The 70,641-nt window shown below is 43.4% G+C and overlaps 5 protein-coding genes, 1 long non-coding RNA gene and 1 pseudogene across 12 annotated transcripts; 2 read left to right on the top strand and 5 right to left on the bottom strand.

The window, feature by feature from the left end:
• Positions 1 to 649: 649 nt before the first annotated feature.
• Positions 650 to 6,087, bottom strand: LOC127336117 (G-type lectin S-receptor-like serine/threonine-protein kinase B120). Of its 3 annotated transcripts, XM_051362884.2 has the most exons (7): positions 4,336 to 6,087; positions 2,912 to 3,010; positions 2,645 to 2,829; positions 1,966 to 2,176; positions 1,628 to 1,865; positions 1,373 to 1,523; positions 650 to 1,088 (listed from the first exon to the last, which is right to left on the bottom strand). In XM_051362884.2, exons 1-7 carry the CDS (start codon positions 5,654 to 5,656, stop codon positions 786 to 788), a joined length of 2,508 nt encoding a protein of 835 aa, XP_051218844.1. In that variant the 5' UTR covers positions 5,657 to 6,087; the 3' UTR covers positions 650 to 785. The 3 variants fall into 3 exon arrangements, with proteins under 3 accessions (XP_051218844.1, XP_071682849.1, XP_071682848.1); XM_071826748.1 differs by lacking the exon at positions 1,373 to 1,523 and having other exon boundaries at positions 913 to 1,088; XM_071826747.1 differs by lacking the exon at positions 650 to 1,088 and having other exon boundaries at positions 1,395 to 1,534.
• Positions 6,088 to 7,013: 926 nt separating this feature from the next.
• On the bottom strand, positions 7,014 to 11,081 carry LOC127336118 (G-type lectin S-receptor-like serine/threonine-protein kinase B120). Its single transcript, XM_071826750.1, is given in 8 exon segments — positions 7,014 to 7,453; positions 7,536 to 7,686; positions 7,778 to 8,015; positions 8,112 to 8,322; positions 8,468 to 8,649; positions 8,738 to 8,836; positions 9,803 to 11,000; positions 11,003 to 11,081. Coding segments are annotated over 8 exon segments (2,448 nt in total). The 5' UTR covers positions 11,069 to 11,081; the 3' UTR covers positions 7,014 to 7,150.
• A 1,998-nt stretch (positions 11,082 to 13,079) lies between these two features.
• Positions 13,080 to 18,419, top strand: LOC127336121 (uncharacterized). The gene is made up of 4 exons (XR_011752780.1): positions 13,080 to 15,100; positions 15,189 to 16,979; positions 17,661 to 17,722; positions 18,025 to 18,419. It is a non-coding gene; the product is annotated as an uncharacterized lncRNA (long non-coding RNA).
• A 7,044-nt stretch (positions 18,420 to 25,463) lies between these two features.
• Positions 25,464 to 26,129, top strand: LOC139835847 (alpha-amylase/subtilisin inhibitor-like). The gene has a single exon (XM_071825729.1). It carries the CDS (start codon positions 25,464 to 25,466, stop codon positions 26,127 to 26,129), a length of 666 nt encoding a protein of 221 aa, XP_071681830.1.
• Positions 26,130 to 26,230: 101 nt separating this feature from the next.
• Positions 26,231 to 57,874, bottom strand: LOC127336120 (S-locus-specific glycoprotein S13). Of its 2 annotated transcripts, none has more exons than XM_051362892.2 (3): positions 55,941 to 57,874; positions 50,675 to 50,790; positions 26,231 to 26,550 (listed from the first exon to the last, which is right to left on the bottom strand). In XM_051362892.2, exons 1-2 carry the CDS (start codon positions 57,025 to 57,027, stop codon positions 50,756 to 50,758), a joined length of 1,122 nt encoding a protein of 373 aa, XP_051218852.1. In that variant the 5' UTR covers positions 57,028 to 57,874; the 3' UTR covers positions 26,231 to 26,550; positions 50,675 to 50,755. The 2 variants fall into 2 exon arrangements, with proteins under 2 accessions (XP_051218852.1, XP_051218851.1); XM_051362891.2 differs by lacking the exon at positions 26,231 to 26,550 and adding an exon at positions 26,786 to 27,119.
• Positions 57,875 to 58,507: 633 nt separating this feature from the next.
• On the bottom strand, positions 58,508 to 62,952 carry LOC139829745 (G-type lectin S-receptor-like serine/threonine-protein kinase B120). 4 transcript variants are annotated; one of them, XM_051362885.1, is made up of 7 exons: positions 61,643 to 62,952; positions 60,609 to 60,710; positions 60,347 to 60,531; positions 59,587 to 59,797; positions 59,254 to 59,491; positions 59,000 to 59,150; positions 58,508 to 58,917 (listed from the first exon to the last, which is right to left on the bottom strand). In XM_051362885.1, exons 1-7 carry the CDS (start codon positions 62,907 to 62,909, stop codon positions 58,615 to 58,617), a joined length of 2,457 nt encoding a protein of 818 aa, XP_051218845.1. In that variant the 5' UTR covers positions 62,910 to 62,952; the 3' UTR covers positions 58,508 to 58,614. The 4 variants fall into 4 exon arrangements, with proteins under 4 accessions (XP_051218845.1, XP_051218846.1, XP_051218847.1 ...); XM_051362886.1 differs by having other exon boundaries at positions 60,347 to 60,528; XM_051362887.1 differs by having other exon boundaries at positions 60,609 to 60,707.
• Positions 62,953 to 64,636: 1,684 nt separating this feature from the next.
• Positions 64,637 to 69,092, bottom strand: LOC127336124 (G-type lectin S-receptor-like serine/threonine-protein kinase B120; annotated as a pseudogene).
• Positions 69,093 to 70,641: the final 1,549 nt, after the last annotated feature.

Here is a 70,641-nt window from a genome sequence, read left to right as displayed (position 1 = left end):
CGCGGCAGTCAAAATTTTCTTGTTTTAGGGTAATGGTGAATGGGCTTTCCCCTTAATTGCCAATTTGCTATTCTTTTCCCCTAAAAACACTTAATTGCCATTCTTTCGAGAGAAGAGGAAAGCGTCGACGGACGATCCGTGGTGAACTGGTGGAGGTGAACATGCTCAGGCCGTGGCGGCGTAGTAGCACTGAGGCTGTCAGCTCATGCTCTACGTTGACCGATCCACTTGAGGCATTGAATCCAAGTTAATCAAGGCGATTTGACACTACATGGTCTTCATAGTCTTGGCTCGAGCCAAGGTACTAGCACTGTGATTTTGGGTTTCTGCTCTAAACTTAGAGATGCGAAAGCTCATGGGGGCATTTCGAATTTCAGTGTATGTGCAATTCTTGTTTTATGAACTGAATACCGTGTGACATAGTTGCACGACTCAATGATTATTACGATTGTTAGCGATGTTTTGGAAACATCAGACATACAGGTTGAAGGTGATCAAACTGTAGAAGACTAGCTAGAAGGTTACTATCATATTCAGCGGGGCATTCCAACATGGATGGTTTCATGGAAAAATTCAGGTGGGCGTATCAACTGGGACAGGGTTTTAGCAGGGTGTGTGCTTCCTTACCTCGACGGTGGCCCCACCTCTATCATTAAAAGTTGCTCTCATATAATAAACTCAAAAATATTACAACCAGCTATGCATATGTTTTTTTTTTGTGTTCAGTAAATCATAATGCATACACCTAGCTAACTAAAATCCACAAACACTATGTTACACAATACCTAACGACCCTCAAGTGTTGTGATACTCATTGCATTCACGGAGTTCTGTATGATCTCTATTGCTTCTCCACCTTCAGAATTACTGAGAGCATAATATGCAGGTTGCTTTGGGGCTGGAAGCAGCGCATTTTCATTCTCTAACATAAGCATAACGGATGACATATCTGGCCTATCATTAGGATGGTCTTGAACACACAAGAGTCCCACATGAATGCAAAGCAGAACTTGATGAAGTGGGCAGCTTGAAACAATTGAAGAGTCCACCAGTTCAGTTGCTTCTCCACCTTCCCATAATCTCCACGCCTAGTCAATAGAATAATGAAGTCATGATCAAGTTGATAAATATTTTTGTGAGACTGCAGCTTTGGTGGTTGTTAAGGCTGTGCAAAAGCAGTTTGAACACAAAACATCCAGACCGTAGTTCAGATTTTTTTACTTGTTTTGCACCCCCCCATCTGCATCTCTGAAAGAAAATGAACAAGGGGGATGCTAAACGCTTTCCACGGTTTATGGTTAAACCATTTTTGCACACCCTTAGTGGTGGTTGGGTGTGTAGATGGTAATTACACGTGTTTCAGAATACTTACATAAGTTATAAGGCTACAAAAGTTTGTTTTGAGCTGAGGTGAAGTGATCTTCAAGCCACTAACAATCTCCAAGAGAAGAACGCCGAAACTATAAGTGTCTGTTTTCACAGAAAAGGTACCTCCCATCGCATATTCAGGCGACATGTAACCACTGTTAAAAACCTTCAGGCAGTCAGCAAGTTATGAATAAAATAAATTATATTAAACCAAAAATAATTGCTGTCATAAGGGTTTGTTAGGTCAGTAAGTACTTACTATGTCCCAACAATCCTCTTAGTGTTTGCATGATTCTGGTTTGCACCAAAGATTCTTGCCATACCAAAATCTGAAATTTTGGGAGTCATTTCTGCGTCCAGAAGGATGTTGCTTGCTTTGAGATCTCTGTGAATTATTGTTAATCTTGAATCCTGGTGGAGATAAAGAAGGCCTCTTGCTATTCCTTTAATTATTTTGAACCGTGTAGGCCAATTGAGCGTGTGTTTGCGTGCATCATCTTTCATTATATATCAAATATGAAACAAGGTTAGTCATCATGCATATCAATTTGTTCAACGTAGAATTTAACATTATATGATCAAAGAACAAGCACATACCAAACAGAAAGGCATCCAAACTTTTGTTAGGTAAGTATTCGTAGACAAGTAACTTCTCATCTTCCCGAATGCAACAACCAAGAAGTCTGACAAGGTTCTTGTGCTGCAACTTGGCAATTAGAACTACTTCATTTTTGAACTCCGTTGTACCTTGTCCAGAACCCTTACTGAGCCTTTTGACTGCAACATCATATCGACCTTCCAATGTGCCCTACATGAGCACATACTTTTTTGATTGAACCTTAAGACTTAGAAACAAACAACTCTTACAGACTATAGGTACCCTTTCACACGAATAAGTGAACTTTAACCCCTTCAACGTTAAGCCAGCATATATATTTTTAAATAGAAAATTGTTCCCCTTGTACCCTAAAATATTAAAACTAGTGAAAATCACCAACTCATCCTAAACCACGCTGATTTTGAACAATGTGCATCAACAAGGACATGTTTCACTAAATTTTCATCCACTTCGAGATATATTATTTATGGGTCAGCACAGTATACGGTTAGAAACAATAATAAAATAATTAGTGTAATAATAAGAATAACAGGAATAATAATAGGTTAGTTAACAAGAAGAAGGGAGGCCACAAAAAATAATCAAGAAGAAGGGTAAACAGGTTTGTTTCTTTTCGTATCAAAAGCATGTTCTACTGTAAGTACTACTCTCTTTTACCTTATAAACTTTGCCAAAACCTCCCCATCCAAGCAAGTTGGAATCAGCGAAATGTTTTGTTGCTGAAAGTATGTCTTCATAGCTAACAAATGAAAATTCTGCATTTTCAGCTTCAAATTCGTTGGATGTACTAAAGTATCGACGCATTAGTTTCTTCTGGCTTTCCTTCTTTTTCCATTTGCCGCCTGTTGTTGGGAGATCCATTTATTTTATTAACTCTTGAAATAATGGCATATGCCAAAAACAAGAGGATACATGTTACTCTACCTCTGTACTTGTAGGTCCAGACAAGGGCTATGCATGTCGGTAGCAGCAGGAATGCTATAATCGAGATCACAATCTTTAGTGAACTGCTCTTCTTGTTAACTGCAGAAATGCAACCAATCAGAAGTTTGAGATTTACTTGCATATGCATACTAGGACGGATATGTCAATCTAATTAATTTCCTATACTACCGTAGTTTGAGAACCCTAACTACCAGTGCTTGTGTTAAACCAACGATCTGACCATCTCAAATAAGTATGTGGTCATGCACTATGCTTGTACTCAAAATTTAACTGGCTATTGCCAACGCAAGAAAAAACAGTAACTGGCTGATACTTTATGGAAAAGGCTAAGACATCAACTCTGAAAATAATTGTCAATGCATTTGAAAATTCAAGACTAGAAGTGGAATTGTTTATCTTAGCAAAACATCATGTAAACTTCAACTACTAATATTGTTTGAAATATTTGGATTGGATACAAAAAAAGATAATGTTATCCTTAAGATCAAAATCAGAACACGAGAGGTTTTGTGCAGCGTTCTAATTCTACTACATCTTTTGTCTTTCCCTTTTATTCGGAGAGATTACGAAAGCGTGCTGTGGAGATCGCTACGCTACCGACTAGGTCGTGCCATCCCACAACCTGAAGCATGGTCCACGATGATCCTAGAACTATGCTTTTCTCACACAATACACGATCAGAACAGCAGAAAAACAAACGGGGTAATAGCCAACTAAAACGACTATCTATTCTAAGTGACGAAACTGAAAATTTCGGCACCTAACAGAAACACTAAGTTTATTCAACATATACTTCTAGATTATTCTTGAAAGTCGCTTTTAGCGAATTAATCTCAGTTATGCTGGGTTAACACGTATATTATAGTACAAAATAATAGTAAAAGTTATGTTTTGAGTGCAGTGTAAATATGTAATACATCATGTGAAGGTGACGTGCAAATTAATCAGATATACTAGTTACTGTGACTAATATAACTTCAGCTATCATGATGAGGTGATGCTCTATCAACATGTAAAATTTCAATATTAAACAAAATTTAGTTTGGAGGTATGAAAAACAAACCCAACAATGAATAGTAAGAAACATTACAACATCGCTGTTCATGCGCGACTTTTTTCCTTACCTCTTAGAATATTATTATAAGTTTGAACTTCAACTTTCACATGTTCATGGAACATCACCTTTCTAACATACCATACTTTTGGGAGCTTTTCAAAAATTTCAAACATAGTTTCTACGGAGTTTGCATTATGAGAAATTGCGATGTCATATGCCCAAAGTGGTGAAGGAAATATTGATTTTAATAAGTTGATGTGCATGCTACTTAAGCATAATTTTGTTTTCCACAAATGCAGCTTCATGTCACATTATGTACAAAAAGGTAGAATGGAATAGTGCATACCAGTAGACTCTGCAAGGCGAAGGTATAGGTTCTCGCCATAGTTAACGGACTTCCCCGTGTCGATCAGATTCCCTATCCAAATCAAGCATCTTGTTGGGTCAGCTTCTGCACCGGCACTGCTCAAGTTGGCGTAAGCATATGCCGTACATGAGCAGTTTCTGTTACATTCGGCCATGCACTCATCGAAACTTCTGTTCTTTATATGCAAGAACTTATCAGGGACCTTCATGCCAGGCAAGGTCACAAACTTACTTTGCTTACCGCATTTCAGTTCTTGTGTTCTCCGACAACTTGAAAAGTTAAGATTGTCAGGCTCAAATCCATCGAGGCACTTGCATGTTGGGACGGTATCAGTGAGGTCGCAGTAGCTGAACGAACCACACCAGCCATAGATGTCGCAAGAAGCTTTGGGACTCTCAGAAATGACTTTCCATGACGATAATTGGTAGTTCCAGCTTAGAGACCTCAGTGTGCCCGTGTAGTCAAGCATCAAACGCGTAGCCGGTAAGCCATCAGAGACAGTGAACATGTAGTAGAATTCATCCCCGACGTTGATGGCCATTTCATACACAATGGAGCTGACATTGCTTAGATATGTGCCACCGGACACCGACACCCCGTTCAAGACGTTGCTGCGGTAATATGGCACGGTGCCATGCAAAATCAAACTCTGAAGGGTCGGTGAGCTAGGGTCGCCGCTGCATGAGAAGTCTCCAGAGGACGGGTCATCCTGGCCCTTCCAAGCAACAAGGCGCCCAACGACTTTTGCCTTGTAGCTCACCAAAAATCTCATGGTTGGAAGTAGTGTGTCAGTTGGGTGATCAAAGCTCTGCCATATGTCCACGCCATTCGGCGACCGGAGAACAAAGTTCCCTGAGTTGAGTAGCACTGCGTAAGCTCCAGCTCCATCTCCACCTCCAACCGAACCAGCAGTGATATTCCTTGTTGTCATCCAAATATTGCGGCCTTCAGAGTCTGACAACACCAGGTCAAAACTATTTGTAATGGTGAGAATCGGAGATGAGGGTGTGGTGATTGGGTTGTCTCGGTTGGCGGTCCACACGACGGTGCGTGGTCCGGTGAGGTTGTGGTACCATATCCCAAGGTAAAAGCTGTTGTTGGAGCTGCTGGGGGAAAAGAAGCCGAGAGCAAAGTCCCCACCTTTGGAGATGAGTATGTCGCCTCGGGTGAGTGGCTTTGCATGTGTGAGCTGGTCATCAGGTTTGCAGAATGAACTCAGAAACAGGAAGATGGAAATGAAAACAGGAATTAAGGCCGTTTTCTTCGTTTTCCTGCTAGGATATAGCAAAGTGGGTGGCATGGTTGTTTGGAAGAATTGGTCTGCAGAGAACTGACTCGTAGTTCAGGGAGACAACGGAAAACTGATGATCCAGAGTTCTGAGACTAATATAATGGATGAAGTCATCATTATGGACTTGGTCACACGCAAAGAAAAACTGTTGCTACAAAAGATTTGCAGAATGAAATCAAGAAACAGGGAGAATGAAAAGGGTAATGCAAGACTTGACCCGTAAGGCCGTCTTCTTCATCTTTCGTCTGCAGGGAGTGAACGTGGAATCGAAATCGCAGATACTATCAATAATGGAAGAGTAATAATAGTGGATAGAGACAGCATTGACTTAATCACTTAGACCAAGCATGAGAGGACTGACTACAGAGTCTCCAACATCGCTGCAGCCGCAAGAAAAAAGAGAAGCATTACTAGGCATTCAGATTGGAGAGTGCGGCAGAGGAAACCTCGCGGTACCGACGCGGCGCTTGTCGTAGAATAGTGGCCGACTGATTGAGTTTCACGGCGTCCTCCATGCGTAACAAAGTAACAAATCCCCTGCCGACGATGCCGCGGCCGCTGCCGCCGCCGGACAGGGCAGTGTCCACCGCGAGAAACGCATGCCGCTGCAGACTACCACGGACGGCATGGTCGATTGGAACCCGGAGCGACGCCGTAGCTCCTCCATTCGCGCCCGGATTGCTCGACGAGACCGAGGCATCGGCGGATTTGGTTGAGGAATCCGTGCAGCCAAAGTTTTTTTTGAGGGCACGAACCGAAGTAATGAGAGCTCAATATGGGCTTCCTTTCCTGGGTTCCTTCGCAAACTTGGGCTTTACTATATCCGTGAGCACTTGTTTTAAGAACCGGAAATAATGGGCCAAGGCCTACTGAGTGGTACAGTTGCCATTCTTTTGAGAGAGAGAAGTGGAAAGCGCCGACGAGAGAAGAGGAGCGGACGGCGGCGCGGCGCATCGCCGCATGCTGCGTCGGCCACGGCTCGGAGGAAGCGGCCTCGGAGCCAGTTCCGGCTGTGCGGTGGCGTTGACCGGCTCACTGAGGCGTTGAAGCCACACCAGCTTGAGCCAAGGTACACCTAGCAATACGCATTTGGGTCTCTCCGCTGAACTTAATTTGGCTAGGTTATTTACTTGATCTGCAAAATCCCAGGGGCATATGGAATTTCAGTGTAGTTTTTTGATGAATCAGTTGGGTACAGGAATTTATTATGATTACAGTACAATATTTTGTAATGCTTCAGAAATATACAGTGTCGAGGCAACCAAACTTTAGAACACTTGCTTGAAACTTATAATCATATTCAGTGGGGCATTCCAACATGGTTGGTTTCTTGTACGAGATAACAAAAAGAAAATACAGTTGGTCGTATCGACCAGGCTCCGCGGCGGCTCGCCAGCTATTATTCACAGATTTCTCATACAACAAAATCACGAATATTACAACCACCTACGAAAAGTTAAGTTCAGCTATACTAAAATCCGCACACACTAAGTTATACAACATCTAACGGCCCTCAAGTGTGGTGATACTCATTTCATTCACGGAGTTCTCCATGCTCTCTCTTGCTTCTGCACCTTCATAGTTACTTTCAGCAAAATATATAGGTTGTTTTGGAGTCGGAAGAAGTGCGTTTTCATTCTCGATCATATTCATAACCGATGACATTAGTGGCCTATCATTGGGATGATCTTGAACACACAAGAGTCCCACATGAATGCACCGTAGAACTTCATGAAGTGGGCAGCTTGCAACAACTGAACAGTCCACCAGTTCAGTTGCCTTTTCATCTTCCCATAATCTCCACGCCTGATCAATAGAACGGTGTAACCATACAGTATGCCGGGGGAATGGAAGGGATTGATAGTTTCGTGTATCATGCAATACTTACATAGGTGATCAGGCTAGAAAAGTTGGCTAGGAGCTGAGGTGAGCTGATCTTCAAGCCACTGATGATCTCCAGGAGAAGGACACCGAAGCTATAAGTGTCTGATTTTACAGAAAAGGCACCTCGCATCGCATATTCAGGCGACATATAACCACTGTTTAAAACAATCAACAACAGGTAAGCAAATGAAATATACTACACCATGCCATATAAACAAAAGTGTTAAGGCTATAAGGATTGCTTACTATGTCCCAACGACCCGGTTAGTATTTGCTTGGTTCTGGTTAGCACCAAATATTCTTGCCATACCAAAATCTGAAATTTTGGGAGTCATTTCTTTGTCCAACAAGATGTTGCTTGCTTTGAGATCTCTGTGAATTATTGTTAATCTTGAATCTTGATGGAGATAAAGAATGCCTCTTGCTATTCCTTTAATTATTTTGAATCGTGTCAACCAATCAAGCACATGTTTCCGTACACCATCTTTCATGATCAATATGAAAATGAAACTAGTCATCACGAGTATCATTTTGGTTGATGTAAAGAAAATTTTGAGGTGTGATCAGCAAAAGTACATACCGAAAAGGTAGGAATCCAAGCTTTTGTTAGGTAGGTATTCGTAGATCAGTAACTTCTCATCCCCATGAATACAGCAACCAAGAAGTCTCACTAGGTTTCTGTGCTGCAGTTTGGCAATTAAAACTACTTCATTCCTGAACTCTACTGTACCTTGTCCAGAATTCTGGCTAAGCCTTTTGATAGCAACCTCATTTCCACCTTCGAATGTTCCCTACATTAGCGCATATTTTTCAACTGAACAAGAATTGGAAACAAACCTTTTCAGGTCCTATATGTAGTTACCAACAATTGAAGTTAAATTAGGCTTGTTTCCTTCTCTATCAACTTGTTCTACTGTAAGCACAACTTTATATTACCTTGTAAACTTTGCCAAATCCTCCCCGCCCAACCAAGTTGGAATCAGCAAAAATATTTGTTGCTGAAAGGATGTCCTGAAAGCTAACGGATGGAAATTCTGTATTTTCACCCTTGAGTTCTTTGGATGTGCTAAAGTATCCTAACATCAGTTTCTTCTGGTTTTCTTTCTTTCTCCATTTACCTGCTAGTTAGGACATCCATTTTTTTTAAATATTACCTTCTAGTAATGTAAAATTATGTCGAAAGAAAGAGGACATTTGTTACTCTACCTCTGTATTTGCACACCCCCACGAGGGCTATGCATGTCAGTAGCACCAACAATGCCACAATCGGGAGTATAATCTGTAGTGAACTGCTTTTCTTATTAACTGCAGAAATTGAACCAAACAAAAGTTCAGAATTCACTTGTATACATACCATGATGGATCTGTGAAGTTACGTAAGTACTTATATGGATATCTCATAATTTAAGAACCTAAATTACCAAGGCTTGTGGTAAATCAAAGATGCGATCATAAAAAAAGGTATTTTATATTCAGTGAACTTTCAGATTTACTGGTTCTACCCATTCAATTAAATAAATAATTGGCTATTGCCAATGCAGAAAAGAAGAACAGAATGGCTGGAAGTGAAGCTAAAGCCATGAAACCTTATAAAGAATTGTACACATTTGAAAGTCAAGCTAGGCTGGAAGTTCTATGGTTCTCAATGTTTTATTCATAAAAACTATGTTTTGCATTGTTAAAAGAATCTATTGTTTTATGTACACAAAAGGATCTTTCATGTAACTCCCAGAAACTATTTTTTTATTAGTCCCACCAGTCATTGAAAGCATGACATTTTGGACGAAAACTTGTAAGACTTTAACTAGAGATCTTGTTTGAAATATCGAGATCAAATACTCGAATAGATTTGTCTCGAAAATCCTTTTTGTGGTATATTACATTTTTTCTGGGTTCAATACACATATTACAAAGCAATGCAATGGTGAAAGATTCACCTCACAGGACCTTAAATATAAAAAATGCCATGATTTTGTGAATTGGGTGTAGAAACTTCTTGTGGGAGGCTAGAAATTCAAACTTTATTCAGTAATGCAACGTGTAAATTAATCAGATATATACACACTATGATGTATAATCAGTCACTACTATATAAGTATAAAATTCGTATGACTTCATTTTTTGATATCTATGTATTTGCACAACAAAAATGTCATCTCCTCTATAATTTTTGGTGTAAATTTTGTGAACACGTGCTCTTCACGTGGAAAACTCCAGTAAAACTGACGATACAACACTTAGAGAGAATAAATGGCATGGGATACGGAATACCCGAAGAATCGGCAAGGCGGAGGTACAGATTCTCTCCAGAGGTTGACTTCCCAGCATCAATAAGATCCCCTGACCAAACCAAGCACCTCGAAGGGTCAGCTATTGCACCGGCACTGCTCATGTCACTGTAAGCGTAAGCCTTGCACGAGCAGTTGCCACTGCACTCAGCCGCACATTCATCCAAGCTCCTGTTCCTTATATGCAAGAACTTGTCTGGAACCTTCATTCCAGACAAGGGAACGAAATGACTTTGCTTGCCGCATTTCAGTTCTTGCTTTCGCTGACATCCTTTAGAAAAATTAATCTTGTCGACAGGTTCAAATTCATCAAGGCATTGGCAGGCCGGGGTAATCTGAGTGAAGTCGCAATAACTGAATGGACCACACGAGGCATAGAGTTCGCATGGAGCAGAGGGGTGTTCTGCGAAGAGTGCCCATGATGATGTGTGACTACTCCAACTTAGATACTTCAACTTGCCTGTGTAGTCAAGCATCATACGCATGAGCGTTGAGTTGTCAGAGATTGTGTAAGTGAGGTAGTACTCGTCTCCAGAGGCAACGGCCGTTTCATACAAGATGGAGCTGGTGTTAGTTAGATATGTGCCACCGGCCACAGACTTACCATTCCACACACTAAGGCGGCAATATGGCTCTGTCTTGTTCCAAGTGAAGAATTGAAGGTCTGGAGAGCTAGGGTCAACGCTGCATGAGAAGTCCCCAGAAGATGGATCATCAGGGCCCTTCCAAGCAACAAGCCGCATGCCGACATGTGCCTTATAGCTCAACAAAAATCTCATGTTTGGAAGAACTGTGTCGGTTGGATGATCAAAACTCTGCCAAGTGATCGTACCATTTGGTGATTGGAGGACCAAGTTCCCCTCCTCGAGCAGCACTGCTGTAGCTCCAGCGCTGGTGATTGTGTTCTTCACCGCCCAGGGAGTGCCTCCTTGAGAGTCCGACAACACCAGGTCTGAACTGTTGGTGATAGCGAGCATCGGGGATGAAGTATTGGTGATTGGGTTGTCTCGGTTAGCAACCCACACTATGGTGCGTGGTCCGGGGATGTTGTTGTACCATATCCCAAGGTACAGGCTGGCGTTGGAGCTGGCCGGGGAGAAGAAGCCGAGAGCAAAGTCCCCGCCGTTGGAGATGAGCACGTCGCCGTGGGTGAGTGGCTTTGTGTGTGTGAGATTGTGAGCTGATCATCAGATTTGCAGGATGAACTCAAGAAAAGGAGGATGAAGATGGGAATGTAGCGCATAGCCATTAAGCCGCCTCCTTGGTGTCCTCTTGACCTCTTGTGTCAAGGGAATGTATGCAGGATGGTTATTTGGAATAGTTTTTCTGCAGCGGGTGAATATGTATAACGGAAGGAATGCATTATGGCAAAAATCTGGAGTCAATGGGACCAGTGAAGTAGTGATTGATCAAGACGGCAAGGTCGACCTTGACTACAGCGCATAAATGGCCAGACGACCGGACAGTAGGAGAGCAGCTGAGCAGGCGACAAGTCTTGAAGGACGGCGACGGACGCGCAAAGGAAAGTTCACAACACCAGTACGTGGTTTTCTCCATCCGGAGCCGAAAGATCTTTTTTCTTTAAGGGAAAGGCTCAGAAGGGCCTAAGATAAGCTGGTGGTCGCGTACTGATTACCATGGGCCGGTAGATGTTACATCAACCACGTCTCTCTAGTTCCTAACTTTTCGTTCCCCTTCTCTGTTTCTCCGGAAGAGCGAAGAGGGAGGTGACAGGTTTCCCGCCATCGATGGCCGGCGAGCCAGGGGGCTCTCCTCTCCTCCGTCCGCCGCTCCGGCGACGGGAGGACGGGGGAGCCCCTTGGCTTCGCTTGAGGCCTATAGATAGGAGTAGGAGTAGTCTTCCCTGGGGCGCCGTCGTGGTGGTGGAGGCGGCGTCGAGGGGAAATAAGGTGGCTGCAGCTCGCTCCCCACCTCGGCGGTGTTCTTTAGGGCGGCGCCGGAGAGCTTGTAGCCTAGTGGATCTCGTTGGTCTAGTGGCCAGGCGAGGTAGGGTTTCCTGGGTCTGGTCGGCGAGGCGGCTGCGGCGACCAGGCCGGAGGATTTTGTCCTCAGGACTTGTCTCCGTCACGGCGGCGCGTGCTCCTGCGTCGGCTGGGAGTTCCGGAGGTCTGTACAGGAGTCTGCCGTCCGGGGTCGTCTTCTTTGAGGGCGGCGACGGCAGCCTTGGCAGATGGATGGATGGTCTGGAGCTGGGTTTAGAGGATGGTGGCAGGCGGCTCTTCTGCGCTTCCTTGACAGCGTCGACGGAGGGCACTGGAGACGGGCTCCGTGAAGCTCGGGGGGCGTCCCCCGGCCGATATGCCCCAACGGCAAGGTCCCGCCGCCGGCGGGCCATTTTTGAGGCTCTTAAAGCAGAGGTGCTGCGATGGGGCTTCCCGGAGCTGGGCGTTTGGTAGCCGCCGCTTTTCCCCTCTCTGGCGGCGCTTCGGCAACGGCGGTGGTCGGGATCGGCGGTCGACGGTGGTGTGCGCAGGCCCCGAAAGGGCTTCTTTGTAATTTTTCTTTTTCCAAGGTGCTTTATGCATTTTCTCCTGGACACCTCCATCTGGATCTTTCCAGGTTGTGTCCGCGTGTGTGTGTTGTACTGCTGTTTGTGTGCTTGAATGAATGAACACGTGGTCTTCTCAAAAAAAAAAAAAAAAAACCACGTCTCTCTCACGCCAAAATATCTAATGTACAACCCGGAGTAGGAATTAATTAACGCGCGCGTTGGACAAAATCAGGTACGTACGTACACAAAAGTGTGTCTAGATATAAGAAGACACTGACGTTCGGAGTCGGGCACAACTTGTAATCCGAAAAGAAGTGTGCAAGACAATAATTTCCCGTTTGCTGGTCGTATTCCTCTCCTGTACGGTTTACCAATTAACATCCACCTCCAACTCATAATCCTACCCAAGTAATAGACGGAAAATCGACGAACGCCATTGTTACCGCTGCTAGATCTGCTGATTTTGGCGAGATGGACAAAAATATATCTCCATCTCCATCTCCATCTCCACTACTTATAAAGGCAAGAACTTTGTGGGAAAATTAAATCTCGGCCGTCTATCTGCCTACATCCTACGGTCCAGGATCGGCTGTTCTCCCCTCTTCGCCCACCCGCGAAATTTACATGGGAAATTCTACGAAGAGGCGCCGCACCGGCTGCTCTTTCGTGCGACGCTTTAGGTTCGCGAAAAACTATCGCTCCTCTTACTCAGCTGACACCTTATCTCTTCGACCCAACCCATCTCTGAACCACGTAATCTCTTCCTCTCTCTTTTCTCTCTCCCCGGAGAAGATGCGCTAGGCGGAGAGGCCGGAGAGCCATCGGAAGGAGGGGGGCCGCTGCCGCTGCGGACCGCGGGGAGGAGATGTCGGTCGGCAGCGCGTGCACTCCACCGACGATTACGCAGCATCGGCCCGCCGCAGACGAGCGCGAGAAGGAGGCATCCGTCAGCTGGACTCCACCGACGAGCACAAGGCGCGGAGCCTGCCGATGACAAGCACGAGGAGGAGGTCCCCGTCGGAAGGGCGGGATTCCCCAACAAGGACACGACGCGGAGCCTTCCGCCGACGAGCGCGGAGCGGAGTCCTCCGTCGGCAGCGCGGGGGACTCCACCGACGAGGACATAGCACGGAGCCCGCCGTCGACGAGCGCAAGGAGGAGGCGCCGGTCGGAAGGCCGGGGATTCCGCCACCGACAATCACGGAGGCCACAGGAAACAAGCGCGAGGTGTTCGTCGCTGGCAAGGGGGCGCCGCCGCCGACGAGGATGTGTCCATTCTTAGTGCAGGGGAGGCGCCTGCCGAGCATGCCAAGGACGGCTGCGTCGATGAGTACGTAGGAGCGAGCACACAACCATAATCTGGTTTTTGTTGGGTTTTATCCAGTGATTTTGGTGAACATCCTAGTTTCATGTGTCGCCATTTTTTTTTTGGAGGACAAGAAATTCATCACACCCTCAACTATTTGAAGTCTGCCGATTAGCAAGCAACCTCACTATTTTTGCAAAAAGAATCTGGTAGCTAGGCGGTGGAAATTTGCAGAAATAAGAATCTGGTAGCTAAGCGGTGGAAATTTGGCAGTTAGGAAATAAGAACCTGTCAGCTAAGCACTGAAAATTTTGGCAGAATTTTTTGGCAATTAGGCACACTGAGAATTTTGCAATTACTAGTATAATTTTGGCAATTAGTTTAAATTAACTTTTAGGCACTATAAACTTGGCAGCTAAGTAAAATTAACTTGGCGACTAGGCACTAAATAACCAGTGGCATTATTACATTGTAAAAATATGTTAACTACGTTTATTTTTTCTGGCAGTCAAGTGCAATTTATTTGGCAATTGTTCATGTATAATCTGTGGCAGTGTATTTTGTAGTTGTAGGCTTTCACGTTGGTTTGAACTTTGAAGTGGCGACCAAATGTAATGTGTCTGACAACTATTCATCTGTTTGCTGGCAAGTGTATTATTAATTGATTTGATCATTTTGATCTTGTTAAAAAGTTTCGACCATACATAGCTAATCTTGGTTAGTACTACCAGTGTGACTATGCTAGGCTACTGCACCATGTAGCCATTTTCAAAGTTTTTCTGCCCATATGAGGACGGCAACATGCATGCAGTATTTTTTCTACATAGACGTGAGCTAGTGGGCGACAGCCTGTCAGAGCTAGTGGGCCGTGATAGTTTATCAGGAGGGTAGAGCATGCCGCCGCACGGATCAAGATATGTGCGGTGCCGCTAGGTAGTGCAGTCCAATTTACATTCCTCCCATCGTTCAGTTACACCCTCCTCCTTAGATCCGAAAATTACGTTGTAAACAGCCCACACGGGCTGCAAACCATCCTCCTGGCGAAGCAGACCTAGCCGCCGCAGTTCCTCGAGGAGCTCCGCCGGGAGTGCCACGTTTATCAGATCGGAATCAGGCTGAGAATGGGGTGAGATCCGCACTAAACGCGCCCCAGCCTGCCAAGGAGATCATCTCACGGACCCGCACCATTCTGAGAATTATCGGAACCCCTCACCACCACCGTTGCAGGAGATCAGCACCTACGCGACGCGCCGTCCGCCCACACGTCGCCGCGAAGCGCCTCCCGCCACTACACATCCCCCTGTCGCGAAGTGACTCGACCCAAGCCAATCACAAAAAGATTCAGGTAACTTTGTCCTGCTATAGACATTGATTTATTCAAATTGAGTATGTTGGAAATGGGGAGGAACGGAACGTCTTGCAGATGACGGACCTAAACCTGATGGACAAGACGCTGGGATGTGGTAGGTGCAACGTGCAGATACAAGCATCAAATTGTGATTGCAATTGGTTCAAGTACGCAATCCTGAATTTTTTGTGTTTTTCTTGTAGAGTTAATGTATGGAGAAGACAGCCAGTCCATCGACCGCATCCTGATCGTGTGCAAGGACGCCTTGGCATTCTTTGTTCACAATCTCACTAGCCTGTGCACACTCAACAAGTTAATACCAAGATCAGCTTCACATCCTTTTAGGCTTAGAGAACTAATTCCGAGTTCATTGGATTTTTTCATCACTAAGAGCTTATTGCTGCTTTTAATTTTGTTTCTGCAGTATTATATATTGGTACGAGAGGGTTAAGCAGATGGAATAAGGTTGTTGCATTGCTGTATTTTTTCTTCGGCTATTTTGATTTTATTCCGTGCATATTTGCTCTCTCTGATACTAAAGCTGGATCAGTGGGAAAATTATGGAAATTTTGATCATATGCTTTTTAGTAGTGCTCTTGCTAAATAACGAACATTCTTCAAGGTTCTTGGCACTGTACTGAATATAATTCTATTTTAAGCTTCTTAGCAGACGTTTATGCCAATCCTAATTCAATGGACCATTGTCCAATCCTACAGCTGCAACTAAGTTTGATCACTCCGTGAAGCTTACTCTTCAGATGCAATGGACCATTGTTAAAGAGGTACTAAATTTTATGATTCAAAAATGTTATTGACTTTTTTGTCTTATTTGTTTGTGTCTTGGGAAGTTGGCATACAAAGATGTGACCATTCGTTGCTTCGGGCGGCATGAGTTGAGTTGCACTGCACATGTGTATTTCCTCTGAAAAAGTGCAGATTAACCAAGGCCAGCATATTTTTATTTTGGGCGAGTACTTCTATGGTTGCCGACTGGTATTGGTAGATAGTAGCCAAAAACCCACAATACATTTAGTAATTTTATTAGAGCCACAACCATCTAATGCATGGACTACTCAAGTGATGCAGACAATAGAGCCCATACCAAAACCTGAACCGAGTATAGGGGGGACTAATAAAGACTGATCAAATATGAGAATTAGTTACCATACATGAACATCAGTGGGTCATATTAGTCAGAGTATTCGCGAAGTAGGCCCGATATAAGAGGACTTCGGTGATGAATGTTTGTCAAGAACAACAATCAGTTCATCTAAAAAATCAGGCTGAGTACTTTGACATTGTCATGGTTAGGGTACGTTAGTTTCAACAATCAGCCCTGTTGCTGTATGAAAACCTATATTGCTTCACATGGTACTGCACACATTTGACATTGTCATGATTTGGGACTCATCTTTGGATTATTTGTTGATTTTTTTGTGAATATTCTTTTGGTTAGTCTAATTCCTTTTTTTGTAGAAATATGATTTGTCAATAATTACCAATTTTTATTAACTATGAATCGTGCTTTGCACGTACACACTTTGCCCCATATTTGTTGTTTCACTCTAAATATTCCAAGAATGTCATCTATGTTTGAATGAAATTGTGTATGGTTCGACTTCATTTTTTTTTTAGATTTTGGATGTCATGATTTTTTGTATGGACGTCATTCATTGTTTTTTTCTTTAAGGGAGACAAAAACTTTGCCTCATATTATTAATTAAGAAGAGCATTCCCGAAAGACCAGAGTGATTTTCTTTGGGATGCATGAGCACGTCCTCCTCTTCTCAATCATATTTTTCAGATGCTTGTCGTGATTTATGAAGTAGGTATTAGCGCCTCCATCTCCCTCCATGTGTACTTCAGTTGTGCTAATTTGGATTATGCACGTCCTATTTTTTTTTTCAGGCTGTGATTCATTTGCCCTTACTCCGGGTTCACAAGAAATTCATGTTTACTTAATGATTTAGAAGGAAAGTTGGGCGAATGCTACAGTAAGATACATATTATGCTAATTCAGTTTAGTTGTCTACTAACTTGCAGGGGTTCAATTGGATGCCCATGTGATGTCTTTGTTTAGTAGTTTTTGCTGTGTGTTTGGCTTAATATTTATTGGTTATTTTGCATTCTTTAATGTTTTTTTCTGTTGTAGGTTTCACATGATTTTTCTTATTTGAACTTGATAATTTATATATAGTACGTTTCTATCATTAATCGTGATCTTTAAATAGCTTCTGTTTTATAAACTTGTCACTGGCATGCTAATTTTTCTGCGGTTAGATATATTTATTAAGTGTTTACACTATCTCTGTAAGCAAGTTGCTCACCATCATATTTTGTGAGTAATCACATTGGATACTGTGAATTATGCGGCTACACTTTATTTCTACTCAGCTCTCCTGATAAGAACTACTTTTCTTTTGCTTGTGTTGAGGTGATATCACATAACACGTTTTCTATGTTGGCACACATTGCCTTATAACATATATAAACTGAGGCAGATTGACATACATCCCCAAGCCATATTGTTAACAGTTTATTATTATTCCTTATTTTGTTTGCGACCATTATTGTCGTGGATAAAAATTTATGTACTAATTGTCTGATTTTGATATATTGCTGGTGATCTGTTATTTTCCATTCAATATTGGCTAAAAGCACTATATGTTGTTCAGCGGTGTTGCAAGTTCGCGAAAAGAAGTGGGCATTGGTGAGAAGAGATAATGGTAATATCAAGGTAGAACTGTAGGAGCTTCACATTTCCTATTTACCATGGTGTCAGACATCTTGATAGTCTCCATAAGATTATATTTTATAATAATTAAAATGATATACTCTACTAATCCTCTCGTATAAATCAACAAATTGGCATGACATACGAAAATGAGTTTATATTTTTGTCTACAGCTATTCTTCTATTTCAAAATGGTGTTTCATCGATTTTTGTCTTATATGTCTTGATTGCATGTTTTCTGAAATTTCAGTTTTTGAACCATGTGATCAAATCTATGCTAATACTACTGCCATTCTGCCTGATAGATGAATGGGATTATATTTTGATAGCTCATGCGGGTGCTTGCTTGTTCTCGAGGCGCTGCATCGAGCTGGATACCATGCGTCTTGGCAGAGCAGGGGGAAACATAAAGAAGAAACTCACAACGATGCTAGAATTATTGTCATAATTTGATAGAACATTTTTAGCTAAATGTTAGAAATATTGTTGTCAGATCTCTCAATCAACGGTAGTGTTTTAGCAATGTATTCGGAACTATCACAAGTGCTCGGTCTAATAGTAGTCTGCCTAGAAACAGACATAAGGATGTTATTTTTATAGTCCATGCATTCAGTGTGCTCAGAGCTGACGGTCGTAACACATGCTTAGAGCTGCTTTTTAATGGAGTGAAATTTGTAGCGAATAGCTTGGCAGTGCATGATATATGCAGTTTTCTAGCATTTCCATATGAAAAACTTGTTTATCTGGGCTTTGGATTAAGGATATGTAGTTAGTGACTATAAATTTTTTTTTGGTATTGGGGAAGATCTATGATGTTTCAAGATAGCCGTTACTAATTTACCATTGCTAATTTGTATGGCTAATTTCATATTAGTCCAGACGTGCATTGCACGTGCAAGCTTACTAGTCTTTAAAAAGGTTCTGCGCCTTTTCTTGATTATAGAGATGATCTTTTAACAACAATAACACCACATATTTAGAGAAGTTCGGCCACTAGCCCACCAGAGATAAGACAATATCCATTATACATCATATTGTACATGTCCTTAAAGTTTTAGCTTAATTACCATGAAAATAAGAAACCATTGATTCGCCGTTATTGATATCCGGCGCCATTGATTGGTCCTCATTTGAAGAAAAATATTGTGTAGCTATTTTTATCATGACTAGTTGCGTGCCCGTGCGTTGCCACGGGAAAATATGACATGGAGAGGGGTGATTTTTATTTGATTGGTGCCACGAGCACGACGACTAATACCTCACGCTATAATGGCATTTTTATTCCTCTTCCTAATCCTTCCAAGGACCAAAAACATGTGTTCTTTTTGTCCTTTTTACACTTTTCACACTGTGATGTGTCTCATTCTATAGTGCGCAACCTAGTGATTTCCCACCATGTTAGCCATCATTGCACATGACAATTAGCAAAACTTTCATTTTGTAAGCACACCAATAATAATTATGGATTTGTTTATCGTGAATCAATTCCGAAAGTGCAACAATCTTCAACAGGAACATAAAATGCAAAGCAATGAGAAAAAAATATAGAGTACCACTGTTCTCTCTACACTGACAACATTTTTTAATAAGAAAGTATTACATCCGTTCCATAATATAGGACATTTTGCAAACTATAAGAGGTACCAAAACATCTTACATTAAGGAACAGAGGTAATATTCGATAAGAGGTGTATACAAAACTACATATTGACAATTTCCTCTACATATTGACAATTTCCTGAAATGCATACAACAATTTACACCGCTTCTAATTTTCAGCTAGATGAAAATACAATTCGGTCTAAGTCAGATCCTTGTCCGTTCATTTTGTTTCTTTTCACCAATCTTGGCGCACGTTTCTCTTTTCTGGATTGTGTCCCGCGTCTGCTCATTTGTACTCCACGTGTCTGGTTCAGTCCAAATTTTTTTAGCTGGTTCGGTTTTCTAGCGGCGTTTTATGGCTTTTTTTTAAAAAAAAAATCGGGGTCCGTGCCCTTTTTATCCTGAGGCATCTCTCACTTTCCTCATTTTCTTACCCTTCGTTTTCTCTCACTGGGAGAGAGGAGAGGCCGAGGTCGCGGGGCGGCGGAGGCGGCGGGGCTGCGGGGAGGCGGGGCTACGGTGCGGCTCTGTTTCCTTCCATGGCGAGGCCGAGGTCACTCGGGCGTGGCAGGGCAGCGGGGCGGCGGGGCTTCCTTCCACGACGGGGCGGTGGCTGGAGTTGTCGCCGCGGAGCAGGAGGTCGGAGTTGTTCGAGTCCAACTATGGGCTTGCGCGGAGGCAGAGGAGCTCCCGTCGTCCATGGCGAAGCTTCTAGCTAGTTGCCACTGTTTCGAGGAGGATGTAGGAGGATGCGTCGCCGGCGAGATTGGTATGCTTCTCTCAATTTGTTGCTCTCCTAATTTTGTTTTGAGTTCATCTACACCCCTGCAACTCCCGTCCATGCGTAGATCTGTGGTGCTATGTTTGATGCAGTTCATTTAGGTGTTTATGGTGATCGATCCCTATGTTTAGGTGTTTACGGCCTGAGCGCCATTTAGTTCATTTGTTCTAGATTTTTGTCTAGTTTCTAGTATCATTACCACAACAGCCTGAGCTTCTAAAAATGCAGTTACTGACAACTTAAATATATTCTGAACTGTATTATAGTGTTCTTTGTTCTGAACAACCCTACTCTGCTTTTTGTCGAGCACTGATTTGTTTACCTAGTTTTTGGTTAATTTCAGTAGGCACCCTGTCTAATCTAGACAGTCTGCTCATATGTAGTTCAATTGATTGCAGGGTATGATAGTGCAGGATTAGGTTATAATAGTAACATTTCATCTTGATTACTATTTGTTTCATCGTTCATGATATGAGTAAAGTTCTGAATTGGATGTCCAATTTTGCAAGCTGCAGATGGTATGAAATTGCTGCCACTGAAAACTTAAAACTATTCTGAATTGAATTATCTTGTTCTTTTGTTCTGAAAAGCCGACCCTGCTGCATTGTCGAGCACTGATTGTTAATCTTCAGTGCATAGGGTCTGTGGTGTATAGCTTTTTTGGTTAATTCATCCACTGTGTAATGTAGTTTCAGTATCATGTTTTGGTGATGCTGTTAGGCCTTGATAGGCATCTTTTTTGTGTGATCTTGATTTGTGAAGCGCCACTGCTGATGTACAATACTGTAATGTAATACATTGTTTTTGTGTTCTCTCCATTTTGGTCTGATTTTAGTTAGTCATTCTTTCTCTTTGTTATGAATAAAATAGGTTTTTGTGTTGTTTGCTTTTGTCTAGGATGATTTTGTTCGCCAGCTTCATCCCTGAGTGTATCGGAGGTGTCGAGTGCAGGCAGCCGTGGATGGTCAAGAGGTTGGTGAATAGCAAGGCAGTCGCGGATGGTCAAGCGGTTAGTGAATAGCAACATGCACTTTATTTTCGACTAAAAGCTACGGCAAAGCAATTACGTTTGTTTGTACTGTAGAGGCACTAATGAATAATAGCGTGAGATTTAAATTCTAGTAATAGCTTTTTGTGCATGCTTGGATATTACTTGCGACGACAGAAGAGTGTTCGTTTTAAGCGAAACACTGGAGTTTCATTTCCTTTTATTTCACTAATATTTTCTCGCTTTTTTATCTGGGATCCATATGTTTCTTGCGTTTGCACCTTTTTGTTGTTTTCATTGCTTTTTTTGCATTTGTCTTTTTTCGCTGGATTTGGTGGGGTAACTCCGCCTACGCCAAAAAAAATTATAAGTTGGCTAGCCGGTTCCAAGACGGGAAAAGGAGGAGGTTTCACCATTTTATGAGTTGTCTCTCATTCTCTGTCATTCATTTTCAATGTCCCTTATTTTCCTCTCTCATTTTCCATCTTTCATTCTCTCAGTTTTGCTCATTTTTATTAATTATTTCTAGCTCTGTATTTCTTGATTTGCTATCATTTTTTAGATTAGTCTTAAATTATTTAGCTCAGTCTTAGACATATTGCATTCCACGACGCTCCGTCTTTTCTTCAGTTTATCTCTGTCTCAGATTTCATCAGTGTCTCTACTTGAGCTCTCAGTGTCTCAGTTACCCTCATTTTTCATTTCTCACTGCTGTTACTTCAGTTTGCTTAATTTTCAGTCATTCCTTCTTGAGTCTTTGTTCACTATTTCTTAAGTCTTCTTCATCTTGTCATTTCCGAAGTCTCTCCGTTTGTTCACTATTTCGTAGTTTCTTCTTAAGTCTCTCCGTATGTTCACTTAGTTTCTGTTTAGTCTCTCAGTTTGGTCAATCTCTGTTTTGAATTTTCTGAGACTCTTCATTCCAACCTACGGCCCTAGTGGCTCATCTCCGTCCGGCATGAATCAGGCGCCAACAGTAGCTGTTGCACAAGTGCCAACAGCAGCCGCGCCGCTGCACTAATCCTCAAGGTACCTCTCTCTCTCTCTCTCTCCAGTAGCTTTTTAACATTTGTATGTGTGTCATTCCAGGAAGATTTTAGTTAGTCGTTTTCAGTGCACTAGAAAATAAGGCAGGTTAGGGCCTAGTGGCGGGGCGTGTGTGCGGATGTGTGCACCGATTTTATTTTCGTCTGTAGTTGGTGGGCTATGAGCTTTTAAAAGAGGGTATTGGGTGATCAGCCTTACATGTAATGGTGTAGCATTTTACCTAACTGGATGTTTGTCAAAGCTCATGTTGATTTCACCTTCTAGCTGGATGTTTCCAAGTCACTGTGTCATCTATAGTATCAACTTGATTATGAAATTTGTGAAGAGCATAATTCACATCATATACAATAGTAGTAGTGTTACCAACTGCAACACTCAATCAGAATGCACACTTCTATGTTGTTTTTGCTTCAGCCACACCATAAACATATGAATCTTTTAGCACTAACATAAATATTACAATAAGAACCAACAAATTTTGTTTCTCATTCTGCCACCAATGATTACATCATTGACACAACTATGTTTTTATTGCTCTCCCTAGTTTCCAGCTTGGTTTGGGTTCACCGAGGAAGATACACTTGGCTGACATAGGGGTTGATGATCATCATTAGATTCTGTGGCTTTCTTGGACTTCTTCATCTTTGTTCCATGTCCCTCAGTTTGTGTACCTGTAGATGCTTCGGTACTTAACCACAATAATAATACACAGCTCCTAATTTTCATATAGATGAAAACACAATTCGCTCCCAAAAAAATCACCCCCGTCTCTCATTCTCCGTAACTCATTTTTTTATTCCCATTTTTATCAGTCTCAGTCTCTGTCTTGAGTTAAATCTCAGTTTTTATCTCCGTCTCTCATTCTCCCTCATTCTCCGTCACTCATTTCTTGATTCTTCAGTTTTGTTTTTTTCTTCATTTCCCCAATTTGTCTCAGTTTTTACCTCCGTCTCTCATTCTCCATCACTCATTTCTTGATTCTTCACTTGTTAATTTTGACTGATTAACTGGTTTCACTTGTTGTATTTCTTAAAGAATTTCATGCTGATCATGTAAACAAGTAGAAAGAAGAAATTGTTCTAACTACTAGTTAGTACACATATGATACCTCTGAACTAAGAAAATATACTTAAGCAATTTGTGTGTTTTCTTGTCTTGATTCAGTGCAGTTTCATGTTCATTTAAAAAATTAGAGAGAGGGGTTCAGTTAACATCAAGTTTGGTTTGTGTGTCTCGGCAAGAGAGAGGAGTACACTTGAGAGCTTCAGTTTTAGACTGCACTCAAGGGGTGTCTTGCTCTGCAGTTGTAACCTGACAAGAGTAGACGGTCTTTAAAAAGTCTATGCTGAGCCATAAATAGTGTGAGGCTATACTTACACATGCAAACTGGAAAATTAGTTTTCAGTTTCAGGTTTTAGCATGACTGCAGTAGCTAGAAAGAGTCACAAAAACCGATCGGTGGCAGCGGCATAGTAAGGCTGGTGACGTAATATCATTTTGCGTAGTTTTAGCTCATAGCTTCCTGGTGACAGGTGACATAGCCTTTTTTGAATACTTTGTAAAATACTGGACGTACATCTAAGACTAAACATGCCTAGTGTAGTGATGTTACCGTACACAGTAGGTTTTGGTGGTTTTCACTACTTCCTAATAACATCAAGCGTTTACTTTGCAGATCCAACATAATTTTGGGGGAGATGTACAAGCTTGACCTAGAAAACGAGAGAAAAGAGGATCCGGGAAGCAGTAGGGGTGAGGTGGAGAAGTGAAGTACCTGTCCTGAGAGTGTATGATGTACAGAGGGTTGCCTAGATTCATCCGCACACTCCATTGAGCCGTAGTTCTCATTCCCGTCCATCTTGGATGTGGATCAGTCTTGTTTCTTGCTGGATCTCTTTTGTTCCCCCCACTTTTTTCTGATTTCCTATGTGGTGCCCGTCGTTTGCTGGAGACAGGATGCTTTGCGTGGGGAGGAAGAAGATGGAGCTGGTGACGTGGATGCACCTGGTAGAACAGGCCAACGAAAATAGAAGGCCCAGTTTTCTGTTTAATGTACAAGGTCCTGTATAAGGCCCAGATCACTGTATCATGTGGGTCCACATTTTTTTGTCTAGTTTTTATGCACCAGAGAGCCCAGTTCAAAAAAAGGCTCATGTATAAATAATGGGCTAATGCAAAAAAAGCCAGGAAAAACCGGACTGATTTTTTGCCAATGATTCATGCCGAAGGGAATGAGGCCGATGTGGCCGAACGGATGAATGAGTACTACTGAGAGAAATCTGACTTGAAGTGAATTGCATTTTCATCTAGATGATGGTTAGACACTCCCACAATTTATTATAAGATACCATCATTATTCCTCATTGTCTATCCTCCCATAAGTGGCCATATGTAGGGTCATTCGTAGGGTAACTATTTGTTTTGGCAGGTAGGCACATGCATCCCGTGGTAAGGCTGGCCATACAGCTCATAATAGTAAACCAGGTAAGATGGTACCCATAAAATGAGTCTTCTTTCCATTCCTAGCCAGTAGAAGGGAGAGTATAGTCTTAACAAACTAAAAACATCCCCATGAAAATGAGTCACCCTTGTGTGGACACAACACTCTGCACTTGGAGTCCCAACGTCATTAGGCTCACATATCATATGAGGACCCCACGACCACTACCGAACTAGTAGCTCTCATGGCAATTCTTCCTCGCCCGATGGTGCCAATGAAACCTGCCTAACGCCTTTGTCCATGGGTGTTGTGATGAACCTTCGTATTCTCGCTTCAGCCTCGATCATCCATAGACGTGCGAATCGTATATCGGAAAACATTACCTAGAGCGAACTAGCTAGCGGGTGACACTTCGTTCCTTTGATTTTCCTTTACACATTGTTACTAGAACCCATCCATCTTCTTCGGTTGCTAGACCAGATTAGTTAGCGGGCAGACGTGCTTCGATTTTGTTTATGGATGGATGAGTATCTATATTTAGATAAATTGATAGAAGAATCAATAACACTAAATGAGGTCTACCTACAAAATAAATTGTTGCAGGAATAACATAGTCTCTCCATCCATAATATTTCTATCTTTAAAATAAATTGATAGAAAATCAGTAACACTAAATGAGGTGTATCAAAATAGTTGCATAAATATCTTGGCTGTAACATTGAACCAGTTGTAGTATGCATATCTATCTGGTATAAATGTTGCCAATTAAACGTCGCTCGATCACACCATCTATCTATATAAGTCCATTCTGTGGATGCCTCTGAATCATCACCACCACCAAGTCAACAACTCATGTACTGATCAACAGATTTTGGTTCATAGCCATATGGAGCACCCTGCTCTCCTGTTCATCCTCCCGCTCTTGGGCTTGGCCATGGCCTCCCAGCTGACCGCCCCTTGCGACGCCGCCCAGGTTCAGGCGCAGGCGCAGCCGATTTACGACACGGATGGGCACGAGGTGACCAAGGAAAACTTTTACTCCATCCTGCCGGCCGATCCCAGCATGAGCGGCCTATGCATCTACAGCGTCCGTCTGACGCCGGAAGACTGCCGTCTATTTGCGAACATAGAGCGGTGCCGGCCCCCAAGGGGCGACCCCGTGAAGGTCACGCCGGCGGAGGCGAGCGGCGGCTCCGTGCCCCGCCTGTCGAGCGACGTCCTGCTCTCCTTCAACAACGACACCTGGAGCTTGTGCATGATGAGTCCCCAGTGGCACGTCGTAGATTACTTCAGCACGAGGCAGACGCACGTCATCACTGGCCACACCCTTGGGGCGCCGGTGCCGGAGAAGACGGAAAGGACAGAAAGTTTCCGGTTCCGTGTAGAGAGGCACGGCAACGGGTACAAGCTAACGTCGTGCGTCAGGAAACTGTGTCGTGATCTGGTCTTGTTCGACTACGATGGATATAGGCTGCTGACCGTGGAGAAAGATTCGCGCCAGCCTTTCGTGGTCGTTTTCAAGAAGTGCCCTTGGCCGTGCCATACCTATTAAGCTCGTATTCGAGATGAATAAATTGACGGGATTTATACCGAGCAAGCGATTCGCTCTCGGGTCCTAGCTCTTGCCCGTCCCTATTAGTGCTCAGTCTCACATTGAGAGAATAAATTTCTAACACCTTGCAATGCAAGCATGAAGTGCCATCAACAATAATTGATGGTTGTACATACATCTATCTATCTACAGAATAAATTGAAGAAAAAAAATCTGCAACACTAAGTAAGGTCTATAAAGAGAAAAAATGTTTGCAAAAGAGACCTATCTACAACATTAAATGAGTATAGACTATGCATATCAATACCTTGTAATTAAATGTTGCCATTTAAACACAGCTCACACCATCTAAATATACTATATACCAGTGCTCTCCCACCCACCAATTAAGGCTAGTTATAGTGGGTAGTATCACTCCCTCCTGCCGAGATTACGTTGCATATAACATTTGGTCAATGTCAAATCTTGTAAACTATAAACAAATATATTGATTGAATTATAAATATATACTTTAATATATATTTTTCTAATTATCATTAAATATATTTTTATATTATATGTATTTTGTATAGTAGATCTTCATATTGCTATAAATATTTTTGGTCAAAGTTTGCAAAGTTTGACTTAAATGAAAAATTATGTGCACATAATATGAATATGAGGATTAGTTTTTTTTCGAAATGGGGAGTAAAACCCCGGCTTGTGCATCATGATGATGCACACGGCTTTTTTATTAAAAAGTTATGAATACAGTGTTTGTAACAAATCACGCATCGTCCAGAATTGATACAAGAAGCAACCAGCGGAAGAAATAAAACATAGAATGACTACACATCAACGTAGCCGTCTATTATGCTGCCAGCCAGTCTGACACAAGATAGTCTGAGCGACCATGTGGAGCCGTGTGCATTCAGAAACCATAGCATCCCGCTGCCCCTCCGATGACAGCAAAGCCCACAGCTGAACCCAATGTGACATCATAATGATAACCTGCAAAAAGTAAAAAAGATTGTTTTTTTGTTAAAGATAATATCATTTCTCTATAATGGACGATATCATGCGGTAGTATATTAATCTCATTGATTTGTAGAATCTCAATGCAAAAGGGTGTACAAAATTTATTTAACATTATTTTTTAAAATTTACGTTCTATGGTATGGTATTTACTATCTATGATACTGCTAGGATCTCTCGCAACATTAATTGTAGTGATAAATTAGATTTTTACATGCATGAAATACATGATACCTCAATATGGTTACAATAAAATGGTTAAAGCTATTGCATAGTTTTACCTTAGGCAATGTTTATATAAAACCAATCAATTGCAAATAAGTTGTTTCCCGTGCTAGTTGATAAAAAGAATACAACACTAAATGAGGTCTATATCTACGAAAAATGTGTCGCGGAGGGACAGGGCGTCGGCGACTGTGTTGAGGCGGCCGGGGTTGTACTCGACGGTGAAGTCGAAGCCGAAGAGCTTGTTGATCCGCTGATGCTGCGGCACTGTGGAGAGGCGCTGATCCAGCAAGAACTTCAGACTGTAGTGATCCGTGCGCACACGGAACGTCCGGCCCCAAAGATACGCCCGCCAGTGGCGCACTGCCTGGACCAGCCCGATCAGCTCGCGCTCATAGGCGGCGAGCTTGTGGTGGCGCGCGGTGAAGGGGCGGCTGAAGAAAGCGAGTGGCCCCTCGCCCTGGTGAAGGACGGCGCCGAAGCCGATGCCGGAGGCGTCGCAGTCCACCACGAACGGCTCGTCGAAGTCCGGCATCTGAAGAACGGGGCCCGTCGTGAGGGCCCGCTGCAGGGCGGCGAAGGCCGTGGCCGCCTCCTCGTCCCAGGAGAAGGCGTCGCGGCGAAGCAGGCGCGTGAGAGGCGCGGCGATGAGGCCGAAGTCCTGGATGTACCGCCGGTAGTATCCCGCGAGGCCCAAAAATCCGCGAAGAGCTCGCGGCGACTGGGGCGTCGGCCAGGCGACGACGGCGGAGACCTTGTCCGCGTCCATCGCGACACCGTCGGCGGAGATGACGTGGCCCAAGTACGCGACGGAGGTCGTGCCAAACGAGCACTTCGAGCGCTTGAGATGAAGGCGATGCGCTCGAAGCTCGTTGAAGATGATGGCCACGTGCTGCAGGTGCTCCGCCCAGGATGCGATGTAGATCAAAATATCATCAAAGAAAACAAGCACAAAGCGGCGTAAGTAGGGGCTGAGCACATCGTTCATCAGGGCCTGGAAGGTCACCGGCGCGTTGGAGAGGCCGAACGGCATCACCAAAAACTCGTAGTGGCCATGGTGAGTGCGGAACGCCGTCTTGGCGATGTCGTCTGGGTGCATGCGCACCTGATGATAGCCCGAGCGCAAGTCGAGCTTGGTGAAGAAGCGTGCGCCATGCAACTCGTCCAGGAGCTCATCCACGACGGGGATGGGGAACTTGTCCTTGGACGTGACGGTGTTGAGGGCGCGGAAGTCGATGCAGAAGCGCCACGTGCCGTCGGCCTTGCGCACCAGGAGCACGGGGGCGCAGAACGGCAACGTCGAAATCCGAATGATGCCCTGTGCTAGCATGACCGCCACCTGGCGCTCGAGCTCGTCCTTCTGTAGCTGGGGGTACCGGTACGGCCGCACAGCGACGGGCGCCGTGTTCGGCAGCAAGTGTATGCGGTGGTCAAAGGGCCGCGAGGGAGGGAGGCCCTGCGGCTCGTCAAAGAGGTCGCCGTGCTGCTGCAGTAAGTCGGCCAGGAGCGGATGCGCCTCGTCGAGCGCGGCGGCCATCAGGTGGAGCTGCGGGGATGCGCCAGTGCTGCCCAAGCCCATCCATTGCACACGGCGGCCGCCCTCGCGCCAGAAGATGAGGGATAGCACGTCGAGGTCCCACAGGATGGGGCCTAAGGTGCTCAGGAAGTCGATGCCGAGGATGAAGTCGTAGCAGCCCAAGTCGATGCCGAACGGCTCGTCGCCTACGAGCACGGGAACCTGTCGCGCCACGCCTGGCACATAAGACGGTCCCCGTTGGCGTAGGTGACGCTGTACTTCTCCGATCCCACCGGCTGGAGAGCGAGGCGGCGCATGGCGGTGTTGGATAGGAAGTTGTGCGTCGAGCCCGTGTCCACCAGCGCAGTGAGACGCTCCCCATTGATCGTCACCGGGAGCAGCATCGTCTTTGCCGTTTTGATGCCCGCCATAGCATGAAGAGAGACGACGAAGGCGGACGCGTAGACCGGCGCGTAGGTCGTGACACCAGCCTCAGTGACGGTGGCGGCCGCGAGCTCGGCGGTGAGGGCCTCCACGTCGGCGTTGTCGACGGTCTCCAGGTAGAAGAGGCAGGTGCACATGTGGCCCGGCGCGTACTGCTCGTCGCAGTTGAAGCACAGCCCCTTGCGGCGCCGCTCGAGCTGCTCCGCAGCCGTCAGCCGCTTGAAGGGGCAAGTCGGCGCAGGAGGGCCCGCGGGCGCAGCGGCCGGCGCGGGGCGCGGTGGGGCGGTGGGCGTCGGGGCGCCACGCAGCGCGGGGCGAGCGCTGCCACGTTGCGCGTAGACCTGTTGCATGGCGATGGCGCGCTGCTCGTAGGCCCGTGCTTAGTACATGGCCGTCTGCAGGTCCTCAGGCTCGCGCATCTCGACGTCGACGCGGATGTAGTCGGGGAGGCCACCGACGAAGAGATCGGCGCGCTGCCGCGCCGAGACGCCCGGGGCATGGCACACGAGCGCCTGAAAGCGGTCGGCGAAGTCCTGGACCGTGGTGGTGAAGGCGAGGCGTCCCTGAAAGATCGAGATGTCGCCTAGAGGGGGGGGTGAATAGGCAATTAAAAACTCTTGCGGATTTGTCTTGTAAGAATGCGGAATTAAACTAACGTTTAGTTTACAAGCACAAACCCTAAGTATGCTAAGCTCAACTAAGTGTAGCAATAGCAACTAGAGCTAAGCAAGATAGGCACAAGATATATGTAGCACAAGTGATAGCAAGATATATGAACTTCAAGCACGATGGCTATCACAAGGAAAGAGAGCTCGGGTATAGAAATAACCGAGGCACGCGGAGACGAGGATGTATTCCCGTGTTCCCTTGCTTTGCAACAAGGTACGTCACGTTTGGAGGGGTGGAGGTCCCACGAAGGATTCCCCACGCCACGAAGGCTCACCCTATTCTCCGAACCACACCCACGAAGGATAATGGCCCTTTCCTTATGGTTAGTGATACTTCTCCGACGTATCGATAATTTCTTATGTTCCATGCCGCATTATTGATGATTTCTACATGTTTTATGCACACTTTATGTCATATTCGTGCATTTTCTGGAACTAACCTATTAACAAGATGCCGAAGTGGCAGTTCCTGTTTTCTGCTGTTTTTGGTTTCAGAAATCCTAGTAACGAAATATTCTCGGAATCGGACGAAATCAACGCCCAAGTTCCTATTTTCACCATAAGCATCCAGAACACCCGGGAAGGATCAGAGGGGGGGGGGGGCACTGGGCCCCCAGACCATAGGCCGGCGCGGCCCAGGCCCTGGCCGCGCCGCCCTATGGTGTCGTCGCCCCTTCGACCCTCCTGCGCCGCCTCTTCGCCTATATAAAGCCCCTGGATCGAAAACCCTGAGACGTTCGACGAAAACCACAGAAACCTTCCAGAGCCGCCGCCATCGCGAGGCCAAGATCTGGGGGACAGGAGTCTCTATTCCGGCACGCCGCCGGAACGGGGAAGTGCCCCCGGAAGGCTTCTCCATCGACACCGCTGCCATCTCCACCGCCATCATCATCACCGCTGCTGCTCCCATGAGGAGGGAGTAGTTCTCCATCGAGGCTCGGGGCTGTACCGGTAGCTATGTGGTTCATCTCTCTCCTATGTACTTCAATACAATAATCTCATGAGCTGCCTTACATGATTGAGATTCATATGATGATGCTTGTAATCTAGATGTCATTATGCTAGTCAAGTGAGTTTTACTTATGTGATCTCTGGAGACTCCTTGTCCCACGTGTGTAAAGGTGACAGTGTGTGCACCGTGTGGGTCTCTTAGGCTATATTTCACAGAATACTTATTCACTGTTGAATGGCATAGTGAGGTGCTTATTTATATCTCTTTATGATTGCAATGTATTTGTATCACAATTTATCTATGTGCTACTCTAGCAATGTTATTAAAGTAGTTCTATTCCTCCTGCACGATGTAATGGTGACAGTGTGTGCATCCGTGTTAGTACTTGGTTTATGCTATGATCATGATCTCTTGTAGATTATGAAGTTAACTATTGCTATGATACTATTGATGTGATCTATTCCTCCTACATATGCATGAAGGTGACAGTGTGCATGCTATGTTAGTAATTGGTTTAGTCTTTTGATCTATCTTACACTATAAGGTTACTTAAATATGAACATCTAATTGTGGAGCTTGTTAACTCCGGCATTGAGGGTTCGTGTAATCCTACGCAATGTGTTCATCATCCAACAAAAGTGTAGAGTATGCATTTATCTATTCTGTTATGTGATCAATGTTGAGAGTGTCCACTAGTGAAAGTGTAATCCCTAGGCCTTGTTCCTAAATACTGCGTTACTACTGCTTGTTTACTGTTTTACTGCGTTACTACTGCTGCAATACTACCACCATCAACTACACGCCAGCAAGCTATTTTCTGGCACCGTTGCTACTGCTCATACTTATTCATACCACCTGTATTTCACTATCTCTTCGCCGAACTAGTGCACCTATTAGGTGTGTTGGGCACACAAGAGACTTCTTGCTTTGTGGTTGCAGGGTTGCATGAGAGGGATATCTTTGACCTCTTCCTCCCTGAGTTCGATAAACCTTGGGTGATCCACTTAAGGGAAAACTTGCTGCTGTTCTACAAACCTCTGCTCTTGGAGGCCCAACACTGTCTACAGGAAAAGGAGGGGGAAGTAGACATCAAGCCTATTTTCTGGCGCCGTTGCCGGGGAGGAAAGGTAAAAGGTACTCACACTCCGGATCTCGGCTACCAAGCTATTTTCCGGCGCGTTGTAAGTACTCGAAGCTATTTCCTTTAGATTCTGCAATTGCATCTTTTTGTTTCTTGTTTTTATTTTCACTAGTTAGGCATAATGGAAAACAACAAAAAAATTGGTGAGCTTTTTAATCTTTTTCCTGATTTAGAATTGTTTGATGCGAAAATTAAAAAACCTATGGAACCTTATTTGCATGCTAGTAGCGATGTTATTAGTATGAATGCAATTACTGCTAATACTATGGATAAGTCTAAGCTTGGGGAAGCTAGTTTATATAAAAATAATCTTTTTTGCTCCTCAGCTTTGGAAGAAATATTTTGCTCTGATAATGCTTTATTTCCCATATGCGATAACTCTAATGATGCTTCTGATATTTTAAATCCACCTGCTGAAAGTATTCCGTATAAAATACCTATGAAAATTATCGAACGTGTTATGGACAACCATTATAAAGGGGATGGAACTGTCCATCCTAGAGATCATTTACTGTTTTTGCACGAATTATGTGGGTTATTCAAGTGTGCAGGTATCTCTATGGATGAAGTGAGGAAGAAGCTATTCTCTGTTTCGCTGTCTGGTAAAGCGGCGCATTGGTATAAATTGTTGGAGAATAGACATTCTCTTGGTTGGGAGGAAATTGCATCTCTCTTTTATTCTAAATTTTATCCTCCTCATGAAGTGCATATTGATAGGAATTATATTTATAACTTCTATCCTCGTGATGGAGAGAGTATTTCTCAAGCGTGGGGGAGACTGAAGTCACTAATGCTCAAATGTCCCATTCATGAGCTCCCCCGTAATGTTATTGTTAACAATTTTTATGCGAGGCTTTCAGGACAACACAAGGACTATCTGGACGCGTGTTCGGAGGGATCTTTCACAAGCAAGGAGGTTGAAGCTAGGTGGGATCTTCTTGATCGGATTAAGGAGAACGCTGAAGGATGGGAGAACAATGAAGGTAAAGAGTCAGGTATAAATTATGATTATGAATGCATTGAAGCCTTTATGGATACCGATGAATTTCAAAATATGAGTGCTACTTATGGTCTTGACTCTCAAATTGCTGCAAATCTTTACAAAGCCTTTGCTTCTCATTTTGAATTGCCTAAAAAGAATTTTGATAAGTATCATGAACCTTTTAAAGAGGCTTGCATGAAGAATGAAATTGTTGTTAATTATTGCAATGAGCATGCTCAAACTCCTAAGAATGCTATTTCGTATAAGCATGTTAATTTTTGTGGAATGCATAGACCTTGTGGAATTAATCAAGTCAAAGATGAATATTGCATCCATCATATTAATGAAAAAACTAGAAAGTGGTTTAGGGCTCTAGATGATCTTGGTAAAAAAGTTTGTGCCCTCTATCCTTTTATTTGTGAAGTTTGCCATAAAGTGGGTCATTTTAATTTTCAATGCTCCTCCAATGATAATTTGAACCCAATGAGTGCTGCAAATTTGTATTGTGATGATGAAATTACTCCTAATCAGCATGATGAACTTACTTTATTTTTGGGGTGTGAAGAACTGTCGAGAAAAATCTCTTTGTTACATATGAGTGATCTTGATATTGATGATGTCCTGCATGGGTGTTTTTCTTATTGCATTGATAATAGCCATACAAATACTTACATACAAAATATTTTAGAAGATGACACCTTGCCAAAATATGATAGGACCGCTGTGTGTTTTCAACTAATTAATGAAGAGGGGTCCTCCCAAGTTTCTTCTATTGTTTCTGAAAATAAATCAGGTTATGCGGACAAGCTACCCTTCAAGCCTCTTCCTCCTAAAGAAGGGAACGAGGAGAAGGAAGAGAAGAAGAAGAAGAAGGGAACGAAGAAGAAGAAGAAGAAGAAGGAGAATAAAAAGAAAGAGGTAACGGCGTATCCCCGCGTGAATGAGATAACGCTAAGTAACCGTAAGTATGTTGCTCCTAATGATTATTGTGATAATAAATCTGAATACGATGATCTTCCTATGCCCTTTACATATATTAGCAATCATGATTTGAATGAGCGCACTACTTTTGATATTGCAAATCTCTGGGAAACTAATTCTGAAAATGATGATGATAATAATTGTCATAGTGTCAGTGCTATCCATGCTTCCTCCCATAATGATATAGAAAGCTCTAAGCTTGGGGAAGAGGTGTTTGAAAATCCTTTTGCTACTGGTCATTATGTTCTTGATACATCTCCTTCTAATAACAATGATGGTATGGACACAGATAAACCGACTGTGAAAGATAACTATTATATTTCTTTTGATGATACTTTGCCTCCAATTTATGATGATTATAATGATAGTAGTCTTTTGTTACCACCTGTTATGGAGGATGAATTTGATTATGATTACAATATGCCTCCTATATTTGATGATGATAATAATAATGATAGCTACTTTGTTGAATTTGCTCCCACTACAACTACTAATAAAATTGATTATGCTTATGTGGAGAGTAATAATTTTATGCATGAGACTCATGATAAGAATGCTTTATGTGATAGTTATATTGTTGAGTTTGCTCATGTTGCTACTGAAAGTTATTATGAGAGAGGAAAATATGGTTGTAGAAATTTTCATGTTACTAAAATGCCTCTCTATGTGCTGAAATTTTTCAAGCCATACTTGTTTTATCTTCCTATGCTTGTTACTTTGCTCTTCATGAACTTGTTTATTTACAAGATTCCTATGCATAGGAAGCATGTTAGACTTAAATGTGTTTTGAATTTGCCTCTGGATGCTCTCTTTCGCTTCAATTACTATTTCTTATGAGTGCATCATTAAAACTGCTGAGCCCATCTTAATGGCTATAAAGAAAAGAACTTCTTGTGAGATAACCCATGTGTTATTTTGCTACAGTACTTTGTTTTATATTTGTGTCTTGGAAGTTGTTTACTACTGTAGCAACCTCTCCTTATCTTAGTTTTGTGTTTTGTTGTGCCAAGTGAAGTCTCTAATCGAAGGTTGATACTAGATTTGGATTTCTGCGCAGAAACAGATTTCTATCTGTCACGAATCTGGGCTGTTTTCTCTGTAGAAAAATCAGAAAAATATGCCAATTTACGTGTGTGTTCCTCAGATATGTACGCAACTTTCATTAGTTTTGAGTTTTCTGATCTGAGCAACGGAATTATTTATTAAAAATTCGTCTTTACGGACTGTTCTGTTTTACAGATTCTGCCTTTTATTTCGCATTGCTTCTTTCGCTGTGTTGGGTGGATTTCTTTGTTCCATTACCTTCCAGTAGCTTTGAGCAATGTCCAGAAGTGTTAAGAATGATTGTGTCACCTCTGAACATGTGAGTTTTTGATTATGTACTAACCCCTCTAATGAAGTTTATGAGAAGTTTGGTGTGAAGGAAGTTTTCAAGGGTCAAGAGAGGAGGATGATATACTATGATCAAGAAGAGTGAAAGCTCTAAGCTTGGGGATGCCCCGGTGGTTCACCCCTGCATATATCAAGAAGACTCAAGCGTCTAAGCTTGGGGATGCCCAAGGCATCCCCTTCTTCATCGACAACATTATCAGGTTCCTCCCCTGAAACTATATTTTTATTCCATCACATCTTATGTGCTTTGCTTGGAGCGTCTGTATGTTTCTTATTTTTGTTTGTGTTTGAATAAATTGGATTACATCATGCTTGTGTGGGAGAGAGACACGCTCCGCTGTTGCATATGAACACATGTGTTCTTAGCTTTTAATATTCATGGCGAAGTTTCTTCTTCGTTAAATTGTTATATGGTTGGAATTGGAAAATGATACATGTAGTAATTGCTATAAATGTCTTGGGTAATGTGATACTTGGCAATTGTTGTGCTCATGATTAAGCTCTTGCATCATATGCTTTGCACCCATTAATGAAGAAATACATAGAGCATGCTAAAATTTGGTTTGCATATTTGGTTTCTCTAAGGTCTAGATAATTTCTAGTATTGAGTTTGAACAACAAGGAAGACGGTGTAGAGTCTTATAATGTTTACAATATGTCTTTTATGTGAGTTTTGCTGCACCGGTTCATCCTTGTGTTTGTTTCAAATAACCTTGCTAGCCTAAACCTTGTATCGAGAGGGAATACTTCTCATGCATCCAAATCCTTGGGCCAAACAACACTATGCCATTTGTGTCCACCATACCTACCTACTACATGGTATTTCCTGCCATTCCAAAGTAAATTGCTTGAGTGCTACCTTTAAACAATTCAAAATTTATCACCTCTGATTTGTGCCAATGTTTTATAGCTCATAAGGAAGTATGTGGTGTTTATCTTTCAATCTTGTTGGGCAACTTTCACCAATGGACTAGTGGCTTCATCCGCTTATCCAATAATTTTGCAAAAAGAGCCGGCAATGGGATTCCCAGTCCCAAATTAATTAACAAAAATAGACACTCCTCCATGGTATGTGATTGTTGGACGGCACCCGAAGGATTCGGTTAGCCATGGCTTGTGTAAGCAAAGGTTGGGAGGAGTGTCATCATAATAAAACTAAAATAAAAAGGCACTCCTTCATGGTATGAGATTGTTGGCAGGCACCCGAGGATTCGGTTAGCCATGGTTTGTGAAAGAAAGGTTGGAAGGAGTGCCAAACAAAAATAAAATAAAATGGGAGCCGCTCTTTGAAGGTTTGTCTGGCAAGGGGATTAGAGTGCCCACTACCATTCGTTGACAACAACAAACACCTCTCAAAATTTTACTTTTACGCTCTCTTTATGTTTTCAAAATCAAAGCTCTAGCACAAATATAGCAATCGATGCTTTCCTCTATGGAGGACCATTCTTTTACTTTTATTGTTGAGTCAGTTCACCTATCTCTCTCCACCTCAAGAAGCAAACACTTGTGTGAACTGTGCATTGATTCCTACATACTTGCTTATTGTACTTATTATATTACTCTATGTTGACAATATCCATGAGATATACACATGTTACAAGTTGAAAGCAACCGCTGAAACTTAATCTTCCATTGTGTTGCTTCAATGTCTCTACTATGAATTATTGCTTTATGAGTTAACTCTTATGCAAGACTTATTGATGCTTGTCTTGAAGTGCTATTCATGAAAAGTCTTTGCTATATGATTCACTTGTTTACTCATGTCATATACATTGTTTTGATCGCTGCATTCACTACATATGCTTTACAAATAGTATGATCAAGGTTATGATGGCATGTCACTCCAGAAATTATCTTTGTTATCGTTTTACCTGCTCGGGACGAGCAGAACTAAGCTTGGGGATGCTGATACGTCTCCGACGTATCGATAATTTCTTATGTTCCATGCCGCATTATTGATGATTTCTACATGTTTTATGCACACTTTATGTCATATTCGTGCATTTTCTGGAACTAACCTATTAACAAGATGCCGAAGTGCCAGTTCCTGTTTTCTGCTGTTTTTGGTTTCAGAAATCCTAGTAACGAAATATTCTCGGAATCGGACGAAATCAACGCCCAAGTTCCTATTTTCACCGGAAGCATCCAGAACACCCGGGAAGGACCAGAGGGGGCATGGGCCCCCAGGACCATAGGCCGGCGCGGCCCAGGCCCTGGCCGCGCCGCCTATGGTGTCGTCGCCCTTCGACCCTCCTGCGCCGCCTCTTCGCCTATATAAAGCCCCTGGATCGAAAACCCCGAGACGTTCGACGAAAACCACAGAAACCTTCCAGAGCCGCCGCCATCGCGAGGCCAAGATCTGGGGGACAGGAGTCTCTGTTCCGGCACGCCGCCGGAACGGGGAAGTGCCCCCGGAAGGCTTCTCCATTGACACCGCTGCCATCTCCACCGCCATCATCATGACCGCTGCTGCTCCCATGAGGAGGGAGTAGTTCTCCATCGAGGCTCGGGGCTGTACCGGTAGCTATGTGGTTCATCTCTCTCCTATGTACTTCAATACAATAATCTCATGAGCTGTCTTACATGATTGAGATTCATATGATGATGCTTGTAATCTAGATGTCATTATGCTAGTCAAGTGAGTTTTACTTATGTGATCTCCGGAGACTCCTTGTCCCACGTGTGTAAAGGTGACAGTGTGTGCACCGTGTGGGTCTCTTAGGCTATATTTCACAGAATACTTATTCACTGTTGAATGGCATAGTGAGGTGCTTATTTATATCTCTTTATGATTGCAATGTATTTGTATCACAATTTATCTATGTGCTACTCTAGCAATGTTATTAAAGTAGTTCTATTCCTCCTGCACGATGTAATGGTGACAGTGTGTGCATCCGTGTTAGTACTTGGTTTATGCTATGATCATGATCTCTTGTAGATTATGAAGTTAACTATTGCTATGATACTATTGATGTGATCTATTCCTCCTACATATGCATGAAGGTGACAGTGTGCATGCTATGTTAGTACTTGGTTTAGTCTTTTGATCTATCTTACACTATAAGGTTACTTAAATATGAACATCTAATTGTGGAGCTTGTTAACTCCGGCATTGAGGGTTCGTGTAATCCTACGCAATGTGTTCATCATCCAACAAAAGTGTAGAGTATGCATTTATCTATTCTGTTATGTGATCAATGTTGAGAGTGTCCACTAGTGAAAGTGTAATCCCTAGGCCTTGTTCCTAAATACTGCGTTACTACTGCTTGTTTACTGTTTTACTGCGTTACTACTGCTGCAATACTACCACCATCAACTACACGCCAGCAAGCTATTTTCTGGCACCGTTGCTACTGCTCATACTTATTCATACCACCTGTATTTCACTATCTCTTCGCCGAACTAGTGCACCTATTAGGTGTGTTGGGGACACAAGAGACTTCTTGCTTTGTGGTTGCAGGGTTGCATGAGAGGGATATCTTTGACCTCTTCCTCCCTGAGTTCGATAAACCTTGGGTGATCCACTTAAGGGAAAACTTGCTGCTGTTCTACAAACCTCTGCTCTTGGAGGCCCAACACTGTCTACAGGAAAAGGAGGGGGAAGTAGACATCAGTTAGCTTTTCCTCCGCTCCGGAGATGGCAAGCTCCACAACCACTTCACAAGCTCCACGAAGGAGAAGCCCGGGCCTCTTCACAATCTTCTTGAAGAGATCACCGGAGCACCAACCGCCAAGCCAACTAGGAGGTTTCCCTCCAAGAGTAACAAGCTCACGGTCTCTCACTCGAACTAATCGTGGTGGAGAGCTCAACACTATGCAATGATGCAAAGCAAGAACACTAGAGGTGTTCAAGTCCTTCACTCTCAAATACCACCCAAACAACAAATGCTAGGATGAGATTGGAGAGGAAGAACAATGGGGAAAGTCAACAAAAGACTCCAAGATCTAGATCCCAAGAGATTCCCTCACTTAGAGAAGAAATGGATTGGTGGAAGTGTAGATCTAGATCTCCTCTCTTAGATCCCTCAAGAATGAGCAAGAATGGTTGGAGGAATCAAAGGGGAGAGCAAGTTCTTCAAATGCAACAATGGAGGAGAGAGAATGGGAAGAACTAACTTGCTCAAGGTGGAAGAAGAGCTATTTATAGCATGGGAGCAAAGAAAACTGTTGGGGGAAAAAGACAGAAAAAACGGGCAGAAAAACGGGCAGAAAAACGGCCCAGCCGGCCACCAGGCCGGCCGACCGGAGCAGCAGAATGGACAAAGCCAGCGTGCAGCCGGTCGGACCGGCCCAAAGAACCGGGCTGAGTAGCAGCCGAGCCGAGCGGCGAATAGCGCAGGGCGCGCGGGGCGAGCGGCCCAACTGGGCAAAGCAGCGCCCGGCGAGCAGGCCGCGTGGGCGGCGGCGGCCCGCAGCGCGCGAGCGGCCAGAGGGCAGGCCGCGCGGGCGGCGGCGGCCCGCGCGCGGCGGTGAGGCGGCCCGATTAGCGTTCCGGCCGAATCGGGGCAGCCGGGCAGGCCGGTCACGGACCGGGCCTGCGACCGGACTTGGGCCAAAAGGCCCCGGGAGGCGGCCCGGATGGCACCAGCGCCGGACCCGGTCGCGGACCGGGTGGGCCGGTGGCTGGGCCGGTCGGCCGGCCGGCTCCCTCCCCTTTTTCTCTTTTTCTTTTTATTCTTTTCTCATCTTTCCTTTTTCTTTAATAACAATTGCTCCCGAACTCCAAATCGCATGAAACCAATTTTGTTTGGAAGATAACAACGAATGCTATCTAATAGAAAGTGAAAACCCAAGAATCTGTAGGAGGGGATTTTATCATGAATATAAAAGGTAGAACCTTATATCATGAATAACCGGTAAAATCACCCAACATCGAAAACGCAATAGAAGATGCATGTGAACTCCGTTTTCGATGAACTTGAGCTTGTTGTAAAGCTAGCAACAAGCTCAAGAACCTCACACCGAGAAATACCAAGAAGCAATAAGAATATGCAACGCATGCAAGGATTAAGCTCCCTAAGACGATGTGATCAAGTTACCCAACCGAAAGCCCCTCTTGATAGTGCGGCTATCCATCCTATAATCCGGTCTCCCAACAACCACCTTGAGACCGGTAAAAGGAAAACCTAGCAAGGCCATACCTTTGCCTTGCGCATCCCACTTGATCTTGATGATAGCTCTTCAAGCTCCACTCAAGCCGGAATGCCACACTTGATCATCGTCGCTTCGTGAAGACTCACAAATGCTCCCCCATACACCGTGATGGGAAAGCTCTATTGATGCACATCTTCACATGTCCATCATCACCAAATGGACGGCAAGCTTCAAGTATGTGATCCACTCAAGATGCTCAACTTGAACTTGCCCAACTCAACCTTGTATCTTCTCATACTCACTTAAGATAGAGCATGGCTAATATTGAGTTCCACATAAGAACTCCATCTTCATTTCTTCTTCTTGATCATATCACATATATATCTTCATACCGATGATCTTGATGCCAATACATAAGGTATATCTTTATCTTCATGGCATCCATACTTGAATCCAACACATGGAGAGCAAGTAGTACCTATGGAATATTCCTTCATATAAACTCAATGAAAACATTAGTCCATAGGGGTTGTCATTAATTACCAAAACCACACATAGGGGCAATGTACCCTTACAATCTCCCCCATTTTGGTAATTGATGACAACCGCAATAAGAGGGTTTATATAATGAATATTAGTGACAAGTACGCAACTTATCCGAGAATAAGTTGTATACAAGAGGTTGTATTTGATATGGTCAAGTAACACAAAGCTACTAGCCCATATCAAAACCGGCTCTACTCACACAACTACAACAAATGCAATGGATGTGAGTAGAACCAATATATATAGAGAAAAACTCCCCCACAATGTATGCACGTGTGATGAACATGAATTCATTGCATACATTGTCAAGATTAACCTTTGGGATAGTTTCCACTATATATATACAACCATGCAAGACATATAAATATGGAATGCATGAGAGGCAAAACACTTAAGCACAAACCAAACTTAAGTATAAAACCACTCCCTTAAACCCTCTAAACTTCTCCCCCATTGGCATCGATTGTCAAAATGGGTGAAAAATTTAGAAGGCCAATATAATGTGAGTTCCTCCCCAAAGTGTGCACTTCTCATAATTTGAGTGGAATCAAGTGCACATATCCAATGACGAATACTTGAAGGAAGTCAAACTATATTGAGGATCAAATATTGCATAAAGATAACATGGTGAAGAGAGCTTCAACAAATAAAGCAAGCAATCAAAGATCCAATTTGGACAAACAAAGATATCATGATAAGAGAGATATAGTGCTCTAAAATAAAATAAGAAAGCTCCCCAAGGTTCGTGCATAATTTATAATGTTTGCATTTGAATACAATATGCACAAACATGGAATCCTCACTCCCTCTATATCATTTAGAGCACACCCAAGATAAAAATAATATGTTTATCAAGAAAAACTTGAGTCCAACAATTACGAGATATGAGTGCATGAAGAAAAACAAGTAAACCAAGCACTCATAAATCTTCTTTACCAACACCACTAAAAGCAAAAGGGTAAAAGATGGTTGGCAAGGAACAAGGATATCAAGTTGATGGATTAACGCTCTCATGTATATAAGTTTCTAAAGTGGACATAGTGATCCATAAAGAAACATGCACACACAAGAGGTTAATCAAAAATAAATAAGACATGATATCCAAGATGAAGTCATAAAATATACCAAGGATGTTTGCTTAAAAAGCATATATAGCCTATGGCTCCAATTTACACACTTGTGGTATATGAATGAGCTTCAACCAAGAAAATCTCAAAAACATCACAACTAACAATAAGGGAAGTAAAGCTAGTTGGAATGTTTTGAGAGAGGCAACAAGTATCACAAATACGGATTTATTTCACAATTTCATCAATATTGTACACATGAGCTCTTTGAGGAATTGATATGCAATAAATTGCTAGAGGGCATATTTGTGATAGGTGAATCATAAATATGATATATATATATAACCTATCATATGCATCTTCTCAAATTACTCAAATGTACAGTAAGAAGTTTTCTTTTAAAAGTATTTTTCAAGAATCGCAATATTTTCGAAATAAAGAATTTCATGCCAAGATGCAACCTACAAGAGGTTGGATGCTATATGAGTATGCATGAATAAGATACTTGTTACCGAGATAGCAATGGCATGATGTAGTAGATAAGATTTCATCGAACATCCTAGCTTGACTCCAATTATCATATGGTGACAACACCTTCCTTATAGATGAGACAAGCCTCCATTGCATCTCCAATGTACCTAAAACAATATTCAAGTACATCTTGGTCCCCAAACTCATTGGGTCCAACATGGTTTAGACTAACCACAATATATAGGACACACTCCATATAAATATGTGCATATTTAGATGAAATTTGAATTTCATGCACATCTTAGCCATTTAGGATTTGATGGAGTATACCCTATATAATGGATCAAAGAAGGCAAACATGCTACAAATATAAACAAATTACATATAAGCACGCATAAAGACTTTAAAGATCCAAGAAAGATATACTTTGGACAAAACACCAAATGAATTGAAGAAGGCATAAAGGTGTGAACAAACAAATTTGTTGTCCAAAATATATCAAAGACGCAAATCATAAAAGATTTGTTCAACAAAGTTCAACAAATGAACTAAGAAGAAACCATTGAGCATAAAGGATGAAATAAAGCAAACATGCTCAAAGATTTATCTCATTTAAGCAAATAAAACATGTAAGAAGGAATGAGATAGCAAAACTCCCAAAAGAGCAAGGTTCAAACAAATAAACCAAACCCTCTACACTTTTCACAATGGCACAATGTACCGTAAGGAAAAGGTTTGTCTTCCAAAACAAACACTTGATATGAATTAAGAGAATTTATCAAAAAAAAATTCAAAGGGACAAGGAAGACACATGGGAGCAACGAAGATTTCTTGGAAATAAAATAAGTAAATAAGAAGCAATCCAAGGTGAAGATGATCCATGAATTCAACCACATACAAGGTTATCAATTGTCAAAGATAATGGGTATATTGGAAATAATTTCTGGTGGTGAATTGACAATGATAGTAAGGATTAACTTCACAATAAAAGGCATAGGATAATTATATAGAATTAAGCACTATGCACGGATGAAGATTCTTGATAGCTTCAACTAGTCAAACAATCACGCACGGCAATGATTAGAATAACTTCAAGCAATCGGTGTCCCAAATAAGATATAGAGATATGTATTTGAGGAAAACCGTACCAAGAATTTATTACTCAAACAAGAACCCATAAGATGAGTAATAAAGGATTTTTATTAGGAATGGAGCTTGTTTGAGCAAACATGCCACCTAGGAACAAGATAGTTAAGAGTATCAACTCTAAGTGGCATAACCTCATATGTTCACATTTTCTAGGCTTGTGATATGTACAAAACATATTACTCCCCCATAATGTGATAAAACATTTCTTCTAAGACAAGAGGCAACTAAAATTCAACTAGAGATGATTAATGGATATTTTAGAATTTGAATTTCTCATGAGTATGACACACCACATAGTGACTAGATAATCTTGCAATATCAATACTAAGTGGTGGTATCCATGTACACATATTTTAAAGGAAGAGAGATGCACAAAGCATATCACTCCCCCAAAATGGGATGTTCCATTAATCACTTCAAAGAGAGCCAAATAAGATATCATCAAGATGCATTAGGCTCCAAAACAATACACAAGTATATGATGAGTCAAACAAACATACTTGAATACACAAGATAGGTAAGTAAGACACAACACATACACACAAATATTTGGTACAAAACCAAACATGCAAAGGGGCAAGTAACTTACAATAAATATGATGAGTTGAAGTATAAGTTACCGCAAGGAGTAACATTGGATATAAGATATAGATGATAATCCATATAACTTGACTTGGTCAAAATATAATATATGAAGATCCCTTAATTCTTCATGAAGTAGCCAAGTCTCCAATGACCTCCACATGCACCTATTGATCACGTTTGAGCTTGTTGGTCCCCAACCAAGTTGGGTCCTAAGAGGTTAGTCACAATAGGCTTGGCAACCCAAATGGTCCTTTTCTTGAGACCACTTTGAGTTCCAACAAACTTGGCAAACACATTGCCATCCTTATCCTTCCCTAGAGAATAATCATCATCAACAATTATAGGGTTAGATAAGGTACCACTTAAACATGAAGAAGCAAAGTGCCCCTTCACACGGCATAAGTAGCAAGTGTTCCCCTTTCTCTTCTTTATTGATTTCTTCTCTTGGGGAACAACATCTTGATTCTTCTTGGGAAGTGGCCTATCTTCAACTTGAGGTCGAGCATGAGCTTGACCTTGACCTTGTGGCCGTTTCCCTTGTTATTTCTCACTCAAGTGCTTCTTCTTCTTCAATGGGCATGATCTAACATGATGCCCTTCAACCTTGCACTTGAAGCAAACCAACTTGGCCGGATCATCGACTTTATCTTGGCCCTTCTTCTTGTTGCTCTTGCTCTTGGACTTGTTCTTGTTATTGGAGTTGAATCCAAGTCCACTCTTGTCATTGGGAGATTGTTGCACACTTAGCATCTTGTCAAGTGCGGATTTCCCTTCATGACGCTTTTCCAAGTCTTTCTTCAAAGAAAGGACTTGGGCCTCGAGCTCTTTGATTTCCTCTACATGGTTAGTAGAAATACAAGTACTAGAGGAAGTAGAAGCTTCATTGTTAGAGCAACAAGGCAAAGTGAGTAATCCAACACAAGGTGTATCACTAGTTTGACTAGATGGATTACAAGGTCTAGCACATGGCAATATAACATTTGTAGTAGGGATTGTGCTAACATCCATATGAGGCTCACAAGATGTTACCTTAGTGATACTTGCCTCATGAGCTAACTTTAGCCCATCATAGGAAATTAGAAGATCATCATGAGAGCTTGAGAGCTTTTTATGATTTTCTTCCAATTCCCTATAATTGCTAGTTAGCAACTCAAGTTGAGCCCTTAGCTCAACATTCTCCTCTAAGGTAGATGCTTCACAAGAATTAGAGTTAGTAGCACAAGCATCAACAATAGTTTTCTCATTTTCATGCATATAGGATTCAATTTTTTGTGTAAGCATAAAATTAGTATGCTTCTCATCTTTTAGCTCATGCTTGAGGAGAGTGAATCTCATTTCCTCATTTTCAACATGGGACTCCAACTTCACTATGGTTTCCCTATATTTATTCAAGGTATCGATAGAGTGTTCGAGATTAGCACGAGCTTCTTTATTACCATGAAGAGAAGCATATATCGTTGCCATATTATGCACCAAGGTATTGTATTCTTCATCATTATCATCATCATCACTCTCATCATTAGAGGAAGTGTTAGGAGTCAAAGTAGGAGATACCTTTGATCCATTTGCCATAAGGCACATGTGCATACCGGAGGATGAAGATGAAGATATTCTTGAATCCTCATTTAAAACCATGTCTTGATCCATAGAGTGTTCGGTTTTCTCTACATTGTTAGTCAACAAACAACTAGAGGAAATATAAGCATTTTGATTATGGGAGCAAGACGAGGTAAGCATATCTTCATGAGATCTATGTAAGCAATTTACACATGATATGCAAGGACTATCAACACAAGCATGTAGGTCATTTTCAATGCTAGATGTGTTTAAGTCCAAAAAAGAAGCATTACAATGGGATAGAGATGAAGAATCATCACTATTGAGCACAATATCAACATTGCAATTTTCCTAACCACTCACCATATCTTTACCTCGTGTCTTGCTACACGTTGGTGAAGTGGAAGAAGATGATAACTCATCACGACCGGAGGTGGAAGCAACTTGGAGCTCTTCATGATGTGAAGGGGAAGAGAGCTCCTCGGAGTCACCATCGACCAATTGAGAAGTGGATCCACCAAACATTTCCTTAAGCTTGATCCACATCTCATGAGACAATTTTCGCTTTATATATATCAAGAACCTACGAAAATCGGGTCTCAAAGAGAATAAAAGCTCATTAGATATTTGAGCTTCAAGATGTAAGTTTTTCTCATCCTCTAAAGATAGATTTTGAGAATCCATCGGAGGAGAAAAACCGACATCTAGAAATTGCTCTATATGTGGACACAAGGTCCGAAGCTTACAAAGCAAGCAATTTCTCCACAACAGATAATTTGTGCCATTAAAGACAATTGTGTCATTGTGCACTATACTAGCCGACATCTTTACTCTCAAGGCGGTGAAGCCTTAAACAAGGAGAGACCTTGCTCTGATACCAATTGAAAGATCGAGATGTCGCCTAGAGGGGGGGTGAATAGGCAATTAAAAACTCTTGCGGATTTGTCTTGTAAGAATGCGGAATTAAACTAACGTTTAGTTTACAAGCACAAACCCTAAGTATGCTAAGCTCAACTAAGTGTAACAATAGCAACTAGAGCTAAGCAAGATAGGCACAAGATATATGTAGCACAAGTGATAGCAAGATATATGAACTTCAAGCACGATGGCTATCACAAGGAAAGAGAGCTCGGGTATAGAAATAACCGAGGCACGCGGAGACGAGGATGTATTCCCGTGTTCCCTTGCTTTGCAACAAGGTACGTCACGTTTGGAGGGGTGGAGGTCCCACGAAGGATTCCCCACGCCACGAAGGCTCACCCTATTCTCCGAACCACACCCACGAAGGATAATGGCCCTTTCCTTATGGTTAGCTTTTCCTCCGCTCCGGAGATGGCAAGCTCCACAACCACTTCACAAGCTCCACGAAGGAGAAGCCCGGGCCTCTTCACAATCTTCTTGAAGAGATCACCGGAGCACCAACCGCCAAGCCAACTAGGAGGTTTCCCTCCAAGAGTAACAAGCTCACGGTCTCTCACTCGAACTAATCGTGGTGGAGAGCTCAACACTATGCAATGATGCAAAGCAAGAACACTAGAGGTGTTCAAGTCCTTCACTCTCAAATACCACCCAAACAACAAATGCTAGGATGAGATTGGAGAGGAAGAACAATGGGGAAAGTCAACAAAAGACTCCAAGATCTAGATCCCAAGAGATTCCCTCACTTAGAGAAGAAATGGATTGGTGGAAGTGTAGATCTAGATCTCCTCTCTTAGATCCCTCAAGAATGAGCAAGAATGGTTGGAGGAATCAAAGGGGAGAGCAAGTTCTTCAAATGCAACAATGGAGGAGAGAGAATGGGAAGAACTAACTTGCTCAAGGTGGAAGAAGAGCTATTTATAGCATGGGAGCAAAGAAAACTGTTGGGGGAAAAAGACAGAAAAAACGGGCGTAAAAACGGGCAGAACGGCCCAGCCGGCCACCAGGCCGGCCGACCGAGCAGCCGGACAGCCAGCGTGCAGCCCGGTCGGATCGGCCCAAAGAACCGGCTGAGCAGCAAAGCCGAGCGGCGACGAATAGCGCAGAGGGCGCGCGGGGCGAGCGGCCCAGGCGAGCAGCGCCGGCGAGCAGGCCGCGTGGGCGGCGGCGGCCCGCAGCGCGCGAGCGGCCAGGAGGGCAGGCCGCGCGGCGGCGGCGGCCCAGAAGCGCGCGGCGGTGAGGCGGCCCAGTTAGCGTTCCAGCCGGACCGGGGGCAGCGCCGGGCAGGCCGGTCACGGACCGGGCCTGCGACCGGACTTGGGCCAAAAGGCCCCGGGAGGCGGCCCGGATGGCACCAGCGCCGGACCCGGTCGCGGACCGGGTGGGCCGGTGGTCGGGCCGGCCGGCCGGCTCCCTCCCCTTTTTCTCTTTTTCTTTTTATTCTTTTCTCATCTTTCCTTTTTCTTTAATAACAATTGCTCCCGAACTCCGAATCGCATGAAACCAATTTTGTTTGGAAGATAACAACGAATGCTATCTAATAGAAAATGAAAACCCAAGAATCTGTAGGAGGGGATTTTATCATGACTATAAAAGGTAGAACCTTATATCATGAATAACCGGTAAAATCACCCAACATCGAAAACGCAATAGAAGATGCATGTGAACTCCGTTTTCGATGAACTTGAGCTTGTTGTAAAGCTAGCAACAAGCTCAAGAACCTCACACCGAGAAATACCAAGAAGCAATAAGAATATGCAACGCATGCAAGGATTAAGCTCCCTAAGACGATGTGATCAAGTTACCCAACCGAAAGCCCCTCTTGATAGTGCGGCTATCCATCCTATAATCCGGTCTCCCAACAACCACCTTGAGACCGGTAAAAGGAAAACCTAGCAAGGCCATACCTTTGCCTTGCGCATCCCACTTGATCTTGATGATAGCTCTTCAAGCTCCACTCAAGCCGGAATGCCACACTTGATCATCGTCGCTTCGTGAAGACTCACAAATGCTCCCCCATACACCATGATGGGAAAGCTCTATTGATGCACATCTTCACATGTCCATCATCACCAAATGGACGGCAAGCTTCAAGTATGTGATCCACTCAAGATGCTCAACTTGAACTTGCCCAACTCAACCTTGTATCTTCTCATACTCACTTAAGATAGAGCATGGCTAATATTGAGTTCCACATAAGAACTCCATCTTCATTTCTTCTTCTTGATCATATCACATATATATCTTCATACCGATGATCTTGATGCCAATACATAAGGTATATCTTTATCTTCATGGCATCCATACTTGAATCCAACACATGGAGAGCAAGTAGTACCTATGGAATATTCCTTCATATAAACTCAATGAAAACATTAGTCCATAGGGGTTGTCATTAATTACCAAAACCACACATAGGGGCAATGTACCCTTACAGTCCCAGCTCGGCGAGGCGGCTTCCGCGGAGGGTCGGCCCAAACCGCTGGAGGCACAGGTCGCGGAATCGCTCCCAGGACGGCATCCCGCCCTCGTCCTGCTCGAGGGCATAGTACCAAGTCTGCACGGCGCCCCGTAGGTGATAAGAAGCGATCCACGTGCGGTCAGCGCTGAGCGTCCGCTGCCCCCGAAAGAACTGCTCACACTGGTTCAGCCAGTTCAGGGGGTCGGTGGCGCCGTCGTAGGTGGCGAACTCCAGCTTGGTGAAGCGGGGCGGCTGCTGCGCCAGAGGCGTGACCCCGTGGGCGCCCTCCTGGCGGCCCGAGGTGAAGGATGTGCTCTCGGCGAAGGGGGCAGCAAACCCGCCAGGACCGCCAAAGGTGTGGACGGGCTGCTGAACCGTCGTCCGCGCCGCAGTCTGAGTGTAGACGGGCGACACGTCGGTCCATGTGGGGATTGGCGAGGGCGATGGCGGCCACCACGCGGGGCGGCCCTTGCTGGCGACGGAGGCGGGCGGTGTCGGGGTGGTGGACAGGGCCGGGACGGCGGCCGGTGGGGGCGGCGGGTGCTGGCCGGCTTTGATCTCCGCGAGCTCGAAGCGGATGGCGCGGAGACTGGCGGCGAGGTCCGCCAGTGTAGCGGGCAGGAGGTCGAGGCCCGTGGGACCGGCGCCGGCGGCCGGGATGGCAGCGGCGGCGGCCCCCGGCGGCGCGTGGGCGCCTATCATGGCGGCGGAGGTGGCGGGGGTGGTGTTGGTAGCGGCGGCGGACGTGGCGGTGATGGGGTCGACGGGGAGACTGTTGGAGCCCATTAGACCTAGGCAATCTGATACCAAAGTGGTAGGGGCTAGGGTTCTACCGGGTCTAGGACGGAGGTTGTAAGGGTGGAAGTGAGGGCGGAGAGGCTGGAGAGCTCGGCGCCGGCGGCTGGGCGCCGTCGCGGAGGAAGGAGGCGGCGGCTAGGGTTGGGTGCGGCTGGGCGCAGGGGGTCTCCCGTCTCCCTTCAGGAGACGAGACAATATGATACTGAATATTTGTCTGATTAATCACGAAGGGTACATGTGTTTATATAGGAGGATGACCTCCTCTAAACCCTAATTTACTTGGGCTAAGCCCCTAACCCCACAACTAGCCACTAGTGGGCTTCTTGCGTGTATAGGTCAGACCGACCATAACAACATCACCTTTCTAACATACCATATTTTTGGGAGCTTTTCAAAAAAATTGAACATAGTTTGTACGGAGTTTGCATTATGAGAAATTTTGGTGTCATATGTCCAAAGTAGTGTTGAAGGAAATATTGATGTTAATAAGTTGATGTGCATGCTACTTAAGCAGAATTTTGTTTTCCACAAATGCAGCTTCATGTCACATCATGGACAAAAAGGTAGAATGGGATAGTGCATACCAGGAGACTCTGCAAGGCGAAGGTATAGGTTCTCGCCATAGTTAACGGACTTCCCCGTGTCGATCAGATCCCCTATCCAAATCAAGCATCTTGTTGGGTCAGCTTCTGCACCGGCACTGCTCAAGTTTTTTTTTTGAACATATAGGTTTTTCATTAAGCTCAACAACATTTTACAGAGGTAAGCGTGCACAAAGCATCGCTGAAGTCCAATATTACATCTCTGAAAGAGCAAGTTGTGTTTTCTTCTGTGCTAGAAATGCATCTGATAGAGAAAGGCTTGTCCTTAATCCTAGTAGCAAGTTTTGCTTGGAAATGAGCTTTGAAGTTCATACACCTGGGAACGTGAAAGATTTTCCCTCCATGGAAGGAAGACCTAGTGAAAAGTGTAGCAAGTTGTGGCCTAATCTGCCAATGCCCTGGGTTTTCAATTATGTTACGAGTCGTCTTTGCCTTTGCCGAGAATCGCACAGTCAGAAGAAGGTAACATTCTGAAGCTGAAGATGGTGCACCAAGTTGGCTGCTAGAAGCAGACCAAAAGTCTCTGCTTGTAGTGCTGAAGTGGCTGGTGGGGAAATAGCTGAGATGAGGAGTCGAGTACAATGGTGAGCTCCTTCTAGCTGAATGAAGATTCCAAGCCCTGCACATGACGGAGAGCTGCAATGTTGCATCCATGCCGCATCTGTGAAGATCTTTGTGCCTGGGATGCTCCACGGATCAGCAACAGTTGTTCCTGGAGTAGGTAACATCTGAAGGTTCATGAGTTGATTCCGAGATATAGCCGACTCTGTAGCATTAATTTGGTCTTGGATTGGGGAAGCTTGTATGTGTTCTTCTCGCTTTTGAACTAAATCTTGCAGCGGTCTGTTTTGAGCTTGATCTTCTAGTTTGGTTTCCTGTAATATAGCCTGTGTTGCAGCAAACACCTGATATGGTTTATGAGCTTTCCTGCAAAAAAGTTGGTCATTCCTTGCCTTCCACAGACACCATAAAAATGTACAGACATATTCGAGTGTAGCTAAAGGGTGACCAGAGGTAAGCATGGCTTGAATCAAGTCTGGAATAGACCGATGATTAGAAGCAAGTACTTCAGACCTAATGTACCACGGGTGGCTGAACCAGGCTGCTTTAGAAAAAGAACATAGGAAAAATAGATGCATTTCGTCCTCGATCATCCCGCACCTGGCGCACTCCTCATTAATGTGAATGGAGAAATTACCTGCCCTTTTTCCGGTGGGAAGTGCTCTTCTCAATAGCCTCCAAGCGAAAGTCTGAACTCTTGGCACCATGTTCTTGCATTTCCAAACCTGTAAAAGAAGATTTTTGATTTGAATCGGCACTTCCTTTGGTCGTTGGTTGACTGGGAGCACCAAGTGTGTCCTGCAATGGTAATAAGCACTTTTTGCCGAGCACACTCCTGTAGGGGTTAGTTTCCAACAAAGTGTATCTTTCCCATCTACTATGATTATAGGAGTTTGAATAATCTGATTAGCAGTTTGAGGAGTGAATAGGTTTTCTATAAGAGGGACATTCCAGGCTTTTTGGTTGGGTAACCATAGATCTTTAACAGTAGCTGGATAATTATAGGGAGGTTGTTGGATAATAAGATTGTCATATATGGTTTCCCAACCCGAAAACCACGGGGTACTCCAGATAGAAACAGAGCCATCAATGAGTTGATAAAAAACAGCAGAGTACAAAAGAGGCCTCACCTTGAGTATAGCTGTCCAGAAAGCAGATTTCGGTGTGTTTGGTTTTGCTCGCCAAATAGAGGTATCAGGGTGATATTTGGATTTGAGAATCTGCGCCAAATGATGTTGGGGATCATTTGCAAGCCTCCAAGCCGCCGTTAGAATGAGCCCTTGGTTAATTGCCTGTAAATTTCTAATGCCCAGACCACCTTCTTTCTTTTGTGTGCATATATCAGCCCAAGCCCTAAGACATAAGCTTCTTGTAGTAGACTCTTCTCTAACCCCTGTCCACCAGAAGTTTCTGATGATGGCAGTAAGTTTAGATAAAAACTTCCTGGAGAAAAGTATGTTCGACATATAATATACAGGTATAGAAGAGAAAACTGATTTTATCAAGGTTAATCTAGCTGCATGGGACATTCTGTTAGCCTTGCACGCATTTAATTTGCATTTGAACTTGTCATAAATAAAATTGTAAGGCTGAGACTGTCTTTTGATGGGAGAATTAGAGGATGACCTAAATGGATGGTGTTGCTATCAATATCCTGAACCGAAAAAATTTGCTTTATGTCCTTCTTGACCTGCATGTTAACTTTTTTACTAAACATAATGGCAGATTTGCTCCAATTTGGAGTTTGTCCAGAGGCCTGGCAAAACTGGCGAATGATATGTGAAATAGTAGTAGCTTCCTGGACTTCTGCCTTTCCACAAACAATTAGATCATCTGCAAACATCGTAGAGTGTATTGGAGGGCACCGTGGTCCAAAAGATATACCCGTCAAGTGGTTGGCCTCGCAAAGCTTCTTGGAGCGCCAATGAGAGTTCATTAACCGCAAGGACAAAAGAGAGGGAGACAGAGGACAACCTTGTCGAATGCCTCTCGCTGCTACTAAACCGAGCATAAGACTGACCATTAATAATAACAGAAAAAGACGGCGTAGAGATGCAAGCGTGGACCAAATTTATGAAGTGGGGATGGAGCCCTTTTCGTTCTAGAGCAGCAGCTATGAAATGCCATTCCACCCTGTCAAAAGCTTTTGCCAAGTCTATCTTTATCATAAAATCATGACTATTCCACGAACTGAGACTAAAAGAGTGAGTAATTTCCTGAGCAATGATGATGTTATTGCTAATACGCCTACCTTCTATAAAAGCTTGTTGCGTAGGGTGGATATAATCAGGAAGATGCATTTTTAGGCGATTAGCAAGAGACTTGGAGATGATCTTATAAATGACATTGCATAAGCTAATTGGTCTAAAGTCAGCAGGCAAGTGGCACACTACCTTCTTTGGAATTAGAGCAATATGAGTATCATTTAGATGAGGAGGAAGTATACATGTTCGATAGAAGTTCTGAATCAGCCTTGTTACATCATCTCCAATCCAACTCCACGCTGAGAGGTCGAAGGAAACGTTAATCCCATCTGGTCCCGGAGTTGCATTCTTTTTCAGTGACCTTCGAAATTGCCCGAGATCTTGTTTGTCTGGTACTGAGTAAGTGAAGTCCTCTGAATGTAGGGGTGGACTTGTGTTTGTGGAAAACCTGTCATTGTTATTAGCACTAGCAGATCTGAAAATGTTTCGAAAATAGGATACAAATTGGTTTGCGATGTCATCCGGTTCATAGTAAGTATTTCCCCGTGCATCCTTAATCGCAGTGATGCGATTCCTCCTCCTACGTTTAATAACAAGATTATAAAAGAAGGAGGTGTTTCTATCCCCGTTGGTAGCCCAATGCTTTTTTGCTCTCTGTCTATAAAATTCAGTTAATTTGGTCATATTTTCTTCATATTGGGCTATGAGTTTTGCCTCAAGGGAGTGGTTTCGAACCTGGATAGGCTGCAATTGGATGTTGTTGATATGATCTTGAATGACATCCAATTGTTGGTTGAGAGGTTTTTTCTTCTTGCACCATCGTTTGAGAGTTCCTGCAAGATTAGTAGTTCTAGCATGGAAAGGCCTATTAGCCGAAGATAACCAAGCAGATTTTGCGCTTGATTGAAAATCCTCTTCCATAGCCCACCAATTTTCATATTTGAAACTAAGTTTTGGCTTTCGAAATTGAGATTCTGTAGATACAAGGATAGGAGCATGATCGCCGAACATAATAGGAAGATTGAAAACATTTGTATTAGGGAACAAGCTGCACCACTCAGCATTAGCTAAACCGCGATCCAATCTTTCAAACACAGGTGTCGAGGAAAAACGCTTATTCGTCCAGGTATAAGCTGGACCGCTAAAGCCAAGATCAAAGAGACCACATTGCTTGACATACGAGTTGAAAGCACGCATATGATAATTTTTAACATTAGTGGAAGTAGTGTCTGCATCACACATAATATTATTGAGGTCTCCTAAACAAACTACTGGTTTGCCAACATTATCATCCATAAAATTGGAAATTTGGTCCCATATCATCTTAGTCTGACGGTGGTGAGGGTCCCCATACACACAAACCAACATAAAAACCACACTGGAGGCAATATGAACAACCGAAGCTAATATCATGTGAAAGCTAGAAAACTTGATAGTGACATGGACTTCATCATTCCACAAGAGCCAGAGACCTCCCGAGAGCCCAACAGAAGGAACAACAAAGCTACCAGCTAAATTAAAGCGATTATTCAGCTGCGTAGAATTGTATTTAGAGGTTCTAATTTCAGAAATAAAGGTTACCTATGCCTTGGTGGAGTACATTAATTTGGCTAGGTAGCCCATTTTATTTGAGGTGTCGAGATTTCTGCCAGGGCCTTGGCAGTTCCATCCAATAAACTTCATGTTGTCTGGCGAACCGGCGTTGCTTGATATTGAAGCACAGTGCAACTTCCAGCGGTTTTGTGATGATGTTGAGCTTCAATCCGATGTGCTTCCCCAGATATGTGCTCAGTTCTTCTAGATCCAGCGGTGGCAAAACGGAGATTCTAACAGATCAATGACTTCTGGCCACGATCAATCGCCCAATAGAAAAACAAAAACTCTGAATTGGACCAGAGGACCCCGTACTCTCCTCTGGCAGGGGTGGACGCAGAGGATGCAGGGGAAACGTGAGGCTCTGTTTCTCAAATGATTGGACAAAACGTCTTGCAAAATCTGACGAAACTATGCTGGAAGAGGTGGTGGACGAAAGGATAGTTGATTGGTTCAAGTTAAGAAGAACACCGGACGAAAGAAGACAGCCGGCGGCGTCACCAAAAGAAGTAGCAGGGGCACAAGATTTTATCCTATTTCTCAAACAAGAAAGTGCAATCTTGACAGAAAAAGGTTCGGATCTGAAGAAAGCAAGCTGGATTGAGGAAGATTATAGGAATCCAGACGGATTGAGAAGGAATCTGAAGGGAGATTTAGAAGGGCATCAGGCCAGTCGCCGGCAAATCGCCAAGATCGCCACAGAGGGCAAAGTCAACACGGAAGGGAACCGCCTCCCCGCACTAGGGCTTTTGGAGGGCGGCATCTGCGTGCAGTGGATGCCGCACTGCTCAAGTTGGCGTAAGCATATGCCGTACATTAGCATGAGCAGTTTCTGCTACATTCGGCCACGCACTCACCGAAACTTCTATTCTTTATATGCAAGAACTTACCAGGCCCAGGCAAGGTCACAAACTTACTTTGCTTGCCGCATTTCAGTTCTTGAGTTCTCCGACAATTTGAAAAGTTAAGATTGTCAGGCTCAAATCCATGGAGGCACTTGCATGTTGGGATGGTATCAGTGAGGTCGCAGTAGCTGAACGAACCACACCAGCCATAGATGTCGCAAGAAGCTTTGGGACGCTCAGAAATGACTTTCCATGACAATAACTGGTAGTTCCAGCTTAGGGACCTCACTGTGCCTGTGTAGTCAAGCATCAAACGCGTAGCCGGTAAGCCGTCAGACACGGTGAACATGAAGTAGAATTCATCCCCGACGTTGATGGCCATTTCATACACAATGGAGCTGGTGTTGCTTAGGTATGTGCCACCAGACACGGACACCCCGTTCAAGACGTTGCTGCGGCAATATGGCACGGTCCCATGCAAAATTAACCGCTGAAGGGTCGGTGAGCTAGGGTCGCCACTGCATGAGAAGTCTCCAGAGGACGGGTCATCCTGGCCCTTCCAAGCAACAAGCCGCCCAACGACTTTTGCCTTGTAGCTCACCAAAAATCTCATGGTTGGAAGTAGTGTGTCAGTTGGGTGATCAAAGCTCTGCCATATGTCCCTACCATTCGGCGACCGGAGAACAAAGTTCCCTGAGTTGAGTAGCACTGCGTAAGCTCCAGCTCCAACCGAACCAGCGGTGATATTGCTTGTTGTCATCCAAATATTGCGGCCTTCTGAGTCTGACAACACCAGGTCAGAGCTATTGGTGATGGTGAGCATCGGAGATGAAGGGGTGGTGATTGGGTTGTCTCGGTTGGCGGACCACACGACGGTGCGTGATCCGGGGAGGTTGTGGTACCATATGCCAAGGTAAAAGCTGTTGTTGGAGCTGCTGGGGGAAAAGAAGCCGAGAGCAAAGTCCGCACCTTTGGAGATGAGTATGTCGCCTTGGGTGAGTGGCTTTGCATGTGTGAGCTGCTCATCAGATTTGCAGGATGAACTCAAAAACAGGAAGATGGAAAGGAAAACAGGAATTAAGGCCGTTTTCCTTGTTTTCCTGCTAGGATATACTAGCAAAGTGGGTGCCATGGTTGTTTGGAACAATTGGTCTGCAGAGAAATGACTCACAGCTAGACCTTACTTTGGAGGAGAAGATAAGATACCTATGGTTCAAGATGACAGCGGAAAACTGATGGTCCAGAGGTCCGAGACTAATATAATGGATGAAGTCATCATTATGGACTTAGTAGAACGTGTATAGCAGCCATTGGCCAGTATATGTGCTACGTACACACACGCAAAGAAAAACTGTTGCTACAAAAGATTTGCAGAATGAAATCAAGAAACAGGGAGAATGAAAATGGTAATGCAAGACTTGACCCGTAAGGCCGTCTTCGTCATCTTTCGTCTGCAGGGAGTGAACGTGGAATCGAAATTGCAGATGCTATCAATAATGGAAGAGTAATTATAGTGGATAGAGACAGCATTGACTTAATCACTTAGACCAAGCATGAGAGGACTGACTACAGAGTCTCCAACATCGCTGCAGCCGCAAGAAAAAAGAGAAGCATTACTAGGCATTCAGATTGGAGAGTGCGGCAGAGGAAACCTCGCGGTACCGACGCGCCGCTTGTTGTAGAATAGTGGCCGACTGATTGAGTTTCACGGCGTCCTCCATGCGTAACAAAGTAACAAATCCCCTGCCGACGATGCCGCGGCCGCTGCCGCCGCCGGACACGGCAGTGGCCACCGCGAGAAGCGCATGCCGCTGCAGACTACCATGGACGGCATTGTCGATTGGAACCCGGAGCGACGCCGTAGCTCCTCCATTCGCGCCCGGATTGCTCGACGAGATCGAGGCATCGGCGGATTTGGTCGAGGAATCCGTGCAGCCAAAGTTTTTTTTGAGGGCACGAACCGAAGTAATGAGAGCTCAATATGGGCTTCCTTTCCTGGGTTCCTTCGCAAACTTGGGCTTTACTATATCCGTGAGCACTTGTTTTAAGAACCGGAAATAATGGGCCAAGGCCTACTGAGTGGTACAGTTGCCATTCTTTTGAGAGAGAGAAGTGGAAAGCGCCGACGAGAGAAGAGGAGCGGACGGCGGCGCGGCGCATCGCCGCATGCTGCGTCGGCCACGGCTCGGAGGAAGCGGCCTCGGAGCCAGTTCCGGCTGTGCGGTGGCGTTGACCGGCTCACTGAGGCGTTGAAGCCACACCAGCTTGAGCCAAGGTACACCTAGCAATACGCATTTGGGTCTCTCCGCTGAACTTAATTGGGCTAGGTTATTTACTTGATCTGCAAAAGCCCAGGGGCATATAGAATTTCAGTGTAGTTTTTTGATGAATCAGTTGGGTAGAAATTATAATTACAGTACAATATTTTGTAATGCTTCAGAAATATACACAGGCAACCAAACTTTAGAAGACATTTTCGTGCTTAAAGGTTATAACCATATTCAGTGGGGCATTCCAACATGGTTGGTTTCTGCTACGAGATAACGCTCTTTTACGAACAAAAAGAAAATACAGTTGGGCGTATCGACCAGGCTCCGCGGTGGCTCGTCAGCTATTATTCACAGATTTCTCGTACAACAAAATCACGAATATTACAACCACCTACGAAAAGTTTAAGTTCAGCTATACTAAAATCCGCACACACTAAGTTATACAACATCTAACGGCCCTCAAGTGTTGTCATACTGATTTCATTCACGGAGTTCTCCATGATCTCTCTTGCTTCTCCATCTTCATAGTTACTTTCAGCAAAATATATAGGTTGTTTTGGAGTCGGAAGAAGTGCGTTTTGATTCTCGATCATATTCATAACCGGTGACATTAGTGGCCTATCATTGGGATGATCTTGGACACACAAGAGTCCCACATGAATGCACCGTAGAACTTCATGAAGTGGGCAGGTTGCAACTACTGACGAGTCCACCAGTTCAGTTGCCTTTTCATCTTCCCATAATCTCCACGCCTGATCAGTAGAATGGTGTCACCATACGGTATGCCGGGGAAGGGGGAGGGAAAGATAGTTTCATGTATTATGAAATACTTACATAGGTGATCAGGCTAGAAAAGTTGGCTATGAGCTGAGGTGAGCTGATCTTCAAGCCACTTACAATCTCCAGTAGAAGAACGCCGAAGCTATAAGTATCTGATTTTACAGAAAAGGCACCTCGCATTGCATATTCAGGCGACATATAACCACTGCTTAAAACAATCAACAACAAGTAAGCAAGGAGTGCATAAAATGAAATATACTATACCATGCCATATATACAAAAGTGTTAAAGCTATAAGGATTTCTTACTATGTTCCAACGACCCGGTTAGTGTTTGCGTGGTTCTGGTTAGCACCAAATATTCTTGCCATGCCAAAATCTGAAATTTTCGGAGTCATTTCTTTGTCCAATAAGATGTTGCTTGCTTTGAGATCTCTGTGAATTATTGTTAATCTTGAATCCTGATGGAGATAAAGAATGCCTCTTGCTATTCCTTTAATTATTTTGAACCGTGTAGACCAATCAAGCTCATATTTTCGTGCACCATCTTTCATGATCAATATGAAAATGAAACTAGTCATCATGAATATCATTTTGGTTGACGTAAAGAAATTTGTAAGGTGTGATAGAAAAAGTACATACCGAAAAGATATGAATCCAAGCTTTTGTTAGGTAGGTATTCGTAGATCAGTAACTTCTCATCCCCATGAATGCAGCAACCAAGAAGTCTGACTAGGTTTTTGTGCTGCAGTTTGGCAATTAAAACTACTTCATTCCTGAACTCCACTGTACCTTGTCCAGAATTCTGGCTAAGCCTTTTGACAGCCACCACATTTTCACCTTCAAATGTTCCCTACATTAGGACATATTCTTCGATTAAAAAAATTGGAAGCAGATTTTTTCAGGTCCTACATATACTTATCCTTACACCGACAAGTCCATTTAACTCATTTTAATTCTAAGCCAAAAAAAAAATTTCTAACTCCAAAATTGTCTCGTTTGCACTCTCGAATATGAAAGTGCAAATAACAGACTCATCCTAAACCACTGCAATTTTCGAGCTCGTGACATCAACATGGACATGTTTCACGAAATTGGCATCAACTTTTACATGTATCAATTGTTAGAAATAACAATTGTAAGAATGAGAGATGCTAAGAGCCTAAGCCATCAACTTGTCCATGTAGATGACACGTGATCCAAAGCCGGATGGTTTCACGGCAATGAAAAATGTGAGGAAGGGGAAGGCCAATTGTGTGCAATGGTTTTGATAGTTGCATCGTGGAAGGCATACACTAAATGATATTGGTAAGGGTGTTTTCTGGAGTCAGACAACAATTGAAGGTAAACTATGCTGCTGTTCTTTCCATCGACTTTATTGTATGCACCACATTATATTTACCTTGTACACTTTGCCAAAGCCTCCCCGCCCTAGCAAGTTGGAGTCAGCGAAAAAATTTGTTGCTGAAAGGATATCTTCAAAGGTAACAGATGGAAATTCTGTACTGTTGCCCTCAAGTTCTTTGGATGTGCTGAAGTATCCTAGCATCAGTTTCTTCTGGTTTTTCTTCTTTCTCCATTTGCCTGCTAGTTAGGACATCCATATTCATCTAACTCTTACACTGATATAATATGTGGAAGTCAAGACACTTTGGTTAATCTACCTTTGTATTTGTAGATCCCGACGAGGGCTATGCATGCCAATAGCAACAAGAACGTTATAATCGGGAGTAGAATCTGTTCTGTACTATGTTTCTTGTTAACTGCTGAAACGCATCCAATCAGAAGTTCAGAATTCACTTGTGTACGTACCATGATGGATCAGTGAAATTAATTAAGTGCTTATATGGCTACCCACAAGTTAAGGAATTAAACTACTAAGGCTTGTGGTAAATCAATGATTTGATCATAAAAAGGAATGTAGTTGATATTCCATTGAGCCCGTGTTTTTTACTGATTCTACCCCTTAAATTTTTTTGTCTATTGTTAACGCAATAAAAGGGAGAACATAATGGCTATGGCCCATGAAAAGCTAATCCATAAAACCTGAAAAGGAATTGTACGCATTTGAAATTAAAGTTAGGCTGCAAGTTCTATTGTTTATATTATAATAATGGCAAAAACTATGTTTTGTGTTGGTAAAAGAATCTTGGTAGTGTCACATTTTTTTACAAAACATCTAAGACTAACTAGAGATCCTGTTAGAAATATTGAGATTAGATACTCGAATATCTTTGTCTCGAAAATATTTTTCGCCGTATATCACAAATTTTCTGGGTGTGATAAACATATTACAGTACAAAACGATCATCAAAATATCTTTTGTCAAAACTGTTAATATCCATAATGTCATTTTTTTGTAAATTGGAAGTAATAACATGTCGTGGGAGGCTAGAAATTCAAAATTTATACAGATTTAACGTATTGCGCAAAATAATCGAATAGATATATAGTTAGTCATAAGGATTACTAGTATGAGTGTTGCAAATTTTGCATAATAAATCATGTCAACTATAGTTAGTCATAGTACGATATCTATGTATTTGCATAATAAATCATGTCCATATGCGTCCCATCTTCAAATTTTAATGCAAATTTTGTTAACACGTCTTATTCACGTGAAAAGCTCCACTAAAACTGGCGATACAATATTTATAATGACTTGCAGAGAAAAAAAATTGCACGGGTTGCGGAATACCAGGAGAATCGGCCAGGCGGAGGCGGATGTACATATTCTCGCCAGAGGTTGACTTCCCAGCATCGATAAGCTCCCCTGACCAAACTAAGCACCTTGAAGGGTCAGCCATTGCACCGGCCCTGCTCAAGTCGGTGTAAGCGTAAGCCGTGCATGAGCAGTTGCGACTGCACTCAGCTGCACATTCATCTAAGCTTATGTTCCTTATGTGCAAGAAGTTATCGGGAACCTTCATCCCAGATAAGGGAGCGAAATGACTTTGCTTGCCGCAGTTGAGCGCTTCCTGTCTGTGACATCCTTTAGAGAAAAAATTAACACCGTCGTCAGGCTCAAATCCATCAAGGCATTGGCAAGCTGGGGTAATCTGAGTGAAGTCGCAATAACTGAATGGGCCACACGAGGCATAGAGTTCGCATGGAACAGAGGGGTGTTCTCCAAAGATTGCCCATGATGATGTGTGTCTATTCCAACTTAGGTACTTCAACTTGCCAGTGTAGTCAATCATCAAGCGCATGAGCGTTGAGTTGTCAGAGATTGTGTAGGTGACGTAGAACTCGTCTCCAGAGTTGACAGCCGTTTGGTACAAGACGGAGCTGGCGTTGGCTAGATATGTGCCACCGGTCACAGACTTGCCGCTCCAGACAGTGAGGCGGCAATATGGCTCTGTCTTGTTCCATGTGACGAACTGAAGGTCTGGAGAGTTAGGGTCGCCGCTGCACGAGAAATCCCCAGAAGATGGGTCATCTGGGCCCTTCCAAGCAACAAGCCGCATGGCGACTTTTGCCTTGTAGCTCACCAAAAATCTCATCTTGGGAAGTACTGTGTCGGTTGGGTGATCAAAACTCTGCCATGTGATCTTACCATTTGGAAGTCGGAGGACCAAGTTCCCCTCGTCGAGCAGCACTGCAGTAGCTCCAGCGCCCGTGCTGTTTTTCTTCACCGCCCAGCGAGTGCCTCCTTGAGAGTCCGACAACACCAGGTCTGAACTGTTGGTGATGGCAAGCATTGGGGATGAAGGGGCGAGAATTGGGTTGTCTCGGTTGGCAACCCACACGACGGTGATTGGTCCAGGGATGTTGTGGTACCATATCCCAAGGTACAGGCTGGTGTTGGAGCTGGTCGGGGAGAAGAAGCCGAGAGCAAAGCCCCCGCCGTTGGAGATGAGCGTGTCGCCGAGGGTGAGTGGCTTTGCGTGTGTGAGCTGGTCATCAGATTTGCAGGATGAACTCAAGAATAGGAGGATGAAGATGGGAATGTAGCGCATAGCCATTAAGCCCGTCTCCTGTGGTCTGCTCTGGTGTCAAGGGAATGTACGCAGGATGCTTATTTGGAATATTTTTTCTGCAGCAGGTGAATATGTATAACGGAAGGAATGCATTATGGCAAAAATCTGGAGTCAATGGGACCAGTGAAGTAGTGATTGATCAAGACGGCAAGGTCGACCAGGACCATAGCGCACATATGGCCAGGCGAACGGACAGTAGGAGAGCAGCTGAACAGGCGACAAGTCTTGAAGGACCGCGATGGACGCGCAAAGGAAAGTTTTGTTTTTGAAAGTTCGCCACACCACACCAGTACGTGGTTTTCTCCATGTGAAGCCGAAAGATAAGTTGGTGGTCGCGTACTGAACTACTGATTACCATGGACCATACGGTAGATGTTACAGCAGCCACGTCCCTCCCACGCCAAAATATCTACTACTGTCAACCCTTGTGTGAAAATGCAGGTCATCTCAGATATATACATGATCCTGTGACGGTTACATGGTATGCAAGATGTGACTTTGGCCATCAATAGAGATCTCTATGATTTATCAAAACTTCTTTTAGCTAGGTTTAAATTCCGTCCTTTCTGAATTTCAGTTGGTATGGTACACTAGTGAGCACTGACACTGTGAGGTTCTTACACGTTGTTAGGAGATTTATTTTTCCGAAACACTCTGCTCTTTTAGATTACTGGAGACGCATTGCTGCAGCTTGTCTCAGACGCCGTGATCCCGGAGCCGCCTGTTCACCGCAACACAACCCTTAAATGGTCAGTTAGTGCTGGCATGACAGATTCTCGTATGCATTCGGGAAAACTTATTTCACGTTTGGGTTTGACTCGTGCCCATTGGTTAGTGCTGGCATGACAGATTCTCGTATGCATTCGGGAAAACTTATTTCACGTTTGGGTTTGACTCGTGCCCATTGGTGTTGCTGCAGACATCCCCGAGCAGAATGTGAGCCAGGCGAAGCCCGGTCTACCGCCGGCAGAGCGCGTCCAGGGATCTGTCACCTGCCTCCCTGACCTCGCCAATCTGTTGTCGTGGGGCTTCAAGCGCTGGATGATCCGTTGAGCCAGAAGAGTTCCACACTGGAACAACAACGTGTTCTGGGCTGTATATGTACAGGATGACTGAACTCGGAGCGCTCCATATGGACCCGACCCAACACTAAACCGAAAGATTTGAAGACTGAAGGCTGGAGCCTGGAGGCAGCGTTCGACTGACCAGACAACCAGTTGGTGGTGGCACAGTAGCAGCGGTGGAGAGGCAGCCAATGTGGGGAAGGATGAGGCAGACAGAACTACAGGATGGCGCCATGGCAGGTGGTGCTCTCGCATCACGGTTTCACCGTAGGATGTCAAGCCAAGTGAAAGACTTCTCTGGTTCTGGCAGGAGCTTTGTCTATCTGCTTGTTAGAGCTGGAGTGACTTTTGGGAAATTTTCAACATTTTACATATTTTTAGTAGTTCACGACACGAACTAAATTGTTTTACAATGTATTTTTCCAAACAGGTCAGGGTCTCAGTAGAATTGAATTATTCAAGCTGAGCGGCCTTGTTTTCAGTTAGAATTTTTTCGGGACGTGCCAATGCTGCACAATACAGAACCCAGCTTTGAGAATAGTGGAAGCAGGGGTGCTAGCCAAGATTTAATCCAAGGATACTCAAGGATTCTAATAAAAGACCTATAATATAATACATGATTGAGGCACTGCGGTCCATGTATGTCAGAGCAACCTACAGATATATGTTCTTCATTTTGGCAACTGAGCAACTGAAGACAACAGCAACAATATCTTCGCTTCGAATAATACATGTTTGTCACATTCCTACATCTCAGTTCACAGCCTTTCCACCTAGGGTGTGACCACCACCAACCAAGAAACTCAGAGTCCACATATGGTAAATCATAATTATACAACTACATATACAGAAATTTGCACACTAAAAGAAGACCTTAAGATTAGAAAATGAAGCAGGCCTTAAACATCTAACGGCCCTCTAATGTCGTGATGCTCACTGCATTCAGAGACATTTCCACATTTTCCCTTGGTTCTGGAGTTTCAAAATTCCGAAGAGCAAAATATAAAGGCTGCTTTGGTGCTGGCAGAAATGCACTTTCATTCTCTAACATAAAAATTACCGAAGACATAAATGGTCTATCATCTGGCAGGTCCTGAACACACAAAAGGCCAACATGGATACACCTTAGAACTTCATGAAGTGGGCAGCTCTCAATAACTGAAGAGTGCACTAGTTCTTTTGCTTTTCCATCTTCCCATAATCTCCATGCCTGAGCCAATAAAATCAACTTATCATCAATTAACTAAATTTCGATCAGCCTTTCACGATCCAAATATTGTGCAATTATCCATACATTCATAAGCTGTAAGGCCGACATAGTTCATTACGAGCTGCGGTGAGCTGATCTTCAAGCCACTTGTGATCTCCAGAAGAAGAATACCAAAGCTATAGGTGTCCGTTTTTACAGAAAAGGCACCTCCCATTACATATTCGGGTGACATGTAACCACTGTTTAAATAATTCAACAACACAAAATATTGAGTTGAATTAGACAACATAAACTAGAACCTTTGACAGGTGGCTGGTGCATTTATTTACTTACTATGTCCCAACAACCCGGGTAGTGTTTCCTTCCTGTTGGTTTCCACCAAAGATCCTTGCCATACCAAAATCAGATATTTTTGGAGTCATTTCTGAATCCAGTAAAATGTTGCTTGCTTTGAGATCCCTATGAATTATTGTTAATCTTGAATCTTGGTGGAGGTAAAGAAGCCCCCTCTCTATCCCTTTAATTATTTTGAAGCGTGTGGGCCAATCAAGCACACATTGTCTTGTAGGATCTCCAAAGATAAGTAGTAAACGGAATATATCATTAGTCATCAGCGAAATCCTTTTGATTAATCAAAACTTGGAATGTGTGTCAGCAGAAGTCTAAACATACCAAAGAGGAAGGTATCCAAGCTTTTGTTAGGTAAGTATTCATAGATAAGTAACCTTTCATCTCCATGAATGCAACATCCAAGAAGTCTAACTAGGTTTTTGTGCTGCAATTTAGAAATTAGAACTATTTCATTTTTAAACTCCTCTACCCCTTGCCCTGAATCCTTACTAAGCCTTTTGATAGCAACTTCCTTAACACCTTCCAGCATTCCCTACATCATCACACCATCCTGAATTATGAAATGATTGAAGCAGCTGTCCAATAATGTAATTAACCTTAAAAAACAGAGCATGTGCTTATGTACAAAACTTTGAGTTACCCTGTAAACTTTTCCAAAACCTCCCCTTCCAATCTGTTTTGACTCAGAGAAATTATCTGTGGCAGTGATAATATCTTCGAAGCTAACAAATGGAAATTCCACATTCTCGCCTTCAATTTCATTGGAAGAGTTAAGGTATCCTAACATCAGTCTCTTGTGGATTTCCTTTTTCTGCCGTTTGCTTGCTGAAGATCAATGTTTTTCATTATTTTGTTATCGAACAATTAGACAATAGCTTAATCTACCTTTGTATTTGCATATCGTGACAATTGCTATGCATGTGAGTATCAGCACACATGCTATAACTGGGAGTACAATCTTGGTCAATCTTGTATTCTCTTTAACTGCAAAATTATTCAACACAAACTTAGTGAATAGCTAGCCAAATCAAGCAACTTGGAAGGGTCATTACAAAAGCGTTGCCGCATTACTTGTAGGATATATATATATTACTGGCCCGCAGTACCATGACTAGTGCATGGAACGAATTACTCTACTACCAGTAACCCATCCAGAGCTACTGCAAGCTTACGGTAAATAGAGATTTAATGTTATAGCATGCTCATATACAACAGTTATGGATTAGACACCACACTAATTTAACAAAATAGAATATTTGACGATTATGTTTTAGAAAATGTACCATGTTTAAATGTTGGCGGTCATTTGATGCATATGCTATTTGAGTGGAAGGAAAGGGCATCCACTAAAACCAGTGACACATACATTAAGCGTCATGATACATAAAGCTACAATGGAACGGGGAATGCATACCAGGAAAGTCGGCAAGCCGGAGGTGGAGGATCTCGCCATAGTAACTGTTCTTTCCCGTGTCGATAAGCTCCCCTGCCCAAACCAAGCAGCTTGACCGGTCCACCAGAGCATCGTTACTGCTTGACTTGGCATAAGCGTAAGCTGTGCACAAGCAGTTGCTGCTGCACTTGCTAGCGCACTCGTCGATGCTTTTGTTTGGAAGACTTTCAAACTTGTCGGGGATGTTCATCTGAGTTAAGTTTACGAAACGACTTTTCTTGGTGCATGTCAGCGCGTCTGTTCTCCTACATCCTGCTGAAGAGTTCATACCAGGACCAACAGGCTCAAATCCTTAGAGGCATTGGCATGTTGGGACATCCCCAACATGATTGCAATAGCCAAATGGGCCACACGAGGCATAGAGGTCGCAGCTGCTAGCAGGGCGCTTAGAGATGGTTGTCCATGAGGAGCGGTTCCATCTTTGAGTGCTCAACACACCCATGTAATCAAGGGTAACACGTGCATAAGGTGAGCCGTCGGCAGATGGTGTGTATAAAAGGACCCATTGCCGGTGCCGGTGATGGATTCAAAGAAGGTGATGTTCTGGAATGTGTCGCCGAACACCGAGCCACCATTCATCGGAAGGACGCGAGAGTAGGGTCGAGTCCCATTCCAAATGACCAATTGAAGATTCGAGCTGGCATTAAAACCCTAAGCACGGTGTCCGTGGGGTGATCAAAACTCTGCCATATGACTGTGCTATTTCGAAACTGGAGGACAAAGTTACCCGTGTCTAGCAGCCTCTGTTTAAAATAGCCGGCTATAGTCGGACTATAGCCCGGCTATAGCCTTTCACGAGGTCCGCGGCTATAGCTAGAGGCTTTAGAGGCTAAAAGAGAAATAGCCGCTAATAGCTCGGCTAAGGCTATTTAGCCTTAATTTAGCCTCATAGCCGCTAACTTCCCGCTCAATGGATCCAAAATTTTGGACCAAAAATTTAAGTCGACCGGCCCATTTGCTTGGCGAAATAGCCATCAAGCTCTAGTTATGTAATTATGGGCATAACTATGTCCTAAACTACGTAATGATGTTGTAATATTTGGATTAAACTATGTATTTAACTATGTGTGAATTATTATGTGTATCTCCTATGTGATGATGTTATTATGTTATTAATTTGTGAATTATTGATATATATATATGACTATATGATGCCCAATTTTTATCATTATTTAGCAAATCCACAATCCACAATATGGCTATAGTCCGCTATAGCCCGGCTATAACCTTTCGTAGCTTCAAAAAAATTCGCGGCTATCGGCTATAGCCGGCTATTTTAACCAGTGCAGCAGCACCGCAGCAACTCCCATGCCCGTGATGTTGCTCTTCACCGCCCAAGGAGTGCGGCCTTGGGAGTCAGACAATATCAGGTCAGAACTGTTGGTGAAGGTGAGAATCGGGGAAGACGTGGCGATGAGAGGGTTGTCGCGGTTGGCAGTCCACACGACGGTGCGTTCGGAGATGTTGTGGTACCAGATGCAAAGGTACAAGGTGGTGTCGGAGCTGGTTGGGGAGAAGAAGCCGAGGGCAAAGACCCCGCCCTCGGAGATGAGCATGTCGCCGGCGGAGAGTGGCTTTGCTTGCGTGAGCTGGTCATCGGATCTGCATAATGGACTCGGGAGGAATAGGAAGGTAAGAATTGGAATGTGTGGCATGCCCATTGAGGCTTCCTTCTTCGTCCTCCTGTTGGGGGTGGATGAACAGAGCAATATGGTCCTCTGTAACAATTGGCCTGCAGCTAGTGGACGTATAGCTGAGGAATTTTCTGACCGTCAAAGGAAATTGGACATCTGTTGCACTTGAATAATGGCACTTGCATAATGGAAGAGTACGATGTCAAACTGGCAACCTGGTGATTGAGACTAATATAATTGGACACATACTTGGTAGAACATAGGATCGACCACTAGATGAAGGGCAGGTGCCTACACGCGCAAAGAAAAACATTGTTGCTACGACTTCAGGTTAGAGGGTTGACTTTGGATTGAGACTACGACAGTGCATACCTCACCGCAGGGACGCGCGTCGGTCATCGCGGCGTGGTGGCTGGAGTTCAAGCCGTGGCAGGAAGCTCCTGCTGCTTCCTCCATCCGTGATGGCGACGACGACGGCGAGCTCCTGCCGGCGGCTGCCGCCGACCAAGGCAGAGACCACCGGCGCCGCTGATGACGCCGGCACCTTCATCGGTGCCGGGAACTGGCCGCCATGGTGGGAGCTGCTGTATGCCGAGCTGGTCGGCGCGGATGCCGTTGCCGCACACCCCGCGCGCCCGGATTTTACTAACTGGGCCGCAGCCCAACATCAGGTAAGGCGGTTTTTCTTTTTCGTTTTTTTTTCTGTTGTTTGTTTTCTTTTTTAAAAGAATCTTTTTAAAAAATCCGAACATTTGTAAAATTTTAAAAAATTCAAATTAAAAATAAATCACTTTTTAAAAATCTGAACATTTTCAGATTTGAACATTTTTTTATTTGAACAAAAATGTATTTTTTTCTATGAACAATTTCCGAATTTGAACATTTTTTAATTTGAACAAAATTTATATTTGAACAATTTTCGAATCTGAACGATTTTCATATTAGAACAATTTTCAAATTTGAACAAATTTCAAATTTGAACAAATTTCGAGTATGAACGATTTTCATATTTGAACAATTTTTGAATTTATACAATTTTCATATTTGAACAGTTTTCAAATTTTAGTAATTCTCAAATTTGACGTTTTTCGATTTTAAACATTTTTCGAATATAGACTTTTCTAGTTTGAACAAAAGAAAGAATAAACAGAAAGAAAAGAAAAGAAAACAGAAAACGGAAAAAGAAAAAAAGAAAAGAGAAAAGGAAAGCGAAAAACGTTAAATGGGCCAGGCCCAATACCCGACCAGGGTGTGCGGCAACCCGCAACGGCACCGACCTGGTCGGTGTATAGGACTGGCCGCCATGGTCGACTGGAATCGGAACGGCGCCGCGCCGGAACTTCACCATTCGGGGCAGGACTTCCTGTATATGGGCCTCCCTCAGGCCATTATGGGCTTCCAGGCCGAAAGCATAAGACCTCCTCGAAATATACTTTTGCCCCGCTTATAAATAAAGGCCGATTCCTATTCTCCGCCTATTGCGGGAGCTATCAGGCTCTCCGCACAGAGCACTTATAGTTTTGGGCCGGCCCATATAACGGTAAGTAGTCCTTTTGCGCTGGTTTTTAATTCAGTTTCTCGGGTTTTCTTTGGTTTTAGTATTTTTTTCTTCGGGTTTTGTTGGTTTTCTTGGCTTTTCTGTCCGGTTTTCAACTTTTTAAAGCCGAATTTATAAAATTGATTTTTTTGAGTTTGAACATTTTTTAGATTTGAATATTCTTTTAGTTTGAACATTTTAAAAAATTTGATCTTTTTAACATTGAACATTTTTTTGTTTGAACTTTTTTAACATTGAATATTTTTTTAGTTTGAACAATTTTTAAATTTGAACCTTTTTGAGTTTGAACATTTTTCATATTTCAAATAATTTGTCTTGTCCTTTTTTTCAAATTTGAACATTTTTCATATTTGATTTTTTTACATAAACATTTTTGAATCTAATCATTTTTAAATTTAAATCTTTTTAACATTGAACATTTGTTTAGTTTGAACTTTTTAAAAATTT

This window comes from Lolium perenne, chromosome 2, assembly GCF_019359855.2.
Source record: "Lolium perenne isolate Kyuss_39 chromosome 2, Kyuss_2.0, whole genome shotgun sequence".
Lineage (NCBI taxonomy): Eukaryota > Viridiplantae > Streptophyta > Magnoliopsida > Poales > Poaceae > Lolium > Lolium perenne.
Note: the sequence above shows the minus strand (reverse complement) of the source record. Positions and strands in the feature narration are given on the sequence as shown.

Coding starts and splice junctions, on each gene's coding strand:
- LOC127336120 (XM_051362892.2), bottom strand. CDS start 57,027: ATGGCACCCACTTTGCTAGTATATCCTAGCAGGAAAACAAGGAAAACG. Junction 50,791..55,940: donor TGTGACCTTGCCTGGGCCTG/GTAAGTTCTTGC, acceptor AAACTTGAGCAG/TGCCGGTGCAGAAGCTGACC.
- LOC127336117 (XM_051362884.2), bottom strand. CDS start 5,656: ATGCCACCCACTTTGCTATATCCTAGCAGGAAAACGAAGAAAACGGCC. Junction 2,830..2,911: donor CTGGACCTACAAGTACAGAG/GTAGAGTAACAT, acceptor TCCCAACAACAG/GCGGCAAATGGAAAAAGAAG. Junction 1,524..1,627: donor AAGAGGATTGTTGGGACATA/GTAAGTACTTAC, acceptor GGTTTTTAACAG/TGGTTACATGTCGCCTGAAT.
- LOC139835847 (XM_071825729.1), top strand. CDS start 25,464: ATGGAGCACCCTGCTCTCCTGTTCATCCTCCCGCTCTTGGGCTTGGCC.
- LOC139829745 (XM_051362885.1), bottom strand. CDS start 62,909: ATGGCTATGCGCTACATTCCCATCTTCATCCTCCTATTCTTGAGTTCA. Junction 60,711..61,642: donor CCGCCTGGCCGATTCTCCTG/GTATTCCGCAAC, acceptor GATGCGTTTCAG/CAGTTAACAAGAAACATAGT. Junction 59,798..60,346: donor GCTTTGGCAAAGTGTACAAG/GTAAATATAATG, acceptor GTCCTAATGTAG/GGAACATTTGAAGGTGAAAA.